Source organism: Malus sylvestris, chromosome 12, assembly GCF_916048215.2.
Source record: "Malus sylvestris chromosome 12, drMalSylv7.2, whole genome shotgun sequence".
Classification (NCBI taxonomy): domain Eukaryota; kingdom Viridiplantae; phylum Streptophyta; class Magnoliopsida; order Rosales; family Rosaceae; genus Malus; species Malus sylvestris.
Window position 1 is genome coordinate 18,621,745 of NC_062271.1, and position 72,089 is coordinate 18,693,833.

Consider the following 72,089-nt stretch of genomic DNA (forward strand, 5'->3'; position numbering starts at 1 on the left):
CATTATTCATGTATTGAGAAGCGAGCCCTTATTCTATAAAAAAGACTCCCTCACCTTCAACGCCACAAGCCGAGTCAACCAAGACAACATAAGCCATAAGCAGAGCAGTCTCACAACATGTGCTACTTCTAGTTGAGCATCATTACAGATCAGGCACCACCTTATATCGAGTATCAGTTCTAGACGACATCTAGTTACTTCGACCCACACATGGACTGAATTTCAAGTCTTCAGCCAAAAGACTCTCTTGACTGAAGACTTAGAGGACTACTGTTTATACCATACATAAGGCCTCCATATTTAGATTTCGTACAAATACTCGGGGGACTTAAATGTAATTATGTAATAAAGGAATGGGCAAATATGTAATAAGTGAGGAGCCCTTATTTTATAAAAGGACTCCTCACCCTCACAATTGGAAGAGGTCAATTCCTAGGCCATCAGAGACCTTATTCTCTCCCTCAGATGCTCTGAATCTCTCTCCCTTACTCCCCTCACTTCTTAGAGAAATACAATAATCAGTGTGGACATAGCCCAAACATTGGGGTGAACCACGATACATCTTGTGTTATTTACATTTCTTGCAGATTCACGGTTGGATTTACGTTGTTCCAAGACCTCCGGTTTTGTGCATCAACAAAATGATTATGAAACAAGACCTTTAAATAATTTCGGTTTTTATTTTTTACTTTTATATTTTTTTGTTTTTCCTTGTACAAAATATTTTACAATTGTTCCATCGTTCTTCATCCACTCTTTTATATTTCCTTTTTTTTTTTAATGTAGTTTCCTTCCATATCTAAAAAAAGTAAAAACAAGAACAAGCAAACAAATTAATTATTAAACAATCCTTTTTTTTTTCTATAACAAGTAATGCTAAGGAGATTATATCTTTGTACCACATTGGTGTGTCATATTATATGTGGCAAACCAAAATCCAATGAATATAAATTCATCAATTAACATGACAGATAATACACATCACTTACCACATTAGATGATACACAAATGTAATCTCCTAACATTTACTTTATCCAACATATGAAGTAATTTATAGTCGATTTAACAATCAATGTCACAAAAACACAACTACCACAGAATGACACAGTGGTTGGAGATAAATTACAAACCCGTATAATTTCACACAGCATATGTCTTGGGTTCGATAACTGGTGTTGGTGTATCACATGTTGATAATCAGGAGGTTAAAATGCATCTATAAATATTCTCAGCCTCCGAAATTGTTAGACTACCGCAGTAAATTCCACTAGCTTATTTAAAAAAATAAAATAAAATGGCACAAAAACACAGGAATTCCTTTATAACTCGTACATTCTACATCCCATCACCCAAGATTTGGAATGAAATTATGAAACTAGTACAGCCGTCAAACCCACGCAACAGCCCTAAGGAGTGTGCAGACTCATCATGTTGCCTCGTGCTTATGAGGAAGCAAACGGAAGATGATTGGTCAGTATTCCATACTGGTGCCTATATTATACATTGTCATTGTCTACTCTACGTAAAAAGTTGATGTGAAGATTTCCACTATATCTAGGTCATTTAGGCAACCTCAAAAGTTAGTTAATTACGTAAATGACATGAGAGTTTTTACATAGGACCCGGCTTCTCTGCCCCCCAGTTTCCATATATACTATCATCTCCTATTTTGTGCTATTACGGTTAAGCCACGTCAACATTTTATATTGATTTTTTTATAGAGATAATAATACAAAAAGAAATAGTGATATAAAATGTTGACGTGGCTTAACCATAACCGTACAAATAGGAGGGATGGGAGTGTATGGGAACTGAGAGAGCTGAGAAGCCATGTCCTTTTACATATACGTTAATTGTATTTCTCACATCATGTCACATGACCTGTAAAACATCTAATTTATGCAAAAGAAAAAAAAATTGAGTAAAACTCAAATTTTATATTCTAAATTTACATTAACTTGCTCCAACCCTTAAGACCAATATGAGTTAAAACCTAAAATTCATTTATAGGCCAAATTTAGTCAATGATTCATCCCTAAGTTAATGGGGCTTGTCCACCATATATGTGTATTTTTTATTTTATATTTATAAATTCATTGAATCCAACAGCTAAGATATAATTTGATCAAATCCAACGATAAAACAAAATGATCTAACAGTCCAAATTTAAAGTAATTAAAAAAAATTATTTTATGTGTTTCATATTCTTTCATAGTGTTCCACGAGTTTCATGATGCCGATTTAGTGATTTTTCAATATATATCAAAATTTAAATATTTTTAGGTTATGATGTTTATAAAATTAAATTAGGATAATCTACATAATTTTTTTTAAGTTACTTTAAGAAAATAATTATCCTAAATTCATTCTTTAATAATCTCGGGCTAAAAATTTAACCCAGAAGGGTTGGAGGATAAAAACTGTTTCTGGGCTAAAACCTAAATTTTTTTGGTTAAAAATTTTAAGTTTTAACCCAAATGTTGAAGATGGTCATAGAGATTAAGGTAGGGTGTGGGATTTAGGACATGGTTTGGAGGTACACAAATTCACTTAAGAGCACCATAACCATAGCGTCCATCACGTTCACTTCTTCATTCTTCTTAACACCATATACTTTACTTTCACAATGAAATTGGTATTAGGAAAAATATCCTATAATTTAAAATTCAATATATACTTGACTGACTAGTCAACGTCACCAGTAAACTAAGATCAGATTTGTTAGTTTACCAAAACCAAAAATAAACAATTATAACTTATTTACTAACGTAACCCTAGTTAACAAAGGTTTAGTTCATTGCACATTTAAACTCTGTTAAATTTATGTCAATAAGAATAACAATAATCAACATAAAGAGTTTTTGGCCGAAAAACCCAACCTCTGGGTTAAAAAACCGGAGACTCACCACTGAGTCTAACACTAGTGTAAAAAGTTTCATATAAGGTATCCACACAAGCTCAATTCCTAGATCATAATCTACGCAACAACTTATACCTTTGTACAACCGTGCCTTACACGAGATGGACTCCTTCGACCTTCACAAAGTGGCAGCTCCTCCTGAGCCCATCACCTTGTGGCATTGAGAACCAACACAACCAATGCAAATGATATGACAATGATGGTTATGTGAAATCTGGATTCGACAAGAATCCAAAAACAAGGTCTAAATAATGATTTGAAACTTAATGCTAGACCATTAAAACAATGCAAACCTTCCTAATGATTGGTGTAACATCCCACATCACCAGGGAAGTGGATCATGTAAGCCTTATATGTATATTCCCATCTCTACCTAGCATGAGGCCTTTTAGGAGCTCACTAGTTTCGGGTTCCATTGGAACTCCGAAGTTAAGCGAGTTCGCGCGAGAGCAATCCCAGGATAGGTGACCCATTAGGAAGTTCTCGTGTGAGTTCCCAAAAACAAAACCGTGAGGGCGTGGTCGGGCCCAAAGCAGACAATATCGTTCTACGGTGGAGTCGAGCCCGGGATGTGACAATTTGGTATTAGAGTCAATCCCTGGTCGGAAGTGTGCCAACAAGGACGTCAGGCCCCTAAGGGGGGTGGATTGTAACATCCCACATCGCCCAGGGAAGTGAATTCTATAAGCCTTATATGTATATTCTCATCTCTACCTAGCATGAGGCCTTTTGGGAGCTCACTGGCTGCGGGTTTCATCGAAACTCCGAAGTTAAGTGAGTTCGTGCGAGAGCAATCCCATGATGGGTGACCCATTGGGAAGTTCTCGTGTGAGTTCCTAGAAACAAAACTGTAAGGGCATGGTCGGGGCCCAAAGCGGACAATATCATGCTATGGTGGAGTCGAGCCCGAGATGTGGTGGGGGCCTGGGTCGGGATGTGACAATTGGTGTTTAATGCTTGAAGAAAATTTGACTATTAGAGTTTCAGAAATGGAGAATAAGCAAGCTCAAAGCTTTTAAGACAACTCTCTCACTTTAAAATAAATTATGAACCCCTTAAAGAACAAACTAAAACCCTAAAACATAGATATACCAGAGGAAACCTAATTTTCATCAGCCAACTTGTGCAAAGAACGCTTGTCAACCGCAAAAAAAGATATATGCAGATTAATGGCTAAAAATTGACCACCAGCAAAAAGGTGCCAGTTAGCCCATATGTGTTGTCTTAATTTGTGTGCCCAAACAACTAGAAGTCAATGCGCAAAACTGACTAGACAATCAAACTAGTCAGAATGCAACATGAATATAAATATGAAATGCACATGCATAAACAAACTTTTTGATGTGAAATGTGCCACATCTTGAACATTTACTCCAGCAGCAACATCCCATAATCAGAGTATAGCCTAAAACTAGATTGAGCATGTGTGGTTCAATTACAATATTTGACAAGAAAAGCCAAACCTAAAATACTTGACTTCACACACTATATTTCAATAACAAAAACAAAAACAAAACGAAATGATTATGAAACAAGACCTTTAAATAATTTTGGTTTTTATTTTTTACTTTTGTATTTATTTGCCTTTCCTTGTACAAAATATTTTACAATTGTTCCATCGTTCTTCATCCACTCTTTTATATTTCCTTTTTTTTAATGTAGTTTCCTTCCATATCTAACAAAAGTAAAAATAGAAACAAGCAAACAAATTAATTATTAAACAATCCTTTTTTTTTTCTACAACGAGTAATGCTAAGGAGATTATATCTTTGTACCACATTGGTGTGTCATATTATATGTGGCAAACCAAAATCCAATGAATATAAATTCATCAATTAACATGACAGAGAATACACATCACTTACCACATTAGATGATACACAAATGTAATCTCCTAACATTTACATTATCCAACATATGAAGTAATTTATAGTTGATTTAACAATCAATGTCACAAGAACACAACTACCACGGGATGACACAGTGGTTGGAGATAAATTACAAACCCGTATAATTTCACACAGAACGTGTCTTGGGTTCGATAACTGGTGTTGGTGTATCACAGGTTGATAATCATGGGGCTAAAATGCATCTATATCTTCTCAACATCCGAAAGAGTTAGACTACCGCGGTAAATTCCACTAGCAGTTGAATATCAGAGTGTGGAACAAACAAGATTAACAAAATAATAAAAATATTATTAAACAAATGAGAATGCCGGAACGGCTACAAAACCCTAAGAGGCTACATTGTGACTAACATGTTAATTCTACAAGCTACAAAACATCATATATATAGAAAACTAACCTAACCCTGATAAGTAAGAAAACGAAACTCTAATACTAATGGGCTAAGCCCAAATTCAAACAATAAAATAATCCTAAATTTCAACACAATCCACATCCCATCACCCGGGAGTTGGAATGAAATTATGAAACTAGTACAACCGTCAAACCCACGCAACAGCCCTAAGGGGTGTGCAGGCTCATCAGGTTGCCTAGTGCTTATGAGGAAGCAAAAGGAAGATGATTGGTCAGTATTCCATACTTGGTCCCTATACTATACATTGTCATTGTCTACTCTACGTAAAAAGTTGATGTAAAGGGTTGTGATTTTATCACACCCTTAACTATGTAAAGGGTTGTGATTTTAACACACCCTTAACTACTTTTTCCACACCTCTCCCTATTTTTTAGTACTTAATTGGTATCATACTATTTAATCTTTCATATATACCCCTCCTTATTTAATCTTTCATTAATTACCATCAAAAAGTAGGAAGGGTATATATGGAAGATTAAATAGTATGATACCAATTAACTATTAAAAAATAGGGAGGGGTGTGGGAAAAGTAGCTAAGGGTGTGTGAAAATCACAACCCTTATGTAAATGACTTGAGCGTTTTTACATATATGTTAATTGTATTTCTCGTATCACGTCACATGACCTGTAAAACATCTAATTTATGCAATAAAAAAAATATTTGAGTAAAACTCAAATTTTAGGTTCTAAATTTACTCTAACTTGTTCCAACCCTTGAGACCAATATGAGTTAAAACCTAAAATTCATTTATAGGCCAAATTTAGTCAATGATTCATCCCTAATTTAATGGGGCTTGTCCATCATATATGTGTATTTTTTTATATTTATAAATTCATTGAATCCAACGGCTAAGATATAATTTGATCAAATCCAACGATAAAAAAAATTTATCTAACGGTCCAAATTTAAATCTAACAGCTAAAGTAATTAAAAAAAATTATTTTATGTGTTTCATATTCTTTCGTAGTGTTCCACGAGTTTCATGATGACAATTTAGTGATTTTTCAATATATATCAGAATTTAAATATTTTTAGGTTAGGATGTTTATAAATTAAATTAGAATAATCTACATAATTTTTTTTAAAGTTACTTTAAGAAAATAATTATCCTAAATTCATTCTTTAATAATCTTGGGCTAAAAATTTAACCTAGAAGGGTTGGAGGATAAAAACTGTTTCTAAACTGAAACCTAAATTTTTTTGGTTAAAAATTTTAAGTTTTAACCTAAATGTTGGAGAAGGTCTTAGGTATTGAGGCAGGGTGTGGGATTTAGGAGATGGTTTGGAGGTATACAAATTCACTGAAGAGCACCATAACCATAGCGTCCATCACGTTACCATGATAAAACATGCATCCTATAATAGCATCTTCATTGTCAATGCTGTTAAATAATGATATATGTATCTTCACTTTCAACACTCTTTGTTTTTGTTGTACCTTTAAGGTGTTTTAGCCAAAATAGTTCCTAAGATTTGCATAACTCTTCACTTTGGTCCATGAGATTTGAAATATATAGAATTGGTCACTGAGTTTGTCCACTATCAATGGTCATTCCATGGAAAATCTCCATAAAATAAGAATAAAAAGACAAAATTACCCTCAATTTTGATAAAATCATTTTGGCCTATTGTTTATTAAATTGAGGGTAATTTTGTCATTTGGATCCTTATTTAACATAATTTTTCACCCAATAACCAAAATGATTGATGGTGGACAATCTCAATGACTACTTTATTGATTTCAAATTTCAGGGACTAAAGTGAAAGCTATGCAAATCTCAAAAGCCAATTTGGCTAAAAAGCTACTTTTAATAATGAAGAATAAAGTGAGTGTAACTACAACATTATCTCGATTTTGCTAAAGAATGTGGAGAAAGTTATGGAAACCCCCTATTTAGTTTCGCATTGGAGGAAATAAAAAGACTTTTAACCCTTAAACTATAACTCACCACTTTAGTCCTTTAAATTTAAAATCAATAGAAATGATCCATGAGTTTGTTCACCATCAATCAGTTTGGTCATTCCATGAAAACTTCTGTTAAATAAAGATCAAAATGACAAAAGTATCATTAATTTAATAGACAATGGGCCAAAATGATTTAACAAAAAATTGAGGGTATTTACGTAATTATATCCTTATTTAATGGAGATTTTTCATGAACGACCAAAGTGACTAATGATGGATAAACTCATGGACCACTTCTATTGATTTCAAATCTCAAGAACCAAAGCGACGAGTTAATCTCATAGACCATTTTGACTAAAAAGCCAAAAAAATTATTTGTAACCCCATTTTTTTTAGAGATTCTCTCGTCTAACTAATTTACTGTGCAATTGATAAGAGTTGAAGAGTATGATATTTTTAAAAAGATAATGTTAGGGAGACCAAATTTTCAAAACTAAATTTATAAACCCAACAATGTGGTTGTTGATAATTGTATTGTTACTTAAGCGTTGATTAACAACTTTATTTCCTATTGGCGATATATTATTTGATTTATAAATTTAATTTAAATTTTAATCTTCTTAACATTATCTTTTTTAAATACGTGACAAATATTTATTAAATATTACGAAAGAATCTATCTAATTTTAGCCCCGTTAAATCTCATAGTTCCATGTAATTAACATTGATCCTTGACAATTAGGTGACATTATTGACTCACAACTAGCAAAGCAAAATAATTGGTAAGAAAACAAAACAAAAGTAGCGTGACAACGAATACTCGTTACACCGCACGTGCCACCAGAAATTTTCCGTAAATTCCCAGTGGTAAATTTACTAGTGGCACGAGCCTCCCAAAGTAAAAGCCAGAAAGCCAAGATTCTAAAGATTTTTTTTAACGTGATGAGAATACGAAATAATATATTATATGTTATTATATAAATAATAAAATATATATGACAATAAAATTAATAATTAAAAAAAATTAAAATTTTTATCATTTATATAATAACACGTAATATATCACGTGATGACATTTAAAAATTTATCCAGAACTCCCTTTTATCTATTACTCTCACTCTTATCACCACCGAAAAAATAACCGTTGCAAAAGGACACGTGGCGCACTGTTGTTCCACTTGTCACCTCTGGATTCTGTTCTGTATCCTCTCCTTCATATTCCTTGTTTGCTTCCTCCGCTTTGTTCTGTTTTAAGGCAAAGAATACGACTCCCCATCACCCACTCTCTCTCCCCTCTTTACTCTCTCTCTTTCTCTGTCTAGAAACCCAAACACGTGATTCATTCATTCCATTTCAATCTTCTTCTTCTTCTTCATCTCAACACACACCACAGAAAATTTTCTGATGGGTTTCCTTCGTCGCCATTGACAATGTTGGATTGTCACTGCTTCCTTTACTTTCTGGTTCTTTGCGTTCCAAACGCAGCCGTATTCGCCGTCGTGGCCGCCACTGAATTCGACTTCGGCACCCTGACATTGAGCAGCTTGAAGCTCGTCGGCGATGCTCACCTGAACAATGGGAGTGTGCGGCTCACCCGCGACCTCGCCGTTCCCAACTCCGGCGCCGGCCGCGTTTTATACGCCAAACCCATCCGCTTCCGCCAGCCCTCTTCCCCGTTTCCGGCGAGCTTCTTCACATTCTTCTCATTCTCCGTCACCAACCTCAACCCCTCCTCCATCGGCGGCGGACTCGCTTTCCTCATTTCTTCCGACGACTCGGCCCTTGGCGACGCGGGCGGGTCCCTCGGCCTACAGTCTACCGGGTCGGATTTCGTTGCCGTCGAGTTCGACACACTCATGGACGTCGAGTTCAAAGACATCAACGGGAACCACGTCGGATTGGATCTGAACTCCATGGTGTCGACACGTGTCAGCGATCTGGGTTCCGTCGACATCGATCTAAAGAGCGGCGATCTGGTGAACTCGTGGATCGAGTACGACGGGTCTAGTGGGGTGATCAACGTCTCGGTTTCGTACTCGAATCTGAAACCCAAAGACCCGGTTCTATCATTCTCTCTCGATCTGGGCCAGTACGTAAGCGATTTTATGTACGTTGGGTTTTCCGGGTCGACCCAGGGAAGCACGGAGATTCACAGCGTCGAGTGGTGGAGCTTCAGCTCGTCGTTCGATTCCCCTGTTCCACCATCCGGGTCTCCGCCGCCGCCGACCACCACTCTGATGAATCCAACTGCCAGTTCAGTCAAATCTCCACCGCCGTCAATTCCGCCAAGTGGGTCTTCTTCTAGTAATGCTACCAGTACTAATCAGAAGAACAGCAAGTCGTCTTCTTCCTGCCATAATCATCTCTGCAGAGAAGGTCCGGGAGCCGTCGCCGGAGTTGTCACCGCTTCCGCTTTCGTTTTGGCTCTGTTTGCCGGGGTTTTGATCTGGGTTTACTCCAAGAAAGTCAAACTAGTCAAGAAATCGGATTCGAATATCGCTTCGGATATCATTAAAATGCCGAAGGAGTTCACTTACAGGGAGCTCAAGGCAGCTACCAAGTGCTTCAATGCCAACAGAATCATCGGGCACGGCGCTTTCGGAACAGTCTATAAAGGCGTATTATCCGACACGGGCGACATTGTCGCGGTGAAGAGGTGCAGCCACAGCAGTCAGGGGAAGAACGAGTTCTTGTCGGAATTGTCGACAATTGGAACTCTCAGACACCGGAATTTGGTGAGGCTCCAAGGTTGGTGCCACGAGAAGGGCGAAATTTTGTTGGTGTATGAGTTGATGCCGAATGGCAGTCTGGACAAAGCACTGTTCGAGGCAAGAACGCCGCTGCCATGGCCTCACAGGCGTAAAATTCTACTGGGAGTTGCCTCTGCTTTGGCCTATATGCACCAAGAGTGCGAAAACCAGGTGATCCATAGAGATATTAAGACCAGCAATATAATGCTGGATGAAGGGTTCAATGCCCGTTTGGGGGATTTCGGTTTGGCGAGGCAAATCGAGCACAATAAGTCCCCGGATGCCACGGTGGCGGCCGGGACAATGGGGTATCTGGCGCCGGATTATTTGTTGACAGGCAGGGCAACTGAGAAGACTGATGTGTTTAGCTTTGGGGCGGTGGTGCTGGAGGTGGGGAGTGGGAGGAGGCCAATTGAGAGGGAGGTGAGTGGGGTTGGGAAAGTTGGTGCGTGTAATAACTTGGTGGAGTGGGTGTGGGGATTGCACCGAGACGGGCGGCTGTTGACGGCGGCGGACCCAAGACTGGAGGGGCAATTTGATGAGGGGGAGATGAGGAATGTGTTGTTGGTAGGGCTGGCTTGCTCACATCCTGACCCAAATTGTAGACCGGCAATGAGAGGTGTGGTCCAAATGCTGGTGGGTGAAGCTGAAGTCCCAATCGTGCCAAGAACAAAGCCTTCAACAAGTTTCAGCACCTCACATCTTTTGATGAGTTTGCAGGACACAGTTTCGGACTGCAATGGCATGATCACGATCTCAACGTCCTCCTCCGAACACAACTTCGGCGGCGATCACATCGTCTGATTAATTATAATATTTAACGGTGTAGATTTAATGTGATATTTCATTTGTTTTTGTATTTAATTAGCAGCAAAATTTTGGTGTTGAATTATTTGTATAAAAAAAACATAATTTATACTCTCCCAATTTCCTTTTGAAATGCAAAATGACTTGTAACTCAAACAATTATGAGTATTCACTTTTGCTTCTGAGTTCTCGAATCTGGATGTCAGTGATTAAGATTACTTCTTACAATATCTGAAATGACTTGTAACTCAAACGACCAAGAATATTTGCTAGTAATTAAGAGTAATCCCTCGTGCATCGAAGGTCCCGAGTTTAGTTCCTCCTCCTCTTGCATCAAAGTTTCCGAGTTGGTTTCTCCTCAAACAAAACATGAAGGGGGTGACATTGGTAGGAGAGGTTGAAGAATGAGTGGGATTCATTGTCTAAATTTGATTGGTGAATGTTGATGAAAGATTAGCATTATGGAGTGGAGAGGGAGGTGGGGTTGGGATATAATGCTTTATTTCACAAGCAATGTCAATTCCTATTGTCAAAAGTGGACATTCGAGTTTGAGTAGGGGCTTGGTAAAGTATAGCATAGGAAAATGAATTCATATTTATTATTAGCTTTTTAGAAACTTCTTTTCATCAAGACTGCTGGTGGTTGTGGTGGCTGGGTGTGATTGAATCTTCAAAGGCACTCTTTTTTTCTTTTTCTTTTTTTTTTCTTTTGTTTTGTGTTCCCAACTTTGAGCTTTGCGTTTCCTTTTTAATGTTTCTAAAATTAGTCGTGTTTTTTTTGTGGGTTCTTCAATTCAAGGCGCTTATCTTTGAAATGTATCATGATTGCTCTTTATAAGATATCAAAGTGGTTTACATACTTTACCTCTTTCCTTTAAGCTTCTTTACTTTCCTTTAAGCTTTTGGTTAATTTGATCAACTAAATGTTAATTGCAAGTGGTAATGCTGGTTACTTTTGAGCGCACAAAATGGTGCAGGCTAAAAAAGAGGCTACGAAAAGCTCAAAGTGAGATCAAAGACCAAACAAGCTTAAGAAGCCCAAGATCCAAGGGGTTCAGAGGAAAATGTTCCCGAGCGCCAAACCTGATCATCTAAATAAAGTATTTTCAGACCGTTAGAGGTACGTGGGCAGACTGACAACTTTATGACACAAGGTTTCAGGACCAAGCATACTCAGACGTCAATTGGGCACATGGCGACTAGCAATTGAATGCAAAGGCCTAGGATGAGACATAAAGGTACCATATTTAGGACGACACTTGGGGAGACGGGGTTATTAACCAAGGTCGAGCAGGGCACTTAACGTGTCTCATCCAAAAAAGGTGTGTGATTACGACTGGGCAAATGTCACTTCACCGCGAAAGTTCAGCTAGTGGGTAAAAAGTTGTTAGTATGCCATGGCACATTAAGTGCTAGGAAGGTGAGAGAATGGCTGCATGGGTTCATTGGGTGCCTATATCTTAGACAATCACAATTTGTAGTATTGAAATCAATCATTCGACACAGAAGATATAGTATAATTTTGAGGGTTAAACCACTTAAACCTTGAGTCCTTCTCATTTTAATCTATATCCCAAGCCCACCAATGGTTATTGTTTTAATTTGTTAACTTGCAAGTTTTGAGCATTAATAGCAAGAACATTATGGGATGATGATAAAATCAGTAAAAATTAATCTTACAAATTTATAGGATGAATTGAAATTGAATAAAAAAAAAAAAAAAAAAGAGGGTGTGGTTGTTTAGAGTTAAAAGCTAGATACTTTTCTAGTTAGCATGAGGGGAAAGCTTTAGCAAATGTCTCCTGAATATTAGACCTTATACTATTTTGTTTTCTGGAATTTCAATTGATTTTTGAGCCTTTAAACTTTCAGTTAGTGCCAATATGTGAATTCTGTCTCAATTTTTTCTTATTTCAAAATAAATTCCATATTGACAAGGATATAATTAGTAAATACTTGAAATTCTTGTAGGAGGAATTGAAATTTAAACACACATGCAACAAACTCAAATGCTGCTACAAAATAAACGAGAAGAACGTTCAATTTGATGAAACAATTGACAAAATTAACAACGTGACGCAATTTACATTGAAATTTAGTGGCTTACAGTCCAAAAGGCGTTGCTAAACTTTTTCTTCGTATGCATAATGCATTGTTGGAACTTTTACGAAATCTCATTGTCCTAAACCATGACGTGCAAATTGCATGGCAATTGTCCAATCCAATCCATCCAACTCAAACTTGTCGGAATTATATACAAATTTTCAAGGACCAATTTTCAAAGTACTACAAGGAATACTCTTTTTTTATTTATTATTTTATTATTTTATTTTTTATTTATAAACTCCCTCAACTGTTCATGAATATACCAATTACCAAAGTGCATTTAGATGCAGAAAACGCAGATACCTAAGATTTGTTGCTCAAAGTGATGGATTTTTATATTCTTTTTTTTGTTGTTGTTGTGAATTTACAGAACGGAGAACAATGTCAAACCCTATTTGCTGAAGTGGCATTCACCAATTGGATAAAAATACAAATAGTTTTTTTTTTTTGTCAAAAATGATAGATTTTGTTAAGTTAAATGTTAGATTAATTACCGACAAAGTTCGAACTCACGTCGTTATGTTAGAACCGAACTCATTTTCATCATTGAAGTAAAAAACCATTGGTATTAAAAAAACCACTTGCAAATACAAATAGTTTATACAACTCTTATTTTTTTCAGAAAGCCCAAAATCTGAGATAAAGTGATGTATGCCTTGTACGGTCGTACCGACCATTCATATATATGACCTTTTTCTTTTTGGACGGGGACTCTATGTAAGGTTCATTGACATGCGTAATTTAGAATCTTGTCAGCACTAAATAATGGAACTAAAATACTTGAAAAGTACTTAATTAGGTACATTGATTTAAGAGAAAATGGGTGTTAGCAACTTTCACATTCAAACCTTTTTATTTTATTTTCTTGGTTTCTGTTTTCATCATGTAACGTTGTTTGATGATTAGAGTTATCTAATTTCTAAGTCACCTTTTAAGGATCAAATCTAAAAAAAATAATCAAGTATAAAATCGTTTAACAGTTCAATTAGCATTTTGAAGATTTAAGTGTTTAAATGAAAAATATGATTCGTCTATTTATTGGATAAATGTTATACAATCGATTTCAGATTCAATTTATTTAAAAAAAAAAAAAAAAGATGATATTTTGATGATGACCTAGCAAATAAATGGATCGAATTATCGTGTAATATTGTATGATGAGAAGGAGAGTCGAAAAAGCAGAATAAATGTCTAAATGAGAAGATTGCAAAATCAAAATGCCAGGTAGGTTTGTGGGCCGGGCCTAACACAGAGGACATACTTACCAGAAAGAAAGATAAGTTATTATGATGCCTTGAGGACATAGCATCCTTAACCACTTTGATACTTGATTTGAATTCCGTGGGGTAGTAGGATGGAATGATGGGAAAGATTTGGGCCCGTTAATTCCCTACTATGTTTGTCATCCTTAAGGTTAAAGAATATACTGAGTTTGGTAAGTGATTTGTATATGATGGGAAGGATTTGGATAATACAACCTATGAATCACGTGCCATCATGCCAGATTTTTTGTGAGATTTTATTGCAATTGGTGACACTACATGATAACTATCTAATGAATAGATTGTGCACTATTTAAATACATAACACTTATCTCATCATACAGGCAATGATGGATCCATGAAATAATATTAAGGGGGTCAATACGCGTGCAAATTTTTTTTATACCAGAAATATCACACATATCGCAATTTCATTAAGTCTTGGTAGGCTTGAAGTCATCTGAAAATGCATACTACATACATGTTAATGTATGCAAGGGGCAGCACCCCAGGTATTCATGGACATTCATCGGGTTTTTGTAAGCCTAAAGTCGGTTGGAGGGCATGTATGAAGCCAATTCTAATCTTCAAAAGGGCAGCACTCAAGGTATCCATGGACATTCACCGAAGTTCAGAGGATCAGCACCTAAGGTATCTATGGACGTTCATTGAAGTTCGGGGGGGTCAGCCAGTGGCGGAGCCAAGAATCTTACCACAAGGGGTCTTAGTGTAAAAGTCCAAATAAAAATTTAGGATGAAAAAACATATTGAAAATGAAATCATAGTACTTTCATTCATAATTCATAACAGAAACAATATTACAAGCTATAATTGTCCACGACGAGGTTTCATATTTTGAAAACGAAGCATTATAGCTTCATTTTCAATACAAGCAAAAATATCTCTCTCAATATAAACAAGCAAGATATCACTCAACCATTGATTTCCCATTTTGTTCCTAAGTGGACCCTTAACAATATTCATGACAGAAAATACTCTCTCCACTGAAACAGTTGCAACTGGTAAAACTAAAGACAATGTAATGAGCAAATATACATAATTGAATACTTGATGCATCCTTGTCTCCACCATTTTTTTTTTGCAAGATCACCAATCCCTTCCAATTGAGAGAAATCACTACTGGAACACACATAATGAATATAAATCTCAAGTTGATCTTCAAGTGCCAAACGATCCTCATCTGAAAAGTCTTGAGGATAAAATTGAATAAGACGAAGTAACTTTGGTTTATCAAAAGCTACAAATGAATCTTTCAGACTCAAACATGCCAAAAAAATAAGCAACTCAGTATTTACCCCATTAAAGCGATCCTCTAACTCTGTAATTTGCTCATCAATGACATAAATAAAGAGCTTCACACGATAATGATGACGATTTGTCTTTATTGGAGCATTACGCGTTAACCTCCCTGGAAGTATAAATGTCTCTTCCATGTTAAGAACATCAATATGATGTTTTTCACAAAAAGAAGATACTTCATCAACCAATATATTGAACCCATTATTCCTCATCCAATGTAGCTTTTCCTTGCATGATTTCACTAAAGTCATTGCATTCACAATTTTTTAATCTTTCCTTTGCAATGCTTATGACAAATCATTTGTGAGTCCCAATATGACTTTCATCAAGAAAAGGTGAAACACAAACTCAAAAGTACGTATTTCTCTCATTAACTTATTTGCTTCACCCGCACTTTCATTGGGATTATCATCAATAACCATTTGAAGCACATGAACCACGGATAAAAACATGGAAATGATGCTAATCAAGGTACCATAATGTGAGTTTCATCGTGTGTCCCCAACATGTTTGAGACCTGTTTCTTAATTTTAAGTCTCGTCCCGTTATAAGACAATCATTTTCAAAAGCTATCACAAGCTCTTCTTGAAGTTGCTGTTTAAGTAAATCACGCCGCTTAGATACTCCAACATGATTAACCACACTATTAGCCGTTGAAAAAAAAGAGGCAATGTCTGTATTCTTCTTTGCTACGACAACAAAAGCTAGTTGAAGTTGATGAGCAAAGCAATGAACATAATATGCACAAGGTTGTTCTCTTAATATCTTTGTTTTAAGACAATTCAACTCACCTCTCATATTGCTAGCACCATCATAACCTTGTCCTCGTAGCTTGGAAAAGCTCAAACCGTTGCGAGAAAAGAATGTGTCAATAGCATCCTTTAGTGAACTTGAAGTAGTGTCGGTAACATGTTGGATACCCACAAATCTTTCAATTACATGTCTGTTGTCATCCACATAACGCAACACCATAACCATTTGCTCTTTCACCGACACATCACGTGCTTCATCCACCAATATTGAAAAGAAGCTATCTTTTAGACCATCCATGATAGCATCAAGTGTTTCAAGGGCACATGAATTCACAATTTCTTTTTGAATGGAAGGAGCTAGTAATTTGAGATTCTCCGGAGCATTTTCCATCACAACTTCTCTAACTTTATCATCATTATTTGCAAGGAATTGCAATAGCTCCAAGTAATTTCCCCTATTGCTTGAAGTGGCACTTTCATCATGGCCACGAAAAGCAAGACCTTGTCGCAATAAAAACGTAGTGTGCTTGATTGATGCATTCAAGCATGTGCGATAAGCCTTATGAGCTTGGTCGGAGTGTTTGCTCACTGCCGTTTCAATATGTGTAGCTTGATTCATCAAATTTGTAACAGCTTCTCTAACCTTATTATAAACACTCCTAACTGGTCCAACATGCATCTTAAATCTTTCTCTCCCTTTCTTCCAAGTCTTAAATCCATCTCTAGTGAAAGCTTCACTACCCACTTGTTCAAAATTGGTTTTAAAGAGATAGCAATAGAGACAAAATGCCACATCTTTAGATATACTATACTCCAACCAATCAAACTCATCAAACCATTGGGGAATGAAGCGTCGATTAATTCCCGATATATTAGTTATTAGGAAATTATGACCTCTAGGTTGACAAGGTCCTTTTTGTATATATGATCTTCGGACCTCATCTCTCATATTAGCATCATAATCTATCATTCGAGTTCTTAATCTAGGATCCGCTTGAAGATTACCCAAAACACCATCTAACTGACTTTGTCTTGAACTTGGAGTTCTTGAACTACCAACAATATTTGAACTATCAACATTATTCGAACTACCTAAACCCGATGATGACTTTCTCTTAAAAAACCGTTCCATAATAATTCTACATATACAAAATATTCAAAATAAATACTCACAATATAAACAAACCATCAACATAATCAAAATAAATATGAATTGGATTTCAATTAAATTAAATATATTCTACGTATACAAAATAATGAAAATAAAAACTCACAATATAAACAAACTATCAATATAATCAAAATAAATATGAATTGAATTTCAATTAAATTAAATATATTCTACATATACAAAATAATGAAAATAAAAACTCACAATATAATCAAAATAAATATGAATTAGGTTTCAATTAAATTAAATATATCATACATAGGGTTTAGAACTTACTTGAATTGTGAAATTTCACAATAACAATGAGCAAATACAAAGAGAGTAGCTGGCGGCACCACCACCACAACGACAACGACGGCAGCACAAAGGCAACTCAATGGCAGCAGCAAGGGAGGAGATGGAGTTGAGGGTTTGGGGGGGATTGAGTTTGGAACTTAGGGTTGGATGAGGAGAAAACAAAAGAAAATTGGGGAATGGATGGAGGAGTCGGATCTGTGAATGAAGAAGGAAAGGCTTTTTTTTTTTTTTTTTTTTTTTTTCAGACCTGGCCCAAAACGACGTCGTTTTGGTCAGGTCATTTAAAAAATATTCCCTGGGCCAAAACGACGTCGTTTTGCCTAGGTTGTTTAAAAAAAAAAAAACGTCGCGCGCACGGCGCGTCTCCTTCTTCTTCAACCTGCAAGCCTTCTTCTTCTTTAAGACATTTCGTCGACCACGTGGTGTGTAGCTCCAAGAAGTCGCACCAGCAGCTCCAAGAGGTCGTACCAGCAGCTCCAAGGGACCTCTAAGGTTATTTCCATGGCTTCCAAGAGGTCGTGCGACCCCATTGACCCCACTGTGGCTCCGCCTCTGCTTGCCCCTTAATGGATCCGCCAGTGCATACAGGGTGCAACTGAGACAATATATTAATTACAAGAGTTTAAGGTATGTTAAGAATTCATGTATAAAACATGGTCCTTACAAAACTTGCTATGTAAAAGAGGGGTTCCAAGGAGCTTTTAGGTATGCTGCCTTTAATAGGACATATTGGATCCCAACAAGGTGCCCAAGTTACAAATACCCGAAGTCAAACCCTGGGCTCATTTGGTGGGCTGATTAGGGCAAGTTATCCTTTTTTTCAAATTGGACTTGTATGTTGTACCTAGCCGAAGTTTGATGAGCTAAATAATATGACATACTGGATTTAAAGTTCGGTATTTGATGAGCTAAATTGGACTTGTATGCCCCTTAGCCTTTGTGGGCGTCCTTTCTTCTTTCTCTATTATGGTAGCAAATTCCAATGTTCTTTCTCAACTTCGGTGACAACTCCGACAAGCTCACCTATTCGCTGCACGTAATTCTCTCATCTCCTTTCTTCTTGTGAATTAGAGATCTGATTTTTTAGGTGTGGGTCACAGGTCGTTGAAGGTGGGTCGGAGGTTACAAGCGGTCTGCAGGGGTCGTGAGTGCTGTTTGATTGCAGGGTCTGGGTGGGTCACGAGGGGTTGTTGCAGAGAGGAAGACCAGCCTTGTGCCTCTTTGTTGTTTTTATTCTTTTTATTTTTTTATTTTTATTTTGTTTCCTTAATTTATTTTTCTGATTAAATTTATTAAAAGTTTTTGTTTTATATTGAAAATATTGAAAGTTTAATATTTAACAAAATAATAATAACCATAGCCATTACTGGCTAGTGAGTACCACTTAATGGACATGAATCCAATCAAGCCCCATCCAATTAATCCAGTCCAATACTACAAAGTCATATCCATGCCAACCCACCAAACGTGCCCTAAATGGCAAGCCTTTACTTGACATGGTATCAGTTGTCTAAGCAAATTCAATGGGTTGGAGTGGAAGTAGGATTATGTATTAACGACATGTTTTGTTCGTCATAAATTATAGTGATTCTCGACTTATTCGCATCTACTAAAACCTAAGGAACTAGAAGTAAGTGTCCTACATTTAAGATCACTATTCAAATACTCTATAGACAAGTAATGTGAGATTCACTAAGGGTAATTATCGATGTTTACCAAATTTATCTTATCCTTGTTTACCAAATTTATAATAAACCATCATGATATAGAAGTTTTATGTAATGAGACATACGACCGAACTAGACATTGGAAACAAGAAACGAGGTTAATTATCGATGGCTCTAGTGAAAGAAAGACGTAGATTTAGTAAAATGACAAAGTCACCATTTGGCATATGGCCAACACACTTGACATTTTTATGAATGGAGTAAATGAAATTGAGTGATGTCTGCACCAAAAAAAGAGGGTAAAAAGACAACTTAAACTTCTATCACACAAAAAAAATGATGGACAATAATGTAATTTCACATGTCCAAATTTTACTGTTTTTTATTGAAACCTCACATATAGGTGATGTTAAATATCTCTAATATTTAAAATTAAAAAAAATAAAAAACCAAAAACCTCCCACTTTCCCTACGTTCTCTCTCTCTCTCTCTCCCTCTCTCCTTCTCATATTCTAAACAAATGTGTTCATACAAACAAATATGTAGGTAAATGCTAGTATAACTTAAGAAAAGTCGAGATTCAGATTGATATTTGGGGAGAATTTATAGTCCTTTTAAACAAGGGAACTTTAACGAAAAGCTCCCGGTACTGTTCATTTTAACGAAAAACTACATTTTTACACTAAAAGTCAATCCTGGTACTATTCACTTTACCTTTTATTTTGTCCTTATCATTAAAATTCAAAGTTTCCAAACTTTTTTCATTAGTTTTCCTTTTAAACAAATCCATAGAAGCCCAATTAACCTATTTTTTTTTATTGGATTGATGGCCAATCTTCAATTTCCAAGCCCGTTCAACCTCAAATTTGAACATAAACTGAACCCATTTATGGCAGTTTGGCAATGACAGTGACAATTAGTCAATCCAATTGTCCGTAGCTGATAGGTCCAAACACCTCATATTTTTCCAATTTACACACAGACCCCGTTTCCATACGTTACCAGATCTCACCCTTCGTATTTACTTCTTCCGGATTCCTCTCTCTGGTCCACAGTTTGATACAGTGAGCCGGATCTCTCAAAGTTTAGCAGGCTCGGAGCGGCAGGACGGCCATGGCTGACCAGTTCGAGGACAAGGTCCCTCCTTCGGTATTATTTCTCAGAAACCCCAAATCCCCTGCAATTTATTCAGAGATTTTGATTTTTCGTTTGTGGAATTTGGATTTAGATTTCTCAAATTTTCAGCTGATTATTGGTCCTGGTAATCGAAAATTATGCATGCATGCTTAGATTTTGTGGTATATTATATGTCTGGGACTTGTGTTTTGGTTGATTTAGACAGAGATATACATTTCTTGATGAAAGATTTTCGTGATCTGAGAATTGGTATTCTATTTGGGCTTTCTTCACAATTGAATTTGAAAATTTGTTTGCATATTGTTAGGAAACAAGCCTGTTTTTATTAGATTTGTTGTGTTAGGTGTAAATTAAGAACTGCCAAATCAAATGCCACCATAATTTTGTAGGAGTTTTGTTAATTTATTGATTGATTTCCTTGTTGATGAATTTTGTTCCCCTGCTCTTGTATATATCTGGGGCTTCCGTCATATTTCAATTGAGATGCTGATAAAATGTTGGTCTTTCTAAGGGAATGATGGTAATCGTTTTTGCTTCAAATGCATGTAATTATGTGGAACCAATGTGCATGATATTTCGATTCATATAGAAATGGGTTTTTTGTCCATTACTGTAAATGTAATAGGTCTATCGTCGATCCATCATATTTATATTTGGCGAACTACCCAGTGGATGGGTTTGGTGGTATTGTATCGATCTCCTCCATCAGAACTCAAACCATGAGTTTCAGTCTCACGGCTCTCACCAGTCCATTTGACTATTGGGTTTCTACCATGACCTAATGTTTCATGGCCTTTATGAGTCACTTTATATTTCACTATTAAGTTTGTAGGTGTGTGGGTTCATATATGCATGCTTGTCAATAATTCTTCCAATTGATTTACACATATTTAAGACCCTATTGGGATTGAATCTCATTCTGTCCTTTAAACAAGCTCTGTTCTAGTTTAGATTTTGTTTATTAGCGAAGAAACTGTGAAATAAGCTTCACACTTTAATTTTTCCCTGCAAATCACTTATAATTTGTTTGTAGGCATAATATATTTATGCATTTAATGTGGATTTGTGAGGAAGAGAGAGAGTAACTTACAAAAATATGGTTTCCTAGCAGGCAGAGATTATGGTCATCACTCATTAGCCTCTGTCTTAAAATTGTTATATTTCTTTGAGCTATTTTAATACACACCGCTTTGTTTTTAATTTTTTTTAAGGAATACCAGGACTAGGCCAGTGGGATCTTCACAAGTTTTTTATGTAGACACAAAATAAACCATTTTTGTACCCTGAGTATTCGGTTTGATAACCTGCTACTAATTCATCTTCTGCTTCTGGTTAATTAAAATGTAATCTCTCACATTCTTTTAGGGAAGAAACGATAAAACCCTATAGGCCGGTTCCATAAATTCAATTCCCAAAACCATATTTTGATATGACCTGCAAAATCACACAATTCGATTCAAGTGAACGCAATTCTGGAACTTGGATGCTATTGCATCTTCTATAGGCATTATCATATGGGAAGCGAGTATAAATATCCAGTTGAATGAGAGAATGAATATTAATTACAGTGGTAGCTAGTGGCTGTTGATTACTTGAGGCAAATGTTGAGCGGGGGATTCCAGTAGTATACATTTTCCCTCTATTTTGTTTTATCTTCTTTGTTTGTGCACAAGTGTCTGTGACGAAATATAATTGCAGTGGTGATTCTGCAGGATGCAAAAGGGTTTAACCCTGGATTGATAGTGTTGATTGTTGTTGTTGGGCTGCTGCTGCTTTTCTTGGTTGGAAACTATGCGCTTTACGTGTATGCTCAGAGAACTCTTCCCCCGAAGAAGAAGAAGCCAGTGTCTAAGAAGAAGCTGAAAAAGGAGAGGCTGAAGCAAGGCGTCTCTGCTCCAGGAGAGTAAATAAGAGGAACTTGTTTTTTATTGCATCCCTCCATCATGTCTTGAAGTGTTGTGTTCAGAAGTTTCTCCAAGCGCCTTATGTGTTTGGGATTCAGAAGGTTTTTTTTCTTTGTTTACGTTAATACTCGAGGGGATTGAACTTTAGTTGGAACGTCGGAAGTTACGTTAACCCTGTATCATCGTAGAGACCAGGGAGTGAGAATGCTGTTACTGAAAAACAGCTTTATCTCTTTAATTTCCCATTTGTACTGAGCCTTTCCTTTGTTGAAGGAATAGTTAGAACTTGGAAAGATATCTGTTACCAAATGTTTGGAAGGAACCACCAAATGCTTGGTTGTATTGCAGAATTCTTCGTACAATAGGATGTAATCCAGAACTTGGACTTGTTTTGCTCTTAAAACTTTTCCTTCATATCTTATTAGAGTAAATTGCCGATTTTTCCCATGAACTTTCACTTAGCTTCCAATTTCCCTCGTAAACATGTTCATAGGAAAATTAAGGACACAAAACTAATTTGTTTGTGACCGAGTGAGATTTTGCTGGTGATGTAGAAGCAGCAAACATCATGAGTTGTAACTTGAAATTGAGATTGACATTGAGATTGAGCTTGTGATGTATACTTTGCCCCACCAGCATATTCCAAACTGTTTCTCTTAACCATACCCCGAATGGGCTTATCTTTTGCTTCCAAGATAGCAGCTTTTAACTTGTTACTATATCACATTTGGTATGAGTATTGAAATGCGATCTACTCCGATGAGGAGTCGACTTATACTCAAACCAATCAAATGCTGACTTGGTTTCTGTGATGTCTATATACCACTTTGTTTCTTCACAAGTTTCATGAAATCACCAACACTCACTCACATGCCCAGCCCTGATATTTAGGGGTTCTTAACCACTTGCGCTGGAACTGTAATTATCATGCACATTTAAATATATATTACATGCGTTTGTGTACATGTAATGAAAATTTGGGGCTCTTCCAAATTGGGGGTCTGCGCGGTGGCACCTTTTGCACACCCTCAGAGCCGACTTTGAACACTCATATTTGGATGATTTCTGAGCTCCTCATTAAATCTTTCAGCTAGCCAAGAAGAAAGGGCAGACTTTATCTTTTGTGAATTGTTGTCGTCATCACCCTACTGAGTCCCAAGCTCCTCGTCAATGCTACTAAGCTCTCCGGCAGACGACGACAACAATTCAGCTCATCATCAACTTGCTCCCCGTCACCCATTCCACAACCCCCAGTAGCACTCCCAAAGATATCCTTTTCTGCGGTCCAATTCCCATCTTTTCCCCAAATCCCAACTTTGTTTTTTTTTTTTTTTTTTTTTTTCCATCATTGAAACACACGGTAAAAGAAATTACACTTGCCTAAAAGGGTTAAAAACCTTTTTAATCTTGTGGCCATGAATTCGCGAGCAAGAAATGCATTAAGACGGTTGCTACGGAGGATCATGGACGGGCGACTCAAGTTTTCGTTTACTAATTATCACACCACAGAGGGTAGGTATAAAAAAAATAGCTTCCTTTAGAAACCAAACTTTAAAAAGGAGTTCCATCAAAGTCTGCATCCAACGAACAAGCACGTCCACAGATATCACACGTTACATATACACACAAGTCTATACTTTCATCTTTATCTTATTTATACTTGATTACGAAAACCAATGTAAAAGATGTGGTTCGGTTCTGATAACTCGATGCAGTTTAACAACAGTTCCGGATATCAAAACACGCTTACGTATACAAAGTACGAACATCCAATGTCCCGGAAGGACAAGCTCTCAATTCTCAAGCACCACGGCCCATGCCCTGCTCCTCAGGAGGAATCATAACCAGAACCGGCTGCGCATTGAAACCAGGATGAGGCAGCCTGCGACGGATCTCGCGACCTTCCTGGCATAGAGCACATGGATGGCAGAACACATGAGTTGCAAAATCACAGGCAGTCTCACACTGTTCCTGTTGTAGCTCATCATCCACAAAGCTTCCGCAGCAGCCACATGACCTATTAAGTGCCTCACAACTTCCCTGCTCATCACCAAAATATCATAAAAACCACACATTTAATAACTCCTGAATTCTCTGGTAAGATAATAAAAAACGATATATTTGTTCTCTATGTAATGCTTTGAGACGGACAACTAAAATACTTTGTGTTATGATTATCAGATTCGTTGCGAAGCCATAAACAAAACAAAGGTAATCGAGTATAACTGGATCAAAAAAACCCATACGCATTGCAAAAGTTTATATTATAAGCAAAAGTTAACCTACAATTGCATACACATTTTGCAGGGGAAAATATAACTTGCCTCTAGGTTGAACTTGCGGCGGATGGCAGTACGGCTAGGATATGAAAACCACGGTGCAAGGAAGTTCCAACCAAAAAAGGTGTTTCCAATCAGATATAGACCAGAGTAAGGCAAACAGTGATTTGCAAACGTCCCAGGAGTAGATCCAAGTCTCTCAGCATTACTTCCATACAACACACAAGGAGCCACACTTCCAAGAAGACCTACCAAAATGACATCAATGTTAGCATGCAAATTGTCGATAGCACGTAGGAGGTCACTGAAAAGTTTATTTATGAATACTATGATCTTATGGCCCCAAACCCTTATTATCAAGTATTAGCAAACCCTTTATCCTACTGTTTCATGTGGGCACACATTTTTTATATTTTCTGGTGGGAAAATAAGTTGGAGATTTCTTGACTAATAGGTTTCTTCACATTACCGCTTCAATTAAATGTCTCGGCCCAAACAAAAGATATTGAACAAACACTTTCTTTTAATTAACCACTCATGTTTTCTGAAATTTAGGGACTAGATTAATTTCAGTTTTTGATATAATGCTAAGCAACAAACCTTATGCTATAAGAATTGAAGAGTATCCATTACAGAAAAAGAAAAAACAAGGTAATGACATATGATCGATGAAAAATCATCCAAGACAATAAACAAAAAAAAGCTATTTCCAAGTGTAATCCAATCAAGAACAAATACCAAATTGCAGAATGGTACATCCAAGAACACATTCTGGCCATTCGGGTTCATGCTACCCCTTGGGGTCCGTATAGTAATCAACAAGATGCATAACTATTCCAGAAAGTTTGCAAAACCCCCTCTTCTTTATTAAGCAAGAAAGGCGTGGCTTAAACCGTTTAACACAAGGAACCAAGCCACTGAATTCTAAAATTTTCATTAATTATAGAATATATCTAATCCAATAAACAGAAAAAGCAATGATGAAAAGATGTCATGCGATAATTATTGAGCTAATTTAGCATAATTTCTAATACACAACGGCAATTAAACCAATCTGACATCGAAAATTGAAGAAATCAAAGCTAATTAAACCAATATGTCATCGAAAATCGAAGAAATCAAAGCTACTGAGGTTACAATACAACACAGACATCCAAACATCGCACAATTCCAAACTGTTAATTCAAGAAAACCAAAAGAAAAAACTTACAAACTTCAAGATCGCTGCTACAGAATTCATCATTGCGGCCAAGACAGGCAAGGAGGCTGGAGTCCCACTGGGCCCGGCCCATGGGCTCACCCATCACGCTCCCGTGCCCCAAAGGCAGCCCATCGGCGGTCCACGCGCACCCATTACCACCGCCATTCACATGCCCCATCTCCGTGGGCGATTTCTCCGGCGACTGAGTCTCCGGCGAGGCCTTGGCGGGCTTCTCATTATCATTCTGGGTCTCCTCGAATTGCTTGCCCAGAAGCGGGTTCGATTCCTCCTGGACATTATTCTCCCTGTTGTTGCTCGCCATGATTGATCACAGAGAGAATCAGAAACCCTAGAAATCGAATCGCAGAGAAAGAGAGAGAAAGATTGAATTTTGAAACCCTAAAATTGGATCGACGGAATGAAAGGGGGACAAAACGAGTTGTCTCAATACGTCTCGAACCCGACACCAAACCGCGTTAACCGCGTAATTGGTAATTTACGTTCGTCCACGTCACACCCCAGTCAACGCCGTTAGGTGGTTTTGATCTACTGTGGCAGCCACTGGAGTCATAAACCAGATGCAGCTTTAAATTCATGCCACGTACACCATCTCCAACTACTATCGTATTGCGTGGCAAAGAACTAGTGGCCGGCGTATGTAATCACGCTATTGCGCATGTTCTTTTGTCAGTTTGGTCAAGTTTTAACGAATAAATTAAAACTCCGGGTACCTTAAGGAAGAAGAAATTATCCAAATAGAGGTTTTGTTTGAGTGAAATCCAGATTAAAGAATCAGTTTGACATTTTTTAAATTCATTTAAGAAAGAATTTTCTACATTCGAGGATCATAATTACTAGTATTAGTTTTTTTTTTAAACACCGATATATGTATATTTGGTATTGAACTCGTCATCTACAAAAATTGAATCTACAAAAGCACAATGGCTTGGTTGACGATAATAATTTGGTGACCAACTCATCATCTACAAAAACTGACCCCCTCCCCCCCCCCCCCCCAAAAAAATTATGAGTAGAAAGAAATAACACTAGACTATAATATTAATGACAAATACTTAATTTGAGTTTGATTGGTTTTTTTTTTTTTAAGATAATCCAAAATCTGCAAAGTTAAAGTTTAACAAGAGGTGGGTTTCATATATATATTCCTAATCTCTTTTTTTTTTATTTTTTTTTAAATAACAACTGGTGATAAGTCACAGTTATCCACTCCTTCTGACCCTGAAGAGGATATGAGGAATTTCACTGTACTCGTGGCCACATTTTACCAATTAAGTTAAATTATAGTTGGATTAAGATGTAAAATAGTAAATTGTATAAAAAAAAAATAGAAGGCTACAATTTACAAACATACAATAACTATTCTCTAGGTTCGAAGCCCATCTGCACAAGTTGAGGCATTACCTTAATTTGTTGATTCAACATCACTCCAAGTCTATAGCCACTCGCAACAGAATACTGACCAACTTTAAGGAGTAACGCCAGATCCCCTTATCTTATACAATCCTCTAGAAGTGGTATGATGAATGTTTATAAACGAAGGAATCATTCCTTCAGACAACTCATTCAACGTGAAATTTTCCTTGGTATTGCTATTTCTCCCTTGGCACTAGCTACCACATAGTAATGAATAATCTAACGACATTAGAGAGTTTGATAAAGTGATTTCCTTTAAGATTTGAGCTTGATACATCACCATCATATAGTTTTCATGTTATTCAGTACAATTGAGATATATATCTGCATATTAGCTAGGGTTTGTTTTGTCAACTGACCCTCTTGAATCTTGATATATAATAAGAGACAGTCTTGTATGTATTGAGAGGTAATGCTATTGACTGGTCTCCCTTGTCAAAGCTTACTCGGTCATGGCTCTTGTTGACGTGCATGGTAAAACTTAATGAAACCGAAGCCACGAAAAAGAAACTTACACATGATTACAATACATTATTAGATCCAGGTTCGTCATGGCTCAGTGCGAACAACGTCTCTGTTCAGAGCCCGAATTTGATTGGAGTAGCAGATGTACAGGTCTATAAGAAAAGTATGTAATTTTCCCTTATAGCTGAGACAAAGAGAGACAATACAGAGCCCTTGAGTCTTCTTCGCGACACCACCACCTGGCCACCATCGCCTATCGGCCTACCCAACGGTCCCAAGCCCAACCCAAGGGTTCCCACCGACCAAATGGTCCCAATCTGAGAGTCCCGACTCCCAATCCCTCCGACCAAACGGCAAAACCCCTCTCCTCCAACTCCAAAACCACCCCTTCTCATCCGAGTTCGAGGCTCCGACTGGCAACTGCAAAACTCCTCTATGTCAACCAAAACCCCTCTCTTCCAAGGCTCCAAAAGTCCGACACCAAAACCCTTCTCCTCTGAATCTCCGATTGAGCACTGGTTTCATGGTTTGCTAACTTGGTTTGTTATCAGGTAAATTCTTGTTTCTACAATTGAAATGTGATAATAAATTGATAATTGATATGTTGGTCTGGTAATCTAAAAAGAAAAGGATAAAATAAAGGGGTGTGATATTCACACATTCCTTTTAGTTTTTACTTCTCACACACCTCTTATTAATTTCTATTATTTGATCTTCTTCAATTCATTCGATCCGACGATAGAGAATTAAGAGAGTGTATGAGAACTAAAAAGGGGTGTGTGGATGACATACTGTTGACCCTAGAAACTACCAAGCCTACGTGGCGCGTAGGCCAAGTAATCTATAAGCTAACTATGTCATTCGGTGAATGCGGGCGTGCCAACTCGTCGGCCGAGCTCGGCCGAGGAGTAAATTTGTTGATGTTGCGTTGGGTGCGCGGCTGACTCCTGCGTCTTGCGATTGCGACCGAGGAAGGAACGCGTCTTGGCCTCTTGGGTTCTCGAACCTGGAGACAAGGTTACTATTCTTACGAATTTCACGAGTCGTCGTCGTCGGATTTAGTCACAGTGATGTTATTCGTCAGAGTAAACTCACGCCGAATCGACACCAAAGTGTAAGGGCACAAATACTCAAAGCAAATATAAGTTTTAATGGTGAACGTGGTTCAGCCGTCCGAATGCCGAACTCTAAATCCCACTTGGGAATATCCAATCATAAAATAACTCGGCGTGCAATGCGTCGAGCTCGATATACTGTAACACCTCACTTCGCTGAGGAAGCTAATGAGATGACCTTAATCAATAAGGATCCGGAAATCCTTCTCGACCGAGACTTGGATAGGTAACCAACCGTCATCGCCGCAGTGCTGTTGATGCCAACAGAAGATACTGCGAGACCGACTGATTCTACGATGACAGAGCTATCTATGCCGACTTAAGATATCACCGGTTGTTTCCACAGTGCTGTTGATGCCAACGGAAGATGTGTGAGCGAGAAAAGAAAAGAAAAAAAATCTCAAAGTTGTTGAGAAAGCTTGCGCAGGGCAGTTTTGTGTTGAATTGTTGGGGGCCTGAATGATGCACAGCCTCTTCTATTTATAGCAACGGATCCCCCAAGGTCGGGTTAAAACCCTATTCGGACTAGGATTTCCTCTCCTGATCAAACACTGACTCGACCAATCCTACTCTTATTATGACTGTGAACCTAGTCCCTTATTGAACCGGATTCGCTTTCGGGTTATTAATCTTGCCGAGACTCCTTATCGCACTAGGACTCGGCCTGTCTTATGTCATGACCTAGCCGACCTAGGTTTGGAAGCCCACGTACTGAACGATCCATAACACCCTTGTCGCAAGGCCTCCCGGGCCGAGAATGATTCTATACTCGGCCCAAACCACTATTTTGGGCCTGAACATTGCCCCCTCGCTTCTGAGGCCTTCGGCCTGAACCCTCTGGTCGAGCTTTGGCCTTGAAGAAGCGAAGTTAAAACTTCAAAACTTAAATGTTCCCCTTCCGAGGTGCATTTATTGAACACGATCCCACGATCTCGATTCTGCTAACCACCATTCTACGTGGCCTTCTTTTATAGGGTTAATCCATAGTGACGTTTGGAGCGTGCAGCCCCCTGAACCGTCATATCATCATGGTCTTGTTGCTGAACACCACCACGCCACCTCGATCTACGAACCATCCAATATCGTGCAGACGCCAAACCGTCTTTCACCATAAATCTCGCCATCACACGCAATCGTGCGTCCCCCAAAACAAGAAACCCTCGGTCTTCTCAACTGGATTTTCTGAATGTTCATAATGATTAGCGAATTCCTCGGTCGATTCTACCCTTTATTTTGAATTTCGAACGATTGCACTTCCTTCCACAACTCTATAAATACCGAAATTCTCTCATTTGCACTTTACGCTCTCAAAATTTTCTGAAATTTCTTGCTATTGTTCTCCAGCGCATTTCTTTTTCCCAGGTCTTCTTCTTCAAATCTCCAACCCAGAAAAACCCCTTTTCACACCTACCTTTTAAACCTCATACAATGGCCTCCTTTATCTCTAAGCTTTCCAGGGAATGTGATCAGTGTTAGAAGATTATTGATCGAAGCTCAATCAAAACCATACGGTTTGAAAGTGACATGAGCACTTCTCACCAAATCTTGGGTCCTCTTTTCAAGGCGGCAGTACCATCAACCATTACTGGACTTTTCCAGGAGCATTGCCTATCACCCTTGTTTCAAGGGTTTGAATGGTCGAGATGGGATGCGGCAAGGCCTCAAGGCTCTTGGCCTTCGACCACTACAACCTAGGGGGCCTGGGTTGTACGAATGGAAAAGCTCTTTGGCGAGCAATGGAAAGCCATCGGCATCTACGACGCCATTCTCCTCTCATCCATGGATGTCGTTCTCGACATGGAGCTCCTCCTAGCAGCCCTATGCTTCTGGTGCTCGGCCACCAACACCATGGTCCTCCCTCTTGGTCCCATTGGCCCCACCATTCTTGATATCACCGCCATTTTAGGAACTTCGGCATCTGGAATCCCCGTCGATGCTGCCCTCTCTAGGTACCCGTCGAACCTCAACCTGAAGACGCTTTTCGACTGACGGGCCTTTGAGACGTTGAGCAATGAGGGTCAAACACCCTCGAAAGAAGACGTTCAAAAACTTCACAAGAACTTCTTCAACTACAACACCCTTTATCTCCATTTTACCGGCCGAGGCGAAGAGGCTCTGCGAGAAGGGGAACATGAGGCTTTCCTCTTCTATTGGTACAACAAGTACATTTGTTGTACCAAATCTAACAAATGCTTGGTTGAGAACATGCCGGTGGCCGAAGCCTTGACTAGTGGTCATGCCCTGTCACTTAGCTCCAACATTCTTGCCTATCTCTTCCATTGTCTGGCCGAGACGACCCTTCATAAGATCGACCCACACCAGAACGGTCCCCTCTAGGTCTTTCAACTCTGGTTGCAAGTTTATTTCGCCTCCCTTCGGCCGGCAATCATTGATTTCTCGCCAACGGAAGCGCTTGGACCTCAGCTGGCCTCTTGATCAACACCTCCTCACCAAGCCGAAGAGGTATTTAGATACTTTTTCGCCTGTGATGACCTTTCCAACGACGAATTCTTTATATGTCGTCGTCGAGAATATCCTTCCTCCATCAAGTTACCCTCATCAATATGGGGCGCGGATGAAGATGCCGACCTTCGTCAGTCCTGGGGGTTGTTCGTGCTCGCTCGCGATCTTCCTCTCGACTGTGATGGGAAACGAGCGGGCTGGGAAGTATTCCATCCTAATTTCCTCGCTCGACAGCTTGGCTACCTCCAAGGCTGCCCGGTCCCCCTTCTCTCCTCCTGAACCGTCCTAAGCCGTGGACGCGAACCAAGCTCCTCAGAGAAGGAATGCAATACCGCCAAGAGGGAGTTCCAAGAGCAATGCCAAAATTTCAGCCTTCGACCGGCCACCCCAGAAACCCTTTGCACTGACACCTTCGGTGACTGGTGGGAACAATATACCCAGGAGTTCTTTGGTGCTCCGGTCGAAGGTGTGTTGAACAAACTCTTCGGTGATCGACCTAAGAAGGCCTCGGCCCCCAAGCTCAAGATAACTGTTTATTTCTCCCATTTTCCTTCAATTTTGCACATTGATTTGCCTTGCTGATTTGTTTTTACTTTTTCAGGTAGTCGACCGTTGAGAAAAGTGGAGGCAGTCGCTGCGGTTGCGGCCGAGAAAAAATCGATCGTTGCTAAGAGTGCCAAGACTGCTGTGCTGAGCAAACGGCCTTGTCAAGAGGCCGAGCCGATCATCGAACCTCCGCCGCCTGCCAAGCGGGTCAAAAAGCTGGCAAAAAAAGGAGCACGGGAGATCCATGTCATTTCCAGTCAAACTACAGAGGCGACGACTCCTGGTGTTTCTCCTTCTCCCGCCGTCGGCCAAGCCTTGGTCGAGAAACAGCCAACTCCGATCGGCCTGTTTCTGGGGCCGGTACACCAGTTGTACCCCTATCGGTCGAGGCTGCACTTATCCTGGAAAAGGCGGTCTCTGCGACCGAGAGAACTTCCCCTGCAAATCCAAAGCCCTTGGTCTTCATTTTGGAAGAGAGCGAGGGGAGCGACGAGGTTCCGCTGGCAAATCACCCTCATACTCGCCGTCAACCTCCTCCAATATCCGAGGTGGCTATTCAGGTCGGCCTTTCCACGGTCGACTGTGGCAAACGACCAGCCGAGGAGCCAAAGGCAACGGCGGAAACACCTGTTCATCCTCAAGACCAGGACCTCCACATTCCTCCGCATGAGGCTACTTCGGCCTTCGTAAGTACCCTCTACCGCCTTTCCTTGATTATTTTCCTACCATAAAACTCTAAACCAGGAAAATACTGTCAGGTGCCTGCGTACTCTTTTCATCGAAACTTCTATGCGCCGAAGGGTGTTATCTATATTTCTTGGCCGCCTCAGTGGCCATCGAATGTAGATAACCTCCATCGGTCGCGTGAACTGAGAAGCAGTCTAAGAAACCGGGCTCGGCCATTAAGTTCTTTAGGTTCGAGCAATGATCCTGAAGCCATGGCCGATGTATCCTCTTGGCAGGTTAAAAGAAATGAAACCTTCTTGCTATCTTTTTCATGGCTTCCTTTGAGCTTAACCTGATTTCTGTGTGTAGGTTTCGTGGGAGGTCGAATTCAAAGCTCTCTTGTCCAGTATTACTGGAGGGGCTGGTCCTTCAGCCGCCACAACCGAAACTACTGATTCAACTGCTCTGACTCGGCTGTAAGAGGTCCTGTCGCTTTCGGCGTCGCAAGTCCTTGAGCGCAAAGGTATTGATTTGCTGGGCAAATGTCTAAACGACCTTGGAGCCGACGGTCAGCTGAGCGGCGAGGCTGTCGTTTAGGCGTCAGCCGCCTTGGAGCGGGTTCGAGAAACTTTCAGTATTTTCGAGAACGCTCTGAGGGCCGAACAACCTGCAGGCTGCCACGGCCGTTCAAGATGCTCTTTGTCTGAAGATTGACGCTTTAAAGGCTAAAGGGGAGGTCTTGGCCGACCTCGACCGTCAAATGGCCGAATTGTCGAAACGACGGTCGGTCATTGCTTCCGAACTTGCCAAGGACTTCGAGTCGGGCGGCAAGGCTTGCTTAATCGAGTATGCGGCGAACGCAAAACGGGTCGAGCAATTGAAGCTGGAGAAAAAGAACCGGCAGGCCCAGGTCATCATGGGCGAAGTGCGGTGGTTAGAGCTGAAGGCCCTGCTCGGCACTCTTCTACCCTCTTTGCCTTGAATTTATTTTGACTTTTATGTAAACCGATCGACCAGCTCACTTTGTATTCTATCACTTGAAATGAATGTTTTACTCCCGCATTTCCCAAGTGACCGGATAGTATTTCTTCAAAAACTTCCCGTTAATTGGTAATTTGTGAACTAAACCGGTTCGGTCTCTAAGATGATATGCCCCCTTGCCGTATACTTTATGTACAACAAACGGCCCTTCCCAATTCGACGACCACTTGCCAAACCTAGGATCTTTTAGCCCTACGGGCAACACCGTTTGCCAAACTAATTCACCCTCGCCAAATGTTTTCTACCGTACTTTTTTATTATAGGCTCGTTCGATAATCTGTTTTTGTGCCACCAACAGGTTGTAAGCGTCAAGTTGCGCTTCTTCCAAATCTTCTAACTCCTGCCTCATGGACTGATTATATTCGACGCTAACCAAACTACTTTGCTCAGTCAACCGTAATGAATTTATGCTTAACTCGACTGGTAACATTGCGTCGTGTCCGTAAGTTAGTGCATACGGGGTTGTCCCAGTCGCCGATCGGGGTGACGTTCGATATGCCCATAATGCTTCATTCAACTTCAAATGCCACATACCGGGCCTTTCCTTTATTACCTTTTCGAGAATGCCGATCAACACTTTATTACTTACCTCGGCCTGTCCATTGGCTTGTGGGTAATACGGTGTAGACTGTTCAAGCCGGATTTTCAAACCTGCCGTATACTCTCTAAACCTTTCGGCTGTAAAGATCGTGCCATTGTCGATTATAATCGTTTCTGGTACGCCGAATTTGGTCACAATGTGTTCTTCCACAAAGTCACAAACTTCTTTAGATGTTAGCTCGGCATATGATTTCGCTTCGACCTATTTAGTAAAGTAATCAGTTGCTACTATTATCCATGTGTGCTTGGCAGCCCCAGAAGATGGCGTGATTTTTCCGATCACGTCCATGGCCCATCCTCTAAACGGCCATGGTTTAATGACCGAATGCAATGATTCGGCCGGGACCCTTTGTATAGGCCCGTGGATTTGGCACTGTACGCATCCTCGTGCAAACTCGATACAATCCTTTAGTATTCTTGGCCAAAAATAACCGTGTCGTCGAAGTAGCCATCGCATTTTTCGTCCGGATTGATGAGCTCCGCAAACCCCTTCATGGACTTCTGTGATCGACCGAGCACCCTCTTGGGGGCCGAGGCATAGCAGTAGCAATCCATCCTCGCCTTTTCGGTATAACTCGTTTTGGTACGTGACATAGTTCGTGGCGTGAACTCGTGTCTTGCGACTATGTTTTCCATTGGGATTGTCAAGGTACTGCATAATGGGTTTTCTCCAGTCATCTGGTGTTGCCTCGACGGTACAAACCTCTATAGTGTCTTGTCGGTCTAGCAACGAAGGTAAAGACATAACTCGGGTGCGTATTACATCGTCGCGCCGGAGGATTTGTTGGTTAACCAAGGCCGGGTATAGCTATCGTAACACCGGTATTTCTCGGCCTAGCTTGCCCCCCAAGAGTTGTGCACCAGAGGCAATTTGAGCCAACTCGTCCGCGTCGGTATTATGGATCCGGGAAATATGTTCGAACGTAATACCGTCGAAGGATTCGGCCAAATAGCTGGCAACCATGTGGTAGGGTGCCAGGGTACAACTTATGCAGCGAAAAGACCCGTTAAGTTGGTTAATCACGAGTTCAGAGTCGCCGAGGATGAGGGCACGGGTGGCCCGCAAGTCATGAAGGAGGCCAAGGCTGATGATAAGGGCTTCATATTCGGCCTGATTATTGGTGCAGTCGAAATCCAACTTAAGCGAAAAATACCAACGATCGTGATTAGGCGATTGAACGACAATGCTAACACCGGCCGAAGATGAAGTACTTGAACCGTCAAAATACATCGTCCAATAGTTGTCGCGTGTTTCAACCATGCCGATTTCGACATCGGTGTCCCCAAAACCATAGGGGGAAGGGTGTTGAGCAAGGAAGTCGGCCAATGCCTGGCCTTTGACAGCTTTCTGAGGCATGTATTGCAAGCTAAACTCGGACAACGCCATCGTCCACTTCCCAATCCTGCCTTTTACAATTGGCCGGGTAAGCATGTACCGGATAACGTCGGTCTGGGCAATGACTTGTGTGATCGACGGGAGCATGTAATGCCGAAGCTTAGAGGCGGCGAAGAACACGGCGAGACAGAGCTTCTCAACGGCGGAATAATTGATCTCTGGGGGATTAAGACTTCGATTGAGGTAAAAAATAGCCTGCTTCCACCCAGCATCGTTGTCTTGGGCGAAGAGGCAGCCAATGGACTCTTCAGCCGCCGAAATATAAAGTTTGAGAGGTTTACCGCGCCGGGGTGGAACAAGGACAGGTGGTGTCGCGAGGGAGACCTTGATTTGTGTAAACGCTGCCTGATGCTCGTCAGTCCACTCAAACTCATCTGAGTCTTTAAGTTTCAAAAGTGTCGAAAACGCTTTCATTTTCCCTGTCGAGTTAGCTATAAATCGGCGGAGAAAATTTTTCTTGCCGAGTAAGGACTGCAGTTGTTTCTTCGTCGTTGGGGGTGGAGCATTGATGATTACACGTGCTTTATTTTCGTCCACTTCAATCCCACGGTGATGTACCAGGAAACCGAGAAAATTACCGGCCGACACACCGAATGCACATTTGGCAGGATTCATTTTGAGGTTGTGTTGGCGCGTATGAAGGAAAGCCTGTCGGAGATCATCCAGATGAGTCCGCCGTTGTTTGGATTTAATTACAACATCGTCGATATAGACTTCGACGATGGTTCCAATTAAATCATGAAATATGGTGTTCATTGCCCGCTGGTATGTGGCACTGGCATTTTTTAGGCCGAATGGCATAACAACCCATTCGTAAGTGCCGAGTGCCCCCGGGTAGCGGAAAGCAGTTTTGTGCACATCGGCTTCGGCAATAAAAATTTGGTTATACCCGGCATGTCCATCCATAAAGGATAAGATCGCATGATTCGCCGCGGCATCGATTAACAGATCTAAAATCGGCATTGTATACTCATCTTTGGGAATTGCCAGATTCAGATTTCTGAAATCGATGCAGATGCGCAGTGCACCATTTTTCTTTAAAACAAGAACGATATTTGCCAACCATTCAACATATCGAGCTGTCCGAATGAACCCGGCTTTTAAGAGCCGAACCAGTTCATCCTTGATGCCGAGTTGCACTTCGGTCGAGAATCGACGAGGTGGTTGACGGAAAGGTTTACATCCGGGCTTAATACGTAATTCATGCTCGACAAGAGTACGATCTAAGTCGGGCATTTCATGGTAGCTCCAAGCAAAACAATCTTTGAACTCCGTAAGCAAGGCACGAAGTTCGTCCTTCATTTGTTGGGGAAGTAAAGCACTAATAAACAAAGGCCGTGGGTCATCGGCCGTCCCAACATTAATCTCTTCTAGGGGGTCCTTAACTTGGGGCTGATGATTTTCGAGCTCGGCCGGGGCGGCTTGAATTTTGTTAAGAGATAATACAGGACCATTATTTCCTTCGGCAAGGAACTCGACGAGGTTAACGCCGAAATTTGGTTGTTTAGATATAGTATACCAATGGGCCAGCAGTGGTTCCATAGTAGATGAAACCGCGACCCTACGTTTTTCCCGATCGGTGTCAAACATCAGTTTCGGGGAGGTAGTTGGCTAATCCGAGTCTCGCCGAATCCTGGTGGACAGTCTCGGCGCCAACCTCGATAGCTTTCTGAACAGAAATCCGAGTCGGCCGTCCTTCATCATTGAAGCCTTGCAAAGTAATGTAGCCGACGTGGTCATCATAATACCGTGCTTGGATCATGTTAGTTTCGAAGGGTTGGCTATTGGCCGGGTGAACAGTGATCGATTTGCCGTCCCAAAAAACGAGCACTTGATACAATGAGGAAGAAATACAGCTGGTTTGGTAAATCCAATCTCGACCGAGTAGTGCATTATACTCGGTTTTGGAATCAACCACGAAAAAGGCGGTTATGTGAGTACGACCAGTAATATTCACTGTTAACGGAAGTACACCTTTGGTTTGGGATTTGTCGCCGATGAAACTACTCATTGTGATCCCTGACGGAATAAGTTCATCATTAGAGCGACGTAAGGCCTTCATGATGTTCATAGGCATGATATTGACGGTAGCTCCACAATCGACAAAAACTTTAGAAACTGGATATCCCTCGATGTGGGCCGTCACATACAATGGCTTTAAATGATGGAGGTTGGCCGATGATGAGCGAGGAAATAATTCGGCCAAAGTTGCTTTGATATTGTCATCTTTTGTTGCAGAGTCAACTTTAGCAACAGATACAAAATCAACATGGCCGGCTTCCTCGGCGACTACATCACCATCAAGGAAATTCGGCTAAGCTGTGCTTGATTGAAAATCAGCGGGTAACACATGGACCATACTGATTTCCATGTTATCCAAGACTGACGGGCCCATCGGGTTAGGATCTTCCTCGTTAGCCTCATCTCTCGTTTGGTCGGCGACTACGGCTTCCGTTGTTGTCAGAGTTGGACAAAGAGACTCTTCTGCTCATTCTTCAATGGTTTGATCCTGCGGTGCTGCTTCGGTAGCTTGTTGGTTCTGCGTGATTGCCTCAGGTGAGGTTGAGATCGACAGTGTGCTTGGGGTCAAGATCCGAGCCTGCTCCTGATAGTGTATCCGGGCATCCCTGGTGTCGAGATAAGCATCCAATCGCGCAACACGTGCTATTTCATCGGTCGTAAGGCTGAAGAGAGAAACAGCCGAAAATACTTCGAAGTGCTATCGTAAATACTGAAGGTCCTCCATTGAGAAAGGAAGGTCGGCTGCATCGATATCAGTGTATGGGTTGACTTCAAATCCAAAGACACGAGCTTCTCGTATGTGCTGGAACCTTGCTTTCAATCCTGGGTCTGAGGTCTTCTGAATGATTCGCTCGGCATCAGGACAAGTCAGGACTAGATCAATTGTGTCCTGACATGCCTTCGGCAAACCATACAGATCATTGGCCGAATGTTTCTTATGAAATTCTCGCATGTATTCTAAAGCCTCCCCGAGGAACGGTGGGTGCAAATTCCGTCGAATTTTGATCAAAGGTTCTTGTATGGCTGGCGGGGCTAATTTGCTTTCGGCCTTTTGCCTGAAATGCTCGAGGCGTGCCTTCATCTCCCCCAGTCGAAGAAGAAGTTTGATCCGTTTATCAGCCTCTTCGAACGTGGTTTCGACATCTCGGTTGACCAGCCGTTTCCCTTGAACCAACTCTATCATAATAGCTGGAGGTGGTCGTTCATCATCAGTAGCAATTGTGTCCTTCGGCCGCCATTGAGGGACCGAAGTTTCTTGGGTTGCCCGTCGGCGGGCCATGCAATCTATCCTTTGGTGCTGGCGTTTCTGGGATTTGGATAGTGCGGTGTAGACGCCTTTCAAAGAATGATATGTATACCAACGTTGATCTCTAGGTTCGGGAGGTTTGAAAGTTTTTTGGCTCCGCGATGATTCCGAACTGCTAGAATTACGTTTATAGTAGTTCTCGTCATAAAATGAAGCATCAAAATCAAGGCGCCTCCTGACTGAGGGTGTCTCTTCCATCCTCACTTTAGGACCGAGCCTATCAAAAACCCCTTGATGTTGGCCTACGTTGGCAACCTTTTGCTGGGTTGCGGCCGTAGGTCGTTCCCTTATAAGCGAAGAGGGCTTCTCCTCTGGCTCACTGCCGACCTTTGCTCTACATTTACTGCACAAAACTGCCGTCCCACTGTCTTCATCGGTGCTATAATCCATCATAGGTTTGACAATAACGGGTCCCGTTAAAGCTGTCGGTGGTTCGTTTGAACGAAAATCAGCCATGAAACGTGGCCGAGAATTCTGATTTCGAAAGCGTTGCGTCGCAACAACTTCGGCCTTCCCTTTCCCTTTGTCTTTAGGTAGGCACGCATCGACCATATTTACTGTTGCCGTAGGGAACGGGTCAGTATCAACACTCATCTTCTTCTCTGGAAATTTCAGTTTGCCATTATCAATCCAGCTTTGGACGTTGTCTCGAAACACGATGCAATTGTTTGTCATGTGTTTGCTTGAATTATGGTATTTGCAATATATCTTTCCTTTAAGCTCTTCGGCCTTGGGAATGTTGTGCCCAGGCCGAAGTTTGATGCTCCTTGCTGATAACAGTTGATCAAAAATTGCATCGGCCTTTGTAATATCAAAAGTATAAACTTTCGACGGGTTTAGTGCTCCTTCAGTAGCCGAGCGGATTTTGACTTCCTTAGAGTCAACTTGAGTCAATGCCTTGCAAACGTATCGCTTATCTATCACTATCTCAGCTGCATCCACACTAACGCATTCATCCTCGGTTGATGCATAATTGACAGTAGGATTATTGTAAATCGTCCCCCGAGATGGAGCTTTCGAAATCTTTTCCTCGCGGAGCAAATAATCATACTGCTCGACATGTTGGGCTAATTCGTACATATCCCGAAAGTTTGCCCCCAAGAATTTATTTTTGTATTCGACGTCAAGACCGTTCAGAGCAAGTCTGACGAATTCAACTTCGGGGAGAGGCACTCGGCACCAATTCTTGGCTGATTTGAATATAGTAAGATAATCCATTGGTGACTCGTCGGACGCCTGAGCCATCCTTGCTAGTGAGGATACTGATATTTCCATTCCTGGCCGATAAAACTGCTCATGAAATTTCTCGACCAACTCCTCCCAACTCTGGAAGGAGTTCGGTGGGAGGTTAATATACCAAGCGAACGTTGAGCCGGTCAACGAAAAATTGAAAAGTCGCAGCTTGTGAAAGTCACTATTAACGTCTCCGCATTGTGCGGTGAAGCGAGCTACATGTTCTAACGAGGATAAAGATGATTCTCCGGTAAAAAGGCTAAAATCTGGGATCTTGAAACCTCTAGGTTATTCGACCTGTTCTACGTAAGCTGGATACGGGTGTATAAACTTAGGGAACTTCGGCCCTTTCTTCATGTCCGAATCGATCATCCGTTGAACTTTAGTCATATCGACGGGCGTTACTTCCACTTTCTGGTCGGATCCGTCTGACCTACTATTCGACCCTCCTCCTCTTTCCAATTGAATTGGCCTGAGCCGAGCAGGAATTGGCTCGGCCGGTGCACTTGATAATAGATTATTCCTCGGCGGCAAATGCTGGGCAAGATCGAAAGTTCTACCATCGCTGACCTTACTAACCAGTATTTCGAGTAATCTGGTTTGTGCTTCACTGAAATTGCGTATCACATCATGAAGCTTATCGATTCCTCGACTCAATGTCTGTTCAACCGTCCGAGATTGCTCGTCAAACCGTTTTCGAAGAAACGACCTTGTGGGTGGATTGGATTCTTCGCCACCATCTTCATCACAATCTTCTATTACTCCTTCATTGAGAACGCAAGTGTTCCTGTCAGGAATTTCAAGACTGCGAACCTGACCGCCGAGATTAACTTCCCTTTCTCGGCGAGTTGCGCTCGTGGACTCAGGTGTCACGGCGCTGATGGGATTCTGCGCTTGTGGCACATTGTGTCCTATGTTCTGATTTGGTAGATCGGCTGTCGACTTTCCCATAGCTGTTTTCTTTTTTACCGATCGTGTTTCAATTGGCATGAACTTCGTAGTTTAGCACTGGGTCCCACTGGGCGTGCCAAAATGTTGACCCTAGAAACTACCAAGCCTACGTGGTGCGCAGGCCGAGTAATCTATAAGCTATCTACGTCCTTCGGTGAATGCAGGCGTGCCAACTCGTCGGCCGAGCTCGGCCGAGGAGTAAATTTGTTGATATTGCGTTGGGTGCGCGGCTTACTCCTGCGTCTTGCGATTGCGACCGAGGAAGGAACGCGTCTCGGCCTCTTGGGTTCTCGAACCTGAAGACAAGGTTACTATTCTTACGAAGTTCACGAGTCGTCGTCGTCGGATTCAGTCACAGTGATGTTATTCGTCAGAGTAAACTCACGCCGAATCGACACCAAAGTGTAAGGGCACAAATACTCAAAGCAAATATAAGTTTTAATGGTGAACGTGGTTCGACCGTCCGAATGTCGAACTCTAAATCCCACTTGGGAATATCCAATCATAAAATAACTCGGCGTGCAATGCGCCGAGCTCGATATACTGTAACACCTCACTTTGCCGAGGAAGCTAATGAGATGACCTCAATCAATAAGGATATGGAAATCCTTCTCGACCGAGACTTGGATAGGTAACCAACCGTCCTCGCCGCAGTGCTGTTGATGCCAACGGAAGATACTGCGAGACCGACTGATTCTACGATGACAGAGCTATCTATGCCGACTTAAGATATCACCGGTTGCTTCCACAGTGCTGTTGATGCCAACGGAAGATGTGTCAGCGAGAAAAGAAAAGAAAAAAATCTCAAAGTTGTTGAGAAAGCTTGCGCAAGGCAGTTTTGTGTTGAATTGTTGGGGGCCTGAATGATGCACAGCCTCTTCTATTTATAGCAACGGATCCCCCAAGGTCGGGTTAAAACCCTATTTGGACTAGGATTTCCTCTCCTGATCAAACACTGACTCGACCAATCCTAGTCTTATTATGACTGTGAACCTAGTCTCTTATTGAACCGGATTCGCTTTCGGGTTATTAATCCTGCCGAGACTCCTTATCGCACTAGGACTCGGCCTGTCTTATGTCATGACCTAGCCGACCTAGGTTTGGAAGCCCACGTACTGCACGATCCATAACACCCTTGTCGCAAGGCCTCCCGGGCCGAGAATGATTCTATACTCGGCCCAAACCACTATTTTGGGCCTAAACACATACCCCTAAATAAATTGCCGACAATTTAAGAGGGGGTGTCTTAATATTATTATTTTTTTCTAAAAAGAATGAGTAGATTGAAAATTTGATAGAAAGTGATGTTAGTAAAGAGTTACCAGATATTGGTGATGTGTATGATGATCATGAAAATGATGGTGATATAGAGAAAATGTAGGTGTGAACATTTTGAATGTAGAGGAGCATTTATGATCCAAGAGTTTGGGATCATCTTAATATATAAATGAGAGAAATACTTGTAGAAAATGGGCCAATTAGAGAAGGTAATCTCACTTATCCTAAAGAAAACCTCTCTAGATAAGTTTCTTAAGGGTGACATTTCAAGGAGTTTGGAACCGTTGTATATGATTTTGTTTTTCACAGTCGAATTTTAGGTACTATGCCGCCCTATTGTATGTTTTTGTTCAAGTAATAAGTGTGAGAGGGCCTACCCCTCACCCCACCCCCCCCCCCCAAAAAAAAAGAAAAAAAAACTTCAATTGGGTTCCAACTCTTTTAAAATATATATTATTTTTAATATATATTTGTGTATTGAAAAAAGACACAGTTTACGCTCCAAACACCAAAAAACTCAGGAAATACCCTGATTAAATCAATACAACATATATTGATAAGCTTGTTCTATTTAAATCATTCTCCCAAAAAATATTGCTTACTCTCTTTCTTTATCAATAGTTGCATGCAATGCTTGCTTACTAAAAAGATGGGTCAAAAGGTGGTGAAGGGCCAAAGGATTCACCATTTTTATTCTTTTAATGTATACACATATTTTTCTGTAAAATTATAATTATTGAATATGATGGGACTAATTTTGTAAGAGCATTTTTAAAGGAAATGTCAAAAAGTTTATATAGCAATAATAGTAAAGAAGACAATATTAGTATTTTTTTTTAACTAAAATCCCAATTTTTATGTAGTATGGCATGGATTGACAGCAACTTCAAATTCATTTTTAATTGATTAATAAATGTTCTTTTTATCATTTTTATTATTATTTTTGTTTTAAAAATATTTATTACAAGTATAAAAGATAAATAATGTAACAAATAATAGTTTAATTTGACATATTTGGTGGATAACAAGACTTTAAAATGATCAAAGTGCCACATAGGCTTTCAAATTTAAATTTTCTGTTTTAAATTTGATATCTTTGGGAGAAATTTTTCAATATGCTGAGAATATAGCCCGGAATACCAAATGATATAACACAAGTGATTGAATTTTTTTTTCAAATATTCAACCACTTGTATTATGTCACTTGGGTGTGTTTATTTGGGCTCATTAGGTTTCACTAGACTAGACTGGCTTACTAGTTTGTGTTTGGTTTGATCCAAGACTGTCTTTAATGCGATTAAGTCGGATTTGTTCTGACTAAAGGCTTCACTACCTCGTCTTAGCTAGGACCCCCGAAAAGGATGGGATTGCTAATCCCGGCTTTCTAATATCTGCATCGTTTGCGATCTACAAGCATGCGTCACCAAATCCAATCACCAAATCCTGCTGTCTCGCTGATCTCCATCATCCCGCAATCCCATCACCAAATCTTGCCGTCTTGCCGATCTCCTTTGTCTCATGAACCCAACTTCCTCTTTGCTTCAAATTTATTTCTCTCCCTCCTATGAAACCCAACGAACCCACAGCCCAGATTTCCCTCTTGCTTCAAGAAGGAATACCTAGCTGGATTTGCTTTGGATTTAATCCAACACCAAGAACTGAGTTGTAATCTCAAAGAACTGAAATTTAAATATAAAAACAAATTCAGAGTTTCATACTTTGAAGAAGAGAAGAACATAGCAAAGTAATTTGAGTGAAAAGGGAGAAAAAAGAGGGAGTGGGGAGAGTGAAGTGGGACAAAGAAACAGAGAGTAAAAGAGGGAAAGGGCAGGAAGACCATGAGTGGAGAAAAAAAGAGGTTAAGAGAGAGGATGAAGATTATAAAAGAATAAATAAATATATTAATATTAAAATATTAATACATATTGGTTAAATAATAGGGGTGTGCTATCCACACACCCCGTTTTACTTCTCACACACCCCTTAATAATTTCTGTCCGTTGATCTTCTTCAATTCATTCGATCTGATGATTAAAAATTAAAAAGGTGTGTGGAAGTAAAATGGGGTGTGTGGATATCACACCCCTAAATAATATAATATTAAAATTTTGTTAATTATCTTACTTTTTAGTCTGACACTGTACCAAACACTTCATTAAGTTAATCCAGCTTAGTCTAGTTTAAGCCTGTCCAACTTAATCTCTAAAGCTAGTCCAGTACAACAAACGCATAGTGTACTGGGCTATTTTGCTAACACGCTGAAAAACTCTCCTCCTTTAAAGATGCTCTAAGTAGCTAGGTTGAGAAAATTGGGAAGCATTAAATTTGGAGGAACTAGCTGCAAGTCCTGTGGTTCGAGGAATTTTTAGTTGTGACGGAAACACGGGTGGTACATTATGTTTTTTTATGTAAGTGGTGAGAAATTTAATTTTTTAAGTTATTAACTTTTTAACACACATATCTCACCATTTATATAACGACACGTGAAATATCACCCCGTGTGACGATCACATTGAAAAATCTTTCAAATGGTTCCCAAGCGGCATCCAACTGCCCAATCGTAGTAATTAATTATGTGTTACTATCATGCAGATGCAATGCCAAGTCATGCTACCAAATTACATGTGTCTTAACGCATGCATTATGCATCTATTGCCCTACAAGTATATCCACCAAACCGTAACGCAAATTAATGTTCATCCAACCCAGGAAATAAGAGAAATCTAATAATATATGTCGATCCCACATGCATTCTCAAACCATAACCCTAAACTGTGATACCACCACGTAAACTTAGCAAGGTCCACTAAATATAAACTATGTCACGCTAGCCTCACATGAGTTGCCGAATTCAACTACCGTAAGGTTGTGCTTTCCAGTCCATCAACGGGACCAAGCAGCAGGGGTTGCTTCAGAAATTAGTAATAGTTTATCACCTTAAATCTATGTATGACGGTGTAACGATCGCAATAAAATGTTTCTCAGAACCACCTGCTAAATTTGTGAAGGAATTCTAGTCCGGTACATATGTTTGATAAACTATAGATTGACTTCTTTGATTCTTAGGCGTGATTAATGATAATTACAAGGATAATATATATTCATTGTTCTGAACATATATAAGATCTTGAAGCCCTTCATTTACTCAAGGCAATAAAAACATGTAATAAATTAAAGATTGCTATATATATTTATCTTTATATTAATACATATTCAGAATTGATATCTATACTGAAAGGGACCAAATTGTGAATCAAAACTATCACTACTCCCACTGTCCAGATCAGTATCTTCATCCATGTACTTTCTTCACCTGCAAAGCAAATTACAACATAAGAGTCCAGAAAAAACAAAAACATTATATAAAAACATAGAATATCATGCAAATTAAGTTATCAAAAGCTTTAAAAGTATATAAAGAGCTTGTGAAATCAAAGTGACCCAATATTTATGTTTTCCCATAAACCTAATTCCTAAAACTTCCTAAATTAAAAAGTGCTGCAAAATAGGTATCAGTCAAGTTGGCTAAAGCAGTGTTCTCAATTTTCACCCAAATTTGAATCCTCATCTCTATAGTTTATCTTAGATTAATTAAAATATCACTTGCGGAACCCCAAAAAGAACTTGACATAAAAATTAAAAGAGCTAATCCAACTAATCAATGTAAGTGCATGAGCTCTTACCTTTCTTCCCATGTTAGCACCTTCAATGCTATTAGGTTTTGGGGTTGCCATGGCATTTTCTTTGTGGATCAAAGGCAAAGACTTCTTCCCGTGAGAGTGACCTGGTGGTGGAACTGATGAGTGAGTCTCCGGACCTCTATAATCGATTTCATAAACCTCAGTATCCATCAAATCCGATTCACCTACTAAAACACAAACCACCAAAAAAAATTTGCAAATTAGTAGACTTAATTACATATGAGAATTTTACCACACAATTCAAATTAATTTAGGAGAGTGATTCCACTCACCCATTTCTCCGTTTATACATCTTGTTGATTTCTGATATTTAGATTGAACAAATCAAAAAACAGAAATAAACAAGAATGTACGGAGAAAAAGGACGTGCGGAAACTACTTTCTTTTGATTCAAACCTTTGGAAAAGCAAGGTGTGGCAAGGAGGAAGAGAAAAAGGCAGGAGGTGAAGATTGTAGAGTTCTCGAGCTTCTCCATTTTTCATGCCAATATATGGCTGTCAGAACATAAAATGAGCACTTATATAAAGGGAAGAATGAGTTCACGAAAGAAGCAACGCATGATATATGATTTAGTTTATTATTATTATTATTATTTATGATTAATTTATTTATCAGCTTTTCACAATTGAAACCGTCACCATCCCAATTCCCACACAGCATTAACTTGCGAGGTACCGATATCGGTGTGTTGGGTTGGACGGACATTAATGTTAGTGTGGGTCGAGTACTACTACATATGCATAACCTTTTCCAAGATAAAACAGTTCCGATTTTATTAGAACGTTAGAAAATACAATTTTTTTTAAAAAAAAAAAAAGGTACACTAGATTGAATCGGAAAAGTACTCAATATAATTTAGAAAACAAGATTAGCTTAGCCAATTCGATAGTGATTATATTGACCAATTTGTGGACGTGATAAGTACGAGATAGTGCCGACTTTGAGGGAGAGCAATAGGAGCCATTGCAGAGGCCCCCAGTTGAACAGGGTCCCCGATATTCTTGCACCCCATAGATATATTATACAATAAATAATTTCTTTAATAATAAATAAACAGAAAATCGCCTAAGAGGGAAAATTATATGGAATATTTCTCTCTCATAAGTCCATAACTCATAATATTGATCTTAAGTGAATCCTCAAATAAATGAGATCGTTCAATTACTTGGACTGAAGTGATAACAATTCGGTTCATGTAAAGCATTTAACAAATATTACAACACGATTTTTGATGGAGTTGACATAGTAAATTTAGGTGTTTTATGTTTTTACTTTTATTATTAATTTGACTTGAGTGTTTCTTAATTGATCATGAGTTTTTGTTAATGTGTTAGTTTTAATAATAGATTTGTTTATTGACGGTTGATTTTCACACAAATTTTTAGCTTCTCAAACATGACTAAAAAGGGTGTGTGTTTTTCATTTCTCTTGTTTAATGTCTAAAACAAAAATTTATCAGTACTTTTTGAAAGATTATATTAAGAAGTGTTGAAATGTCCTACATCAACCGTATCAATAAGAAAATAAGAGTTTAAATATCATAACTCCATTCCAACTAACACTAAGGCCTTTTGCGATAAAACCTCACACCTGACAGATTATGCAGGTGGTAATTACCAAGTTGGGGACAATATCAGTGTTGTTGGAAGTGGGCCTTTGGCCCGTCTATCTGATAATTCGACATGGTATTGGAGCCAGGGAGCGGACCTGTACTGTACTGCCACGTGATGGGTGGGTCCCCTTGGCCTCGCGCAATGATGGTGGGTCTCTTGGCCCCACGTGGTTGTCGATGTGTAGATCTTCCACATGTGGCCCACTAATTGGGTCTCATGTGAAAGGGCGTGTTGAAATGTCCCACATCAACCGTATCATTAAGAAAAAAAGATTTTAAATATCCTAATCCTTTTGCACATAATTTCTTGTATAATTTGTGTATCTTTTTACATGGCATGCAAGCAGAGCCAATCTTTTGGCTTTTCACATTGACACAATGGTCCTAGAGTTGTTGCCTTTTTTTGCCCCCATAAAATGAATCAAAGGAAAATAATTTGGCCAACGAAAGCTCAAGTCACTTTCATGCATGATCAATAATTAGTTGGCATAATACGTTAAAAAAAAAACGATTGGACAAGTTTACAAAAAAATAAAGAAAAAAGAAAAAAAGAAAAAGAAAGAAAGCCCAATCATATTGACAGCAAAAAACTGAAAATAATAAGTGGTGGATTGTTTGTGGTTACGGTCTTCTTATTCAATCAAATATCTGGGATATGAATTATCTTCCTCTTATAACATAAATGTAGCAAAACTCTCTTTGTCAATCAAAAGATGATGAAAGAACAATTTGATCTTTTATTTTAAAATAAAATCATGACCAGTAATGTAATTTAAAAAAATAAAAATAAAAATAAAAGCCCCGCAGGACTTCATTTCTAACTGCTCTCTTCTATATATATATATCTATCTATATATATTAAATATTTTATTTTATACCACAATGTGTGGACTTTATTTTTTGTTGTATTTAAAAAATAGAATATTGTATTTGGGGTTTAATTAATTTATGATATGAAGACCAAGTCCACATGCCAATGTAAAGTTAGGTTTTGTATGATCTGGGTGTTTTGTTGGGTCCAATATTTTCAACAACAGCTAGGCGTATATGCATCGCTGGAAAGGAATGGGTCTTTTGGCTATCAATTGTAATTCATTAAAATTTTCGAATTTAAAAAATTTAGGGCACGTAGGAACATTTTTGCAACCAATATATACGAACTAACAGTATGTAAATGCAATGTAATTTACTTTTTCTTTTTCTTTTTTAACAATTTTTTTTTTCCAAGAAAATTACGGTTCAAAAGATATCACACCTAAATTTGGAAAGAAATTGAGGATGCAACATCATTTATTTTACTAATTTTTTTAGTTATTAATTTTGGAGTAGAGGTTAATTCATTTGAGAGTTTTATTTGGCTTACCTCTATTCAAGAACCCTTAATTGATTAAGAATATAAAATAGGGAGTAATATTTGATTATCTTGTTGCAGTCATATTTGGGAAAATATCTTATATTCCTATTAGGATTAGATTACCTATTAAATATTGTAATCCTAAAGGGAAAGGTTTTACCCTTCCTACTACTATAAATAAAGGTACAATGGGGTGAATCAAACACACCTCACAATTAAATCAATCTCTTTTCTCTCTCAATATTGCCAAACCCCTCTCTCTCTAAACCCTAGATCGTTCAATCAAATAGGCCTACAACACGTTATCAGCACGAAATTCAAAGGCTTATTCGTTTTCCGCTAATCAGATACGCTTAAAATAAAAGAAGATATTTGAAATGTCCACAAAGCATGAAAACATTCCCCATGATGCATGAACCCCTCTATGTTTATATTTTCCTTTCGATATATATTGTATATGTTCATATATTTGTCAAAATATATATTTGTTTCATGCATTGTGTTGATGCACAAAACCGGAGGTCTTGGAATAACGTAAATCCAACCATGAATCTGCATGAAATGTAAATGACACAAGATGTATCATGGTTCACCCCAAGGTTTGGGCTACGTCCACACTGATTGTATTTATCTGAGAGCATTTGTGAGGGAGAGATTGTGAGAGCTTTGCTCTACATAGGAGAGACTTATGGTTTGTGAGGGTGAGGAGGCCCTTTTATAGAATAAGGGTTCCTCCCCTAATTACATATTTGCCCCTTTCTTTATTACATAATTACATTTAAGTCCCCCGAGTATTTATACGAGGTCTAAATACGAGGCCTTAAATATGGTATAAACAGTAGTCCCCCAAGTCTCCAGTCAAGAGAGTCTTTTGGCTGGAGACTTGAAATTCAGTCCATGTGTGGGCCGAAGTAACTAGATGCTGTCTTGAACTGATGCTCGATATGAGGCAGTGCTCAATCTGAAATGACGCTCAACTAGAAGTAGCACACGCTGCGAGGCTACTCGGCTCGTGGCTTATGTTGCCTTGGTTGGCTCGGCTTGCGGCGTTTAAAGGTGAGGGAGTCCCTTTTATAGAATAAGGGCTCGCTCCTCAATACATGAATGATGGGCTAGAGTTGATGCTCTCTAATGATGGTAAGGGAGTCCCTTTTATAGAATAAGGGCTCGTTTCTCAATACATAAATGATGGGCTAGAGTTGATGCTCGCGGCGAGACGGTTGCTCAGTAGGCGACGATGCTCTCTAATGGTGGTGAGGGAGTCCCTTTTATAAAATAAGGGCTCGCTCCTCAGTACATGAACAATGGGTGCTCTCTAATGAAAGTGAGGGAGTCCCTTTTATAGAATAAGGGTTCGCTCCTCAATACATAAGTGATGAGTTAGGAGTGATGCTCGCGGCGAGGCGGTTGCTCAGCAGGCAACGATGCTCTCTAATGGTGGTGAGGGAGTCCCATTTATAAAATAAGGGCTCGCTCCTCAATACATGAACAATGGGTGCTCTTTAATGAAAGTGAGGGAATCCCTTTTATAGAATAAGGGCTCACTCCTCAATACATAAATAATGAGTTAAGTCCCCCAAGTATTTTTCATGAGGCCCAGTTAAGGTCCAATATATGGTACATAATGTAGTCCCTCAAGTCTTCGGTCAATAGAGTCTGTTGGCTGGAGACTTCAAATTGAATCCATGTATGGGCCGAAGTGGCGGTTGTTCGGAGGCGGTATTTGTATACCCTGCACTGAAGCTTTGTGGGTGAAGCTTTTGCAAGTGAAGCTTTAAAGCTAGAGCTCTGTAAATGAAGCTTTCGAAGCTAGAGCTTTTGTAAATGAAGTTTTCGAAGCTAGAGCTCTGTAAATGAAGCTTTTGAAGCTAGAGCTTTTTGTAAACGAAGCTTTTGAAGCTAGAGCTCCGTAAATGAAGCTTTTGAAGCTAGAGCTTTTGTAAATGAAGCTTTTGAAGCTAGAGCTCTGTAAATCAAGCTTTTGAAGCTGTTTGACATGAGTGATGCTCATGAATGTTTATGTTGATTGACATGAGTGAAGCTCATGAATGTTGTCATGAGTGATGCTCATGAATGTTAACATGAGTGATGCTCATGAATGTTGACATGAATGATGGTCATGAATGTTTATGTATGATTGTTATGGGTAATGCTCATGAATGTTTATGTAGGAATGACATGAGTAATGCTCATGTATAATTTGGAGTACTGGACGTACTTTTGATCACCTGGTTGGTGGCATGAAGGAGAGTACGGGTTGTACATTTCATCACCTGGTTGGTGGTAATAGCGACAGGTTGCCAAATAATTGTGGAGTACTGGGCGTACTTTTGGTCACCTGGTTGGTGATAATAAAGGGTTTGGCTCTTTTGGGCATATGGGCCTTTGCCCTCCACATGACATTGCAACCCATTATTTTGGGCTTTTTTTTTTTTTTACCCTCTGATGGGGTTTATACATATTACCATCTGATAGGGTTTATACAGATGTCTCTGAAAGATAAAAAATACATCATTTTAAAGTAAGGAAACCCTTATCTTCCTCCTAGGTCTTCCCGTAGCTTTCTCAGAAAATAAGAACATGCATGATGAAAGTGTGGGTATCTTCTTTGGCTTTAGTAAGATCTCTTTTTTTCTTTTTCTTTTGCGTTGCTAGGTAGAGCAGAAATTTGATTGGCCGAAAAGTTGATGAGAGGAACTGGAAGTGCGGGTCGCCGGCGGTACCTACTTTGTTTCTTAGGCAGTGCTCTTGGGGTGCGCTCCGATCTGGGCCATCAAGTTGTGCCATAACATCAACAAAGCGGGGGAATTTGCGGGGGAATTTCAAGTACACTATTTTTGTAACTTTTGAAATCATAGTTTGGAATATCTACTGCTTGCCCATGCTTCAACTTGTCTATTGAAAATAACAGTTTCTCAGTGTCCAATGCATCAAGATGGTCAAAGTTGTACTCATGTACATGTTTAAGTTCCTCATCGGTCAGATTATGATAAAAAGAATCCAGAAGCTACCCCACCAGCACCGCCAATAACAAAGGGCTGTTTTTGCATGTTTCCATGTGCTGATGTTGTTGGTTGCTCCACCTCCTGTCTTTATCCTTTGTGTTGTCTGCCACATGTAAAAGGAATAAGATAAAAAGAAAGCAAAAAAAAGCTTATCTTCCTGTTTTCCATTGGTAGATGTGGCAGGTTTGGTGGACTCCACCATAACAGTAACCTCATCATCTTCTCCATCCTTGTCGGCCCTGAGGACCATGACGGGCTCGATGCGTATGACCTTGATGAGGTTGCTGACACTCCGAATCCAGCGGCGGGAGAGCTCGGAGAAGAGAATCATGCCCTCGATGTTGTTGTACTCGAGGAGAAAGACGCAGGCGCCTATGTCGGTGATGTTCTTCACCTGGATCATCACCGCCATGTTAACATCAGGGTATCACGTTTCGTACATCTAGCACTCCAGGTTCGGCGTGTGGGAAGCCATGCTTGCTGCTGCTTCCTTCCTTATTGCAGACAGCAGTTGAAACAATGGATATAGGCTCATTCAAATAAGAGGAAAATACTCAGAAACTAGGCACATACATCTCCTTCATCAACACCCACATATGCCCTTAGACGATTTCCTGAGTTGACGACTTTCCTATCGAGGCTTGGGCATCCACATCGGGCAATGATTTGGATATCTTTCCTTGACAACATCCTTAAAAAACTAGACCGGTCCCGAGCAAAATTCAGACAAGCGGTTCGAATACGGTTCGATTACTTCGGACCCACTTCACCGTTCTGAAACAGGTTTTCATCGCCATCAAAGTATCATCTTTTCAACAAGCACTCCATCAGCTCCACCCACTCCTACCACAGATGCGAAATCTGAACCGCACAACATTCCCCACTAGTCGAGCCGCCATGCTCGGGGGATTCACCAACGTCCGGCGGAATTGGGTGATTATGTTTGTGGGTTTTGAGTCTTTTGACGATTGAATCTCTCTAACTTTACAGCAAACACCTCTCTAACTTTGTCTTTCGACAAAAACAAAAGTAGTTTCTACTTTACAGCAAACACCTCCCTAGCTCCCTAGCTTAGCAAAAGTAGCTTCTGCTTTACAGCAAACACACCCATGTGCTACTCATCATTGAAAACAAGCTTGTGTTCAGGGAGCACGTGTTCCTGGATCATGGTCTTCACATTTAGACCTGCTTTCGAATTCCTTGAAACCAAATTCTGAGTTTTCATTTCTGGCATAGGTAAATGGGATCATCGTCCACGGCAAGCACACGCATCCCAATGGGAAACTGATTTCTAGGTTCGTCGAGTACCCGCTCAACGGTCTTGTTTTCAAGCAGAGAAGTTTACAAAAACCCCGCTCAACGGTCCGCCGGGACCCGCTGCAGCCTCCGCTCCCTCACGCTCGCCTACCATCTTCCTTATCTTCCCGCGACAACCAGGCCTGCTCCTACCTTCAAAGACCGCAACTTTGAATCCCAAAAGCATCAATTGTCTCGCCGTCCGTCCAGCGAGCTTTGGACCTCGCGCCCAGCCCTCATTTCTCCATGGAGAGTTTTGCTTGACAGAGAAGACGAGCAGAGAGAGAAGTGGAAGGGGGACGGTTTGGAATGTTGGAATGGTTGGGATGGAGATGGTGAGGGAGGCGTCGGGAAGGACGTGGACGATGGAGGTGGAGAGGATGACGCCGGCGGTGAAACACTTGATGATGAACGTGGCTTTGTCGTACACGGCCTTGCCTTGGAAGTAGCGGGAGAGAAGGACGGGGGACGATATGCTGTCAATGCTGGTGATGAAGATGACGTCGATTGAGATTAGCTTGAGGTGCGCGGTGGCGTGTCTGCCTTGGCAGGAAAGGGACCGAGCCGTGTCCGAGACGCAAGACACCATTTTCTGATATAATCCGATATGCAAAATTCAACTGACTCTGCGGTGTAGTTTTTTTTTACTCTGGTGAGATCAGCTTGGCCATGGATCCAACGGCTGAGAAGCACTGGGTCTTCATTTTCTGATGCAGATTTAGTTTGTAACAGTGACGTTTTTGTTCTGATTTTAACTCCCGAGATCTGCACATAAAGTTTAGAGAGAGATAGATGAGAGAGATCAGCAAGATGGATATGGGTATGTTTGGATTTTCAGGTAATCATTTAGGCTATTTAATTGAAATGAGGGATGAATAATTGAATCAGAAAGGAGTGGGAGGATGAGTGTATGGGTTTTGCAGTGATTGTGTAGGTATTTGGTTGTTGGGTTTCTGCAGATTCACGGTGGTCAGTGGTGAAGTGAAAAATTAAAAGAGAACCAACATAACTTTTCGTGTCGTTTCCCACAAACGGCGCCAAATGTTGATGCATAAAACCAGAGGTCTTGGAACAACGTAAATCCGACCGTGAATCTGCATGAAATGTAAATGACACAAGATGTATCGTGGTTCACCCCAAGGTTTGGGCTACATTTACACTGATTGTATTTATCTGAGAGCATTTGTGAGTGAGAGATTGTGAGAGCTTTGCTCTAGATAGGAGAGACTTAGGGTTTGTGAGGGTGAGGAGGCCCTTTTATAGAATAAGGGCTCCTCTTTTAATTACATATTTTCCCCTTCCTTTATTACATAATTACATTTAAGTCCCCCGAGTATTTATACGAGGTCTAAATATGAGGCCCTAAATATGGTATAAACATATCGCACAATTAAATTGTTATGTGAAATTTGTGAGTCAAAGTACAAAATTAAATTAGAAGCAAATATGGGTTTCCTAAACCCTAAGGGATTTGAAAAAAAAAAAACAGAGGAAATTGGGCATAGTGTGGCACACCACCACTATGCATACTGATACCAGGCCTCGGCCTGGGGTCCAAATGGATGGGCCTGCAGCCCTTCACCCTTGCACCGTGGCCCGTAGCCACGCAACAAACCCAGGCCCGCAGCCTTCATTCAAATCCAGTCTAGTTGGTTGGGTGTTTCCCACGGCATGCACCAGCCTACAAGGCTGGGCCTTTTCTCCCATAACCCAAACCCACATGCCAGCTTTCGTTGGACCTGCCCGTACCACCCCGTAGGCCTTTGGGCATGTCCCGTCTCTGGACTCGTGGCCTACAGCCACCCCACGGGCTGCTTTAGCAGCCACCCAAGCTTTTTGCTCACGGCACCAAGCCCAAATTATTTTGGGGCTATATTTTCGATCCAATAATATTATTTAGCTTCTACAATCGACCCCGTATGGCTCGATTTATTGAATTAATTAAAAGTGACATGCAGTCCATTAATCTGATAATGAATCCAAAATTATTGACTTGAAGATCACTTTTGAACATTAACGATTCAATAATTTCTTTTTATACTTTGAACCATCACATACTTTCGTAGTAACTGATGTGAAAATTAAGTTGACACACAAATTAAACCCTATTGATGACAATTGTAGTATTTAAGCAAATAGGGATCGTTCTAGACCGGGGATTAACTAGGGATGCTAATCAACACAAATAAGACTCAAAAACACTAAACTAGACTCTATAGACTCAAAACTAACTCAAAACACTCAAAACAGCAAGAAACAATAAAAAAGACTCAATTCTAGACCTAATAAGTGATTTGGACGAAAATAGAACTTAAAAGACTCAAACAACTAAAAGAAAACAGGTTTTGACTCTAAAAGCAAGACTTAATGAATGAGGATTTTGTTTTGACGAAATTGAAAGTTAAACCAGAAACTTTAAAAACAAACTTAACAAAAACGATTTTGGATGAAAAAGAATGGTGAAAGGCTAGTTAGAGGGTTCATTCTCCACACATGACATATGCATACGAATCGAATTCCAATTATTCTTTCGACAAACCATGAATGACAATGCCCCAAATTAATTGCATTGAACTAATTAATTCTCAGATTTCCCTAGATTCATTGAATTGAATGGATAATGCATCACAACCAAGTTATTCTTTATCAAGTTCCCTAACTATGGAATACGCATGATAGAAACACTTAACAGAGATCATTAAGTTCAATGCAAACCATAAACATTGACGAGGCATTCATAACTATGAAAAGCATGTTACTCTTGCCTATGATTTACTTAACACAATCGTGACTAACGACTTTTACTACTCATGAATATAAGTTCATAACGATTAGGTGAAATTCCCTTATACTCTAGCATCAAATTCATGCATGCAAACTAAGTATGCATCCTTAATTAACACACAAGAACAAGTTCTTAATAAAACCGATAAGTAAACCACATCCACAATTCATGAAACAATAACTGGATGAAATCAATTCATATAAAACATATAATCATGGCTTCGAATTCACCTCTAACTATAAAGAAATTAGTTCCTCATGTTCGCAATTAAACAAAGATAACTTAAATTAAACATTGAAAACAAAGATAGAATACACCTAGAAACGCTCCAACGATCCAACGTCTTGAATGGCAAGCACGGCTCCAAGTAGCTCCTTCCCCTTCCTTCCTTTCAATACTCACGGCATAATGAGGTGTGTATGGTGAATGGTGTAGAAAAATATGGTAGAGGATGGTGAATGATTTATGCGACAAGGGTTAGTATTTATAGGTTGGAATACATGTCAAAATCCCTAAGGATTTGGATAGGTTCTGAAATTAAAATGGGATAAGGATTGTGAAACCAAAACCCAAGTGGAATGGGTTAAAACAATCAAAAACCAAAGGGGATTAGGTTAGAAAGGTGCGGCACTAATTCCTGCAAGGAAAGGGATACATTTGGCCTAAATCAAGAGGAAAAGGATTGAGATTTCAGGTTCTAGAGCTTCTAGAAAAGGGGAAAATCGCCAGATTTTTAGGTGCTTCTAGAAAAGATGTTTTAGCACCAATTTAGGGGTTCTAGAAGGATAAGGTTCTAGAATCTGAAATATATAGTTTAAATACATAATTATCCCTTAGAAATAGTTGGAATCAAGGCACAAATTGATTTGGATAAGATAGGATAAGATAAGGTGAGGTTAGGCAAGGATAAGATAAGATAAGGTTGGATAAGGTTTTGGATAATGTTCCTTCTTTTGTGTTGATTTCTTATCTTCCTTGACTTGGATTTATTTCTTCACTCTTTTCAACTCATTCCTAGCCTCTTGAACTTCAAATTCGTCCATCCATCTTGCTCCATTCATAAGCTATCCATTTGGTGCCCAAAACTGCCTCAAAATGCTCCAAATTGCACTTTCTTTCTAACTTTGTCATATGGACCTACAAACACACGAAAATATCTTAAAACACAATAATAAACACAAACAAACTATGAAAATGCAAGAAAACAAGCTAACTAAGTCGCATAAATATGCTCCTATCAAATTCCCCCACACTTAGCTTTTGCTAGTCCTCGAGCAAAACAAAGGAAACAAAACAAACAAAACATAACCTAAACCTTCCAACATTTGTCTCAGGGATTTCCAATGAAACATGACACATTAAAAATCACTACTTACATAGATTTTAGTTATCCTTACCCTCGAGCACATACTTAATCATAATCACCATTCACTAGCTCGCATTTAATCAATTTAAAACATCATTTTGAATGTAGTAACATGCCTTAGAGAAGTCCCTCAATTCCTTACTAGATATGCACTCAATTTTCACTCAGATTTTCTGACTACACACCCTATACTAGGTATATGTGAGAAGATTGATGTAAACATGTAGACTAGCCACTCACATATGTTATATCAAAGAAAGCAATTTCTGGAATTATTAATGCATGTATATATATATATGATCTCATGAATGGGACGCAAGAACCAGGGATACCATATGCTTATACCAATCCCAAACTCCACAGATTGAAACACACAACAACCAAGATTAAAGTCTAAGGGTTGTAATGGGGCTAAGGGTATTGGCTAACAAAGAAAGGTTAAGGATAAACAAACGTTCTTAAAGTAATAGTAAGCAAAGCAATGAAATCAACTTAGAATTCACTTTAGAATGCAGAAATCAACTTTAAAACACAAGGAAAGATTCATGCATATTTAGGGCCAAATTCAACTTTTTGGACCCTTTCTTCAACAACCAACACTTTAGAGCTCTTTTTCACATATTTTTTAGCTCTTCTTTATTCTTTTCACAACTTTTCTTTTTTTCTTTCTATTTTCCACGATGTTTTTTTTCCTTTTTGTTTTTTTTTTCTTTTTCTTTTCTACCCATGCCTCTTTTAAGACTTTGGCACACACACACAAAAATTCATTCCCCCACACTTGTGTTTCTACAAATGTTTAATCTAAAGGAATTCCCTCTAAGTCATGCTCCACTATACTTTAAGAGCAAGGGTATGGATAGTCCTATTCTAGGCTAGGTTGGTGTAATGTCACTAACAACGAAAATAGGCTAAATAAGGCTCAAAGGGGTTAAACCTACAAAACAAATGCATAGGATGAAGGCTTTTTGGCTCTAGTGGTAACTACTAAACAACTTCATCTTGTTATATGTTATGCACTCAATTTTAAGCTTTGAATGAAACGGGCATGAGTTCTAGTATATGGAACTAAAGTGATAAAACGCATTCTAAGTAGCAACCAAGCAAAGAATGATGAGATCATGCAACGACTTTAGAAAACAACAAATCATAGATTATTAACTCTCCAAATAAACGTTTAGGCTCAAGTCTCTCAGGGTTGTAGCGTTAGTTTGAGTTCCTTCCTTCAAGTATGTTACAAAAACTGATTTTTTTTTTCTTTTGTGATTACATGTGAATTTGTAAACTATAACTATAACCAAGCATAAACCAAAGAGTATATCAAACTTCCATCCATGTTTGTAACTTTCTTTAACAGTCATGCAATTAAAAACCAAATCCTCATCATTGTGTTGGAAGGTACCCTAAGACACAAACACACAAACACACAAAAACAATTGTAAAACGACTCTTTTTTTGGATTTTTTTTAAAAACTTTTTCGATTTTTTTTTTAATTTTCGTATCTCCTTTTAAAGCCACATAAAGACACATCAAACCATACTAAAAACACTCAAAAACAATGAAAAACAACCTTTGAAATGTTAGGTGGTAAAATCGTACAAATTTTGCAACAAAAACACTTTGTTTACCCCCTCCCCACACTTAAACCAAACATTGTCCTCAATGTTTCAAACATAGACTCACACAAAAACAAGCAAATAACACAACTAGCAAACATGACAAATATGGCAAAGTAAAAGCAATAAAGAGTAGGGTTTAGGAACACAAATCTGATTATGATGCCGGAGCTTTTTAGGTCTTCCTTATTTGCATGGGTTGCCTCCCAAGAAGCACTTGCTTTAACGTCTTCCAGCCGGACGATACCTCCGTGTAAGCTACAATAGGGCCAACGGCATGGAGGGGTACATTCTCCACGACATGCTCCTCAAAATACTCATACATTGGCTCTATGAATGGAAAGGGATAGTAATCCTTCCTGATTGGGGCGTTGAGCATCCTACAGTCAATGTAATCATTCCCACTAGCTTGGATTCGATTGGGGACCTGAACCATACAAGGTAACAACCTATTAGTTGAAATGGGAATCGGAATTGGAATAGGTGGCTTACCAATGTACTACAAGGAAGTGGCAACACAATCAACTAATGCATGTGGGGTGCTCTCGGCCAGATTTAGGGTTTTGAGGATTGTGGCCGTGCACTCCTTGTCATCCACTCCAATTCCCTCTTCGTTGGTGATGTGAAATGCATCATTCTTAATAGGTGCTGAAGGTTTTTGCCCTATATTTTTAACTACATCAATGGCAAAACAAGAATGAACATGATTAGGCTTCTCTACATAGTCAGAAACATTAAAATTAATCATATCACCACCAAATGCCATAGTTACAGCTCCCTTAGCCACATTAATCTTGGTTTGAGCTGTTTTCATGAAAGGTCGTCCAAGTAAGAATGGTGATGATGGAGAATGTGCCGAGTCTTCCATGTCAAGCACATAGAAATCTGCAGGAAAAATCAAATGGTCTACCTGCACCAAAACATCCTCCAAAACTCCTTTCAGATATGCATTAGATCAATCGGCTAATTGAATAATGACACCATCATTTTTAAGCTCTCCTAAATTCATAGATGCATAAACAGAATATGGCATGACATTAATTGATGCACCTAAATCTAGCATAGCATGATCAAACCTCGTATTGCCAATAACACAAGGGATAGTGAAACTACCTGGATCTTTGCATTTAGGTGGTAGCTTTCTTTGCAACAACGCAGATACATTCTCACTTACATGTACCACCTCTTTCTCCCTAATCCGTTTCCTTGTTGTATAAAGCTTCTTCAAGAACTTAGCGTACTTAGGGATTTGTTTTATAGCATCAAAAAGCGGGATATTGACATGCACATTCCTAAATGTCTCTAGAATGTCTTTTTCTTCCTCTTCATTCTTAGATTGCATGAATCTGCTAGGAAAAGGAGCATTTAGTGGAATAGAACTAGAAATGCTCGAATTAAGACTTACCTTAGCCGAATTGGATGGTTTAGGGGTGGAAGATGGTTGCGGCAAGGGTTGCTCCACCCTTGCCGTGGGTGTGGCTTGTGTTTCCTCCTCAAACAGCAACTTTTCATCCTCTTTTTTACTCGATTTGGATGCTTGGGGGTCGGTTCCAACTTGCTTGCCACTCCTTAATGTGATTGCTTTGGCAGTTTCGAATCCTCTCTTTGGATTTGCAATGGTTGAACTAGGGAGTCTACCTTGGTCTCGAAACTGTCCTACAAACTCCGCAATCTGCCCAATTTGCTTCTCCAAGTGATCCACCCTTTTGTCTTGGTTTTGCATTGCTTTGGTTTGATTCTCTTGCCCTTGAGACAAAGTGGTGAGTAATTTAAGAATTGTATCATTATCCAAGGACATACCTAAACTTGTTTGGGCAAGTTGTGTTTGGTATTGATTTGGTATGAATGGCTTTTGAAACACCCCAGGTGGTGTTTGCCGAAATCCCCCTTGTTGGGCAGCTTGTTGTGGCTCTCTCCATTTGAAATTTGGATGATCTCTCCAACCCAGATTGTAAGTGTTGGAGTATGGATCGTTGCGTGGCTGATTTTGGCTCAAAAAATCCACGGCATTGGCAAATTCCCACCCTCCGTTCTCAATCAATTGAGAGCATTGGTCATTGAGATGTCCTTGCATAAAACACACACCACAAATGCTTGGTCCTTGTAGCTTCATCCCTTCGACCATCTGAGAGATAATGGAAGTGAGGTTAGTTAATTGTGATTGAATGTCAGACATAGAACTTACCTCATTAACTTGTTGCCGTGGAAGGTCTCTTTGTCCAAGGCCTTCGTATTGTTGTGCATTCAATGCTCGATTGGCAATTAGGGTCTTTGCGGCAATTGGTGTTTTGTCAACCAATGCACCTCCCGCCGAAGCATCAAGCATTTGTCGCTCAATTGGAAGAAGTCATTCGTAAAAGTATTAAAGTAAAAGTTCTTCTTTCATTTGATGTTGAGGACACGAGGCGACAAGAGCCTTAAAACGCTTATAGTATGCGGGAAAGGATTCTTTTTGGCTTTGTTGAATGCCACTAATCTTCTTCCTCAAGAGAATGACTCTCGAAGTGGGGAAGAACTTCTCTAAAAATGCCATCTTCATGCTTTCCCAAGAGTGAGAATGGAAAGGCTTTCATCTTTAGAATGTTCCCATCGACATTAATGGGTGTCATGCTCGAACAAACCACCTCGAACTCCTTAAAATGCTTGTTTGGATCTTCCATGGACAGCCCATAGTATTTAGGAATGTTATGCAACAAGCTTGACTTCAATTCAAACTCATCGGTCTTGCCTTAGGCAGCCACGGGATATTGAATGCAAAGGGGTGTGGCATTGGCTAACCCCGAGGCCGAGAGCTCCTTCATTGTACGGTTGTCCACTACCATAACTTCTTTTTCTTCTTCTTCTTCAAAGTCAGATTCGACCTCTGAACTTGAACTAGGTTCACTAGGTTCTGGATGCCTCATCTTTCTTCTTCTCAAATCTCGTTCAAAATCGTCGTTAAAGTCAAAGATATGTTCACGAACCGGTTGAGAACTCCGAGTCATAAACTAGTACCTAAACAAAGAAACCAAAACAAAATCAGAAAACTAGTAAAACACAAATAAAACACACGGCAAACACAAGGGATTAGCAAGTTTGTTAATCCCCGGCAACGGCGCCAAAATTTGATGTGAAAATTAAGTTGACACACAAATTAAACCCTATTGATGACAATTGTAGTATTTAAGCAAGTAGGGATCGTTCTAGACTGGGGATTAACTAGGGATGCTAATCAACACAAATAAAACTCAAAAACACTAACCTAGACTCTATAGACTCAAAACTAACTCAAAACACTCAAAACAGCAAGAAACAATAAAAAAGACTCAATTTTAGACCTAATAAGTGATTTGGATGAAAATAGAACTTAAAAGACTCAAATAACTAAAAGAAAACAGGTTTTGACTCTAAAAGCAAGACTTAATGAATGGGGATTTTGTTTTGACGAAATTGAAAGTTAAACCAGAAACTTTGAAAACAAACTTAACAAAAACGATTTTGGATGAAAAAGAATGGTGAAAGGCTAGTTAGAGGGTTCATTCTCCACACATGACATATGCATACGAATCGAATTCCAATTATTCTTTCGAAAAACCATGAATGACAATGCCCCAAATTAATTGCATTGAACTAATTAATTCTCAGATTTCCCTAGATTCATTGAATTGAATGGATAAAGCATCACAACCAAGTTATTCTTTATCAAGTTCTCTAACTATGGAATACGCATGATAGAAACACTTAACAGAGATCATTACGTTCAATGGAAACCATAAACATTGACAAGGCATTCATAACTATGAAAAGCATGTTACTCTTGCCTAGGATTTACTTAACACAATCGTGACTAACGACTTTTACTACTCATGAATATAAGTTCATAACGATTAGGTGAAATTCCCTTATACTCTAGCATCAAATTCATGCATGCAAACTAAGTATGCATCCTTAATTAACACATAAGAACAAGTTCTTAATAAAACCGATAAGTAAACCACATCCATAATTCATGAAACAATAACTGGATGAAATCAATTCATATAAAACATATAACCATGGCTTCGAATTCACCTCTAACTATAAAGAAATTAGTTCCTCATGTTCGCAATTAAACAAAGATAACTTAAATTAAACATTGAAAACAAAGATATAATACACCTAGAAACGCTCCAACAATCCAACATCTTGAATGGCAAGCACGACTTCAGGTAGCTCCTTCCCCTTCTTTCCTTGTAATACTCATGGCACAATGAGGTGTGTATGGTGAATGGTGTAGAAAAATATGGTAGAGGATGGTGAATGATTTATGCGACAAGGGTTAGTATTTATAGGCTGGAATACATGTCAAAATCCCTAAGGATTTGGATAGGTTTCTGAAATTAAAATGGGATAAGGATTGTGAAACCAAAACCCAAGTGGAATGGGTTAAAACAATCAAAAACCAAAGGGGATTAGGTTAGAAAGGTGCGGCACTAATTCCTGCAAGGAAAGGGATACATTTGGCCTAAATCAAGAGGGAAAAGGATTGAGATTTCAGGTTCTAGAGCTTCTAGAAAAGGGGAAAATCGCCAGATTTTTAGGTGCTTCTAGAAAAGATGTTTTAGCACCAATTTAGGGGTTCTAGAAGGATAAGGTTCTAGAATCTGAAATATATAGTTTAAATACATAATTATCCCTTAGAAATAGCTGGAATCAAGGCACAAATTGATTTGGATAAGATAGGATAAGATAAGGTTAGGTTAGGCAAGGATAAGATAAGATAAGGTTGGATAAGGTTTTGGATAATGTTCCTTCTTTTGTGCTGATTTCTTATCTTCCTTGACTTGGATTTATTTCTTCACTCTTTTCAACTCATTCCTAGCCTCTTGAACTTCAAATTCGTCCATCCATCTTGCTCCATTCATAAGCTATCCATTTGGTGCCCAAAACCGCCTCAAAATGCTCCAAATTGCACTTTCTTTCCAACTTTGTCATATGGACCTACAAACACACGAAAATATCTTAAAACACAATAATAAACACAAAAAAACTATGAAAATGCAAGAAAACAAGTTAACTAAGTCGCATAAATATGCTCCTATCAGTAACAAAACTCTCACACTTGAGTTCCCAAAGAACCTCAAATCCACTATATCCAAATTAGTATATTGCATTATGTGTTTCTTGCAGGAACCTCTCATTATGAAGTAATTGTTCATAAAACTAAATTGAACATATAGTTTCAAATTTAGTGCCTTTGAAACCCGAAGTTTTCATTCAAAACATACCACATGAAACCCGTAGTTTTCATGCATAAATTAAACCACTACATGTCTATAGAACCTGTATGTTCTACGATATATGTCTATGGCTTACCATATGACTAATCACATTTTCTCCCTCCTTTTTAGGGACATGTCGAACTTGAACAAACTCGATTTCTTCGCTCTAAAAGTCTCTGGAAGAAACTATCTGAAGTGGGTTCAAGACGTGACGCTCCATCTCACTGCAAAAGGTATTAGAGCCACCATCAAGGCACCTATCGCCGACAAACCTGTTGACGAATCTCAGAAGGCTACTGCAATGATCTTCATCTGAAGACACATTCATGATGCACTGCAGACTGAGTATCTCGCAGAGAATGAACCACGCACCCTCTGGCAGACCTTTTCGATCACCAGAAAGACATATACTTGCCTAAAGCAAGACACGACTGGCAGCATCTTCGCTTCCAGGTCTTCAAGTTCGTGAATGAATACAACTTTGAAGTATGTAGAATCCGTTCTTTGTTGAAATTCTGCAAAATGGAACTAACCAAATTAGATCTCTTGAAGAAGACCTATTTGACCTTCCATGCCACCAATATTGTCCTGCAGCAACAATATAGGGCACATAAATTCACCAAGTTTTCGGATTTGATCTCTGTTTTACTTCTCGCTGAAAAGCTGAACCAACTTTTGATGAAGAATCATCAAGCTCAACCCACTGGCTCGAACGCAACGTCTGAAGGGCATGCGACCTATTCTAGCAGCCATAAACGACGAAAGAACCATCGTGGCCGTGGCAATGAGCAACAAGCCCAACCACAGGCCCAAAGTCAACAAAGTGCCGCACCTAAGGGAAGAAATGTGACCCAGCAACGTCCACCACTCGCCCCAAAGGTCCCAAACTTCAAGAACAAGGGCAAAGCTCCCGTTCAGGTTGTTTCTACTGAACTGGACATGTGCTATCATTATGGATCAAGGGATCATTGGTCACGCGTATGTCGAGCTTCCCTTGAGGCTATTGCCAAATATCATTCTCGTCGTGAGTTTAACTTTGCACATGTGGATCATCCGGAAGATGCAACTACATCAATGGAGATATTGGATTTCCAGGAGGCATCATCACCTATGGATGAAAAAATTAGACATGTTTTTAAGGTGTTTACCCCTACTGGCCGAACCCACTAGGAGTGGTCGGCCCTACCCCCATATTTTGCTAGGTTTATGGTTTAATTTTGAACAATTTTTCTATGTATTTGGAATAATTTGTTTGGTTTTGGTTTGTTTTGAATTATGGATTGTTATTTGAATGGATATTATTTTCTTGAATTGCTTAATTGAATGAATGGACTTATATTTATACATGTGACAAATTCAATCAATTTATTTCTAAGTATGTCTAGTGGGGAAGTTAGTTGTCTGGCAGATAGTGCAACCATGCATACCATCTTGCGTGAACGACACTATTTTACTAATTTAATCCCCAAGAAAGCTCATTTGACAACTCTCTCAGGCCCATCCAACCTGATTGAAGGATACAAAAAGACATGTATCATGTTGTCTAATGGTACAATTCTGACCATTAAGGAGGCACTCTATTCTCCACGTTCCAGAAGAATGTTGCTGAGTTTTAGAGATATTCGAGATAATAAATATCATCTTGAAACCACTGAAGATCATGGTTCTGAATTTCTTTGTATCACTTCAAATGAATATGGCTAGAAACATATTCATGAGAAGTTGGAATGCTTGCCGAATGGGTTGTACATCATAACCATTCACGGCATAGAAGCCCATAGTGTGGCCGGCCCTATGCCTGAGTTCCCAAACACTTTGTTGCTTTGACTTGATCGTTTGGGACATCCTGGACATGACATGATGTGTCGTATCCTCAAATCTTCACATGGGCATAAGTTACATCCCTATGTTGGACTCCCACCATGCAAAGCGTGTTATTTAGGGAAGTTGAATACCCAACCCTCATATACAAAGATTATTCACGACCCCCCTAAATTTCTTTAGAGGATTCAAGGGGACATTTGTGGACCAATCCAACCAACCTGCGAACCATTTAAATAATTTATGGTGTTGGTTGATGCATCAACAAGATGGTCACATGTTTGCATGTTGTCCACACGCAATGCCGCGTTTGCTAAACTCCTAGCTCAAATAATTAAGCTAAGGGCTCCCCACCCTGATTATCCGATCAAGTCGATTCAACTGGATAACGCTGGAAAGTTTACTTCATAAACTTTTGACGATTATTGCATGTCAGTAGGAATTAATGTGGAACATCCTGTGCCCCATGTTCACACCCAAAACAGCCTGGTAGAAGCTTTCATAAAGCTCCTTCAATTGATAGCTCAAACTTTGGTTATGAGAACTAAACTGCCGGTATCTGCCTAGGGCTATGCAATATTGCACGCAGCTATGTTGGTCCTCCTGAGGCCCACCGCTACCCAACCACATTCACCGTTACAGTTGGTCACTGGATACAAGCTTGACGTCTCGCATTTATGGGGGTTTGGGTGCACCATTTATGTGCCAAAAGCGCCGCCGCTACGTACCAAAATGGGTCCTCATAGAAGAAAGGGAATCGATGTCGGTTATGATTCGCCATCAATTGTTTGCTACTTAGAACCCTTGACAGGAGATCTCTTTACCGCACGTTTTATGGATTGTCACTTTGATGAGATAGTCTTCCCGTCGTTAGGGGGAGATAAGCATGCTAACGTTCCCGTAGAATGCCGCGAATTGTCGTGGTATGCTCCCACTATGTCTCATTTAGATCCCCTCACTGCCCAGTCTGAAATTGAGGTGCGTCGAATTATAAATCTTCAGAGCATTGCTCAAAGCATGCCAGATGCTTTTAGTGATCTAGAAAAGGTGACAAGATCACACATACCCGCTACAAACACACCTGCAAGGATAAATGTACCCCGTGTACGTCAACAACTCGCTTGGGAAGGCTGGACCGTCCCCGAAGATAGGGAGGCCGCACCTTCTATGTGGCAAGGTACATTAGCGACTAGCCAATCATCTGCTCCGACCATGAAGCGTGACAAACCCCTTGGTTCAAAGGATTCATAACCCTGGAATAGGAAAATGACACCAACTAGTGACCCTAGTTTGAATCCGACCATCGCCCACTCATCCATTCCAACGCATGAGGTTATTCTAGATTACGATGATGCTTCAGATGAAACATGCTGGCCTCCCGAGAATCGTGAGATTTCAGTCCATTACACAGTATTGGATGAGGTTTGGAATAGGAATGAGATGATCATCGACGAAGCATTCACATACTCAGTAGCTACTGACATCATGCTTAGTGATGACATTGAACCACGTTCCATTGATGAATGCCGACGTAGAACCGATTGGTCAAACTGGAAATAAACAATCCAGGTTGAACTCGATTCGCTCGTGAAACGTAAGGTATTTGGACCTATCGTTCCTACACCACCACGCGTGAAGCCCATTGGCTACAAGTGGGTTTTCGTGAGGAAGCGTAATGAGAAGAATGAAATAATGCGATACAAAGCATGCCTCGTAGCGCAAAGCTTTTCTTAGCGCCTAGGGATTGATTACAAGGAGACGTATTCCCCCGTAATGGACGTTATAATGTTTTGCTACCTAATCAGTTTAGTAGTTTCTGAAAAACTGAATATGCAGCTTATGAACGTGGTAACCGCGTATCTCTATGGGGATTTAGAAATGGAAATTTGTATGAAAGTTCCATAAAGACTTCCATTGACTGGTTCAAATAGTTTTAAACCACGAAACACTCTCTCAATTAGGTTGAGGAGGTCACTCTATGGATTAAAACAATCCTGGCGGATGTGGTATAACCGTTTGAGTGAATATTTGACAAGTCAAGGTTATGTTAACAACGAACTATGCCCATGCGTGTTGATATGAGCATATTTATGCGACTTAGTTAGCTTGTTTTCTTGCATTTACATAGCTACTTATTAGAGTGTTTTAAACTATTTTCGTGTGTTTGTAGGTTCAAATGGCAAAAGTGGCAAGAAAATGCAATTTGGAGCATTTTAGAGCAGTTTTGGGCTTGGAATGGACAACATATGAATGGAGCATAATGGATGGACGTTTTTGAAGTTTAAAGAGGCTAGGAATGTGCTACAAATCTGGAAGAATCAAATCAAGACTTGGAAGATAAGGAATCAACTAAAAAGAATGAACATTATCTTAACCAATCTTATCTTATCCAAAATTATCCAAACTAACCTTATCTTATCTTATCTTATCCTAATCTTATCCTACCTGATTTCTAGCTACAAGAAGGACATCTAAATGACATTAGGATACCTACAAATTAGGTTTCTAGAAGTCAAGCTCTTTTCCTAAAATCATGCCGCATCCACCCCTTTTAGAAGCTATGTTTCTTGCCACAAGGACCATTCCTTTTTCTCCCTGGAATTTGAATAAGAACTGTCCTTTTTCCTTGTTGGTTTGGAGTCCTGATTCCCCTCATTCTTAGCCCTTTGTCGTGCCTTCCTTTTTCCCTATAAATACATTGTGCCGCAGCAATCATACATCATCCATCTCTCACCACAATTCGCACCACAAATCCATCATACATAGAAATCCCTCTAGTGCCGCAGCCTTGCAAGGAGAAGGGAGAAGAAACCCTTGGAGTCGTGCCCTGCCATTCAAGCTTGGATTGCTGGAACGTTCCTAGGTGTATTCTATCTTTTGTTTTCAATGTTTAATTTAAGTTATCTTTGTTTAAGTGAGAACATGAGGAGCTAAACTCATTTTAGCTAGAGGCGAATTCAAAGCCATGAACATATATTACATATGAATTGATTATGTTTAGTTATAATTTCAAAAATCGTGAATGCAATTTGCCTAACTGTTTGATTCAGAACTTATTCTTGTATGTTGATTAATGAGGCCTACTTAGTTTGCATGCATGAATTTGATGCTAAAATATAAGGGAGTTTCACCTAATAGTGATGAACTTATATTTATAAGTAGTGGAGGTCACTGGTCATGATCGCGTTAAGTAAAATTCCTGGCATAAGTATCATGTTGTTCATAGTTACGAATGCCTTGTCAATGCTTATGATTTTCACATAACTTAATGATCTTTGATATGTATCTCTATCATGTTGTTCGTGTAAGGAACTTGATAAGAATAATTTGGTTGCGACGCTGAGTCCAATTCAATGAACTTAGGAAAATTTGAGCGTTAATTAGTGTTATCCATGGTTAATCTGAGGTGTTGTCATTCATGGTCAATAGGAATAATAACTAGAAATCGATTTGTATGCGTATGTGTCATATGTGGAGATGAACCCTCTAGCTAGCCATTCACCCATTAAAACACCCAATTTCGTCCAAAGTTGTTTAAAGTCTTTAAATCTGTTTGCTTTTACTTTAAATTCATCAAAAACCACTCCCCCTTTATATTTCATGTCTTTTAGTTAGAATCTGTCTAAACTAGTTTCTTTTTAGTGTTTTGAGTCAACATAAGTTAGAATTCGTCAATTTGTTTTGAGTCTTTTTGGTTCAATTTTCATCCAAAGTCATCCTTAGTGTTAGTTTTGAGTCAATTTGTTTGTTTTGTGTAGTTTTGAGTAGTTTGAGTCAGTCTTAAGTCATAAGAGTCTAGTTAAGCGTAATTGAGTCTAATTTGAGTAGATTAGCAGACCTTCCTAATCCCCGGCCTAGAACGATCTCTACTTATCCATACTACAATTGTCAAAAAGAGGGTTTAAGTTTGAGTGCTAGTTTATATCACATCATCACATTCCGGATTTGCAATCGTTGCAGTTTATGTCGATGACATGAACCTCATTGGGACTTCTGCAGAGCTTGAGGAAATTGCTACACACTTGAAATCAGAATTTAAGATGAAGGATCTTGGGAAAACTCGATACTGTCTCGGCCTGGAGATCGAGCATTGTTCAGATGGAATCCTAGTACATCAATCGAACTACACCCAAAAGGTGTTTCGACATTTTAATGAGGATACATCGAAGTCTTCGAGTACACCCATGGTCATTCGAACTCTAGATGTTAAACGAGATCTTTTCTGTCCAAAGGAAGATGAGGAAGAGATTTTGGAACCTGAAGTTCCTTACTTAAGTGCAATTGAGGCTTTATTGTACTTGGCTCAGTGCACTAGACCCGACATCTCCTTTACTGTGAATCTATTGGCTAGATACAGCAATGCGCCCACACGCAGGTATTGGAATGGTGTTAAAGACATTTTCTGCTACCTCAAAGGTACTACGGATTTGGGTTTGTTCTATACCCGCAAATCTCCAAGTGTTGCCATCCCATATGGCCATCATATTGATTCTCGCCTTGTTGGTTACGCATATGCTGGATATCTGTTTGATCCACATAGAGCACGTTCTCAAACGGGTTATGTCTTTACCGTTGGAGACACCATTATATGTTGGAGGTCTACTAAGCAAATGCTAGTTGGGATTTCGTCTAATCGTGCTGAGATTCTCGCCTTACATGAAGCATTGAGTGAGTGCTTTTGGCTGAGAGAAGTTATGGAACATATTCGAAGTAATAGTGGTCTTACATCAGTCATTGACCTTCCTACGACTATCTTTGAAGACAATGCAGCATGTATCGAGCAGCTAAAGAAGGGATACATCAAGAGAGACAACACCAAGCACATAGCGCCGAAGTTCGTTTACTCACACCACCAGTAGCAGCATCAGAACATTGAAGTCAAGCAAATTTGTTCCTAGGACAACCTGGCCGACCTCTTAACCAAGTCATTGCCTAAGTCTACATTTCAGAAGCTCGTCCAAGGAATCAATATGCGTAAATTATCTGAGTTGAATCGCTTGTAGTTCTCTTATTTAGAAGTTATGTCTAACTCAGGGGGAGTATCTAGAAGCATACTCACATGATCTTAATGTACTCTTTTTCCTACGATTAGGAGCATTTTTTCCCTCTGGGTTTTTGCTACCTAACAAGGTTTTAATGAGGCACCCATCCTGGGATGATCATACTCTGTTGAGTTTACTACCTTCGTCCAGTTTGACGTTCGTTTTAGACATTATGCATACTTCTCACTTTTCTCCTTAGTCTATGGGTTTTCCCCATGCCTTGAGTTTTACCATAGCGAGTTTTTGTGAGTTTTACTACAAATGCATACTTCACTTAAATTTGAGACTCGCGATCACCCGTTGTGCCAATGACTTCATCAACTATTCTACCTTATCTACTGAAGATCTGATGCGATGGTTTGTTGAGTATTTAAACACTCAAGGGGGAGTGTTGCAGTCATATTTAGAATAGGAATGTGATTGTGTAAATCCTAAGGAATCTGGGAAAGTATCTTAAAGTCCTATTAGGATTAGATTACCTATTAAATATTGTAATCCTAAAGGGAAAGGTTTTACCCTTCCTACTACTATAAATAAAGGCACAATGGGGTGAATCAAACACACCTCACAATTAAATCAATATCTCTTCTCTCTCAATATTGCCGAACCCCTCTCTCTCTCTAAACCCTAGATCGTTCAATCAAATAGGCCTACAACATATCTCATATTATTTGACAATTAAGTAAATCAATAATTAGCGAGATATCTATCCTATTAGGTCATGGATTCTGAAGGTGCTAAAGATATGTATTATGGCTTTCCCTATGAGTAAGAAACCTAATACTTTGAACTATAAAATAAGGCTTAGGCCCCACTCTCATACACATTATTCTACCACAAAACCCTACCCTATAAAGGAGTGCATAAGGCATGAACAGAGAGAGAAGATATTTGCTTGTTGCTGCAATTTGTGGTTCATCTTTGCTCTGTATCAA

The 72,089-nt window shown here is 39.6% G+C and overlaps 4 protein-coding genes across 5 annotated transcripts; 2 read left to right on the forward strand and 2 right to left on the reverse strand.

Annotated features, from left to right (window-relative positions):
- The first annotated feature begins 8,398 nt into the window (after nt 1-8,398).
- Nucleotides 8,399-10,900, forward strand: LOC126591751 (L-type lectin-domain containing receptor kinase VIII.1-like). Its single transcript, XM_050257434.1, has one exon. The coding sequence runs from the start codon at nt 8,580-8,582 to the stop codon at nt 10,701-10,703; it is 2,124 nt and encodes a 707-aa protein (XP_050113391.1). The 5' UTR covers nt 8,399-8,579; the 3' UTR covers nt 10,704-10,900.
- A 9,357-nt stretch (nt 10,901-20,257) lies between these two features.
- LOC126593035 (DNA-binding protein S1FA-like) lies at nt 20,258-22,773 on the forward strand. The gene is made up of 2 exons (XM_050258889.1): nt 20,258-20,430; nt 22,131-22,773. The coding sequence occupies exons 1-2, from the start codon at nt 20,395-20,397 to the stop codon at nt 22,323-22,325; spliced, it is 231 nt and encodes a 76-aa protein (XP_050114846.1). The 5' UTR covers nt 20,258-20,394; the 3' UTR covers nt 22,326-22,773.
- Nucleotides 22,774-23,843: 1,070 nt separating this feature from the next.
- Nucleotides 23,844-26,250, reverse strand: LOC126593034 (cell number regulator 8-like). Its single transcript, XM_050258888.1, has 3 exons — nt 25,812-26,250; nt 24,647-24,849; nt 23,844-24,362 (listed from the first exon to the last, which is right to left on the reverse strand). Exons 1-3 carry the CDS (start codon nt 26,122-26,124, stop codon nt 24,123-24,125), a joined length of 756 nt encoding a protein of 251 aa, XP_050114845.1. The 5' UTR covers nt 26,125-26,250; the 3' UTR covers nt 23,844-24,122.
- Nucleotides 26,251-45,485: 19,235 nt separating this feature from the next.
- Nucleotides 45,486-46,582, reverse strand: LOC126592476 (uncharacterized). Of its 2 annotated transcripts, none has more exons than XM_050258160.1 (3): nt 46,416-46,582; nt 46,002-46,186; nt 45,486-45,631 (listed from the first exon to the last, which is right to left on the reverse strand). In XM_050258160.1, the coding sequence occupies exons 1-3, from the start codon at nt 46,492-46,494 to the stop codon at nt 45,611-45,613; spliced, it is 285 nt and encodes a 94-aa protein (XP_050114117.1). In that variant the 5' UTR covers nt 46,495-46,582; the 3' UTR covers nt 45,486-45,610. The 2 variants fall into 2 exon arrangements, with proteins under 2 accessions (XP_050114117.1, XP_050114118.1); XM_050258161.1 differs by having other exon boundaries at nt 46,002-46,183; nt 46,416-46,569.
- Nucleotides 46,583-72,089: the final 25,507 nt, after the last annotated feature.

What these genes read in the sequence shown, in the direction of transcription:
- LOC126593035 (XM_050258889.1), top strand. Translation starts at nt 20,395, where the DNA reads ATGGCTGACCAGTTCGAGGACAAGGTCCCTCCTTCG. An exon ending in AGGACAAGGTCCCTCCTTCG is followed by an intron (nt 20,431 to 22,130) that starts GTATTATTTCTC and finishes GTGATTCTGCAG; the next exon opens with GATGCAAAAGGGTTTAACCC.
- LOC126592476 (XM_050258160.1), bottom strand. Translation starts at nt 46,494, where the DNA reads ATGGAGAAGCTCGAGAACTCTACAATCTTCACCTCCTGCCTTTTTCTC. An exon ending in CACACCTTGCTTTTCCAAAG is followed by an intron (nt 46,187 to 46,415) that starts GTTTGAATCAAA and finishes TTTGTGTTTTAG; the next exon opens with TAGGTGAATCGGATTTGATG. An exon ending in GTGCTAACATGGGAAGAAAG is followed by an intron (nt 45,632 to 46,001) that starts GTAAGAGCTCAT and finishes TTTGCTTTGCAG; the next exon opens with GTGAAGAAAGTACATGGATG.
- LOC126591751 (XM_050257434.1), top strand. Translation starts at nt 8,580, where the DNA reads ATGTTGGATTGTCACTGCTTCCTTTACTTTCTGGTTCTTTGCGTTCCA.
- LOC126593034 (XM_050258888.1), bottom strand. Translation starts at nt 26,124, where the DNA reads ATGGCGAGCAACAACAGGGAGAATAATGTCCAGGAGGAATCGAACCCG. An exon ending in TAGCAGCGATCTTGAAGTTT is followed by an intron (nt 24,850 to 25,811) that starts GTAAGTTTTTTC and finishes TCATTTTGGTAG; the next exon opens with GTCTTCTTGGAAGTGTGGCT. An exon ending in GCCGCAAGTTCAACCTAGAG is followed by an intron (nt 24,363 to 24,646) that starts GCAAGTTATATT and finishes GGTGATGAGCAG; the next exon opens with GGAAGTTGTGAGGCACTTAA.